The sequence below is a fragment of the Aquarana catesbeiana genome, linkage group LG11 (assembly GCF_042186555.1).
Source record: "Aquarana catesbeiana isolate 2022-GZ linkage group LG11, ASM4218655v1, whole genome shotgun sequence".
NCBI classification, from domain to species: domain Eukaryota; kingdom Metazoa; phylum Chordata; class Amphibia; order Anura; family Ranidae; genus Aquarana; species Aquarana catesbeiana.
This window is the reverse complement of record NC_133334.1, coordinates 190,742,137-190,814,225: the sequence shown is the minus strand read 5'-3', so window position 1 is coordinate 190,814,225 and position 72,089 is coordinate 190,742,137. Positions and strand designations below refer to the sequence as shown.

At 44.5% G+C, this 72,089-nt stretch overlaps 1 protein-coding gene across 4 annotated transcripts; it reads left to right on the top strand.

Annotated features, from left to right (window-relative positions):
• Positions 1-30,379: 30,379 nt before the first annotated feature.
• On the top strand, positions 30,380-42,974 carry RBM4B (RNA binding motif protein 4B). 4 transcript variants are annotated; one of them, XM_073605134.1, is made up of 4 exons: positions 30,380-30,528; positions 34,842-35,263; positions 39,467-40,050; positions 42,452-42,974. In XM_073605134.1, exons 2-3 carry the CDS (start codon positions 34,852-34,854, stop codon positions 40,039-40,041), a joined length of 987 nt encoding a protein of 328 aa, XP_073461235.1. In that variant the 5' UTR covers positions 30,380-30,528; positions 34,842-34,851; the 3' UTR covers positions 40,042-40,050; positions 42,452-42,974. The 4 variants fall into 4 exon arrangements, with proteins under 4 accessions (XP_073461235.1, XP_073461238.1, XP_073461239.1 ...); XM_073605135.1 differs by lacking the exon at positions 30,380-30,528 and adding an exon at positions 31,365-31,510; XM_073605137.1 differs by lacking the exon at positions 39,467-40,050.
• The last annotated feature ends 29,115 nt before the right edge of the window (positions 42,975-72,089 follow it).

Sequence of the window (72,089 nt, the reverse complement as noted above, 5' to 3'; positions counted from 1 at the left end):
GCATTTGTTGTTATCAATGTTCATCTAAGGCCGTGCTGCATTCAATGACAATGAAAGGTGCTTTAAAGCCCAATCCTTGGTCAACAAACCCACCCTCAGGCAGGGTGTTCGTAAGTGCCTGTATGATGACAAGTTTTTCCCTCTGATTAGAAGTTTTGACTATTCCAAGAGGTTTATGGCCGCTCAACCCTGGATGTCCTCAGCTTGCTGTGCAGATGGATGACAGTTGACTCTTGATTGCCGTATAACAGTGTTTAAGTTTCATAGAGTGGCACACACCCTTGGAAAGTCGAACATGCTTTATTTGCCACATGTACATCTCAACGCTAAGCACTATTCCAGGAACAATTGGTGGTTAGTCTGGCCTTCCTCCTCATAGGAGGTTGAGGCTTCGCAGAGTTCTTTCTGCTAGTTTGGTCTACTCTACATTCCAGGACTCAAGATCCTTTTGCCAAAATGGAAAACTTCAAGAGAGAATGGAAGGGTGTGCAAGGGCACCTTTCTAAAGGATGCAGAGCCATGGTCCTTTTAAATTCCTTCCTCCTCTACAGGAGTCTGGTTGACGGGAGATCCCCCCAGGCTAGTGCGGTGGGGACCAGGGTGGCCGAATCTGTGCACAGATGGTAAAGCCCATTTTTTGGGATTCATGGGTGCCATCTACAGTAAAACTCTGTTACTTTTGGTGCCTCAGACATCACCCACTAGAGCATTTCTTCATCCTGACCAGCATAGCACATTCCGCTCAGGAGGTGGTTGTCTGCTCTGATTACATCAATATTATACGACTGCAATTGGGAATGATTCTAAGTCCTCTCTCAGAAAGATTTACAGGCTTTTATTCCCCTATGTGTCTCATACAAAGAAGACCGGTGTCGAATTTTAAAGAAACTAAGTCTCTGTGTGAGATGGACATTTCCAGTTCATGTGTCTTCCTTTCAGGGCTCTCCACCTCACCAATGACCTTTATGGAGGTCCTAATCTCTGTGTAGCCCCTCTGAGGAAACAGGGGTGCTTCAAATCCATCATTACTTGCATGGTATTCTACTGTTGGTTCAGAGTCCGGATGACCTACTGGTTCAAAAGGGGATTTTTCTGGCCAGCCTGAGAAGTTTAGGCTGGATAGGAGGTGTCAAGACAGTTCGAGCAGACCTGACTAGTCATCGATACTGAGGCCCAGTTCAATGCTCACACGAGCATTTTTCTCCTCCTTCTTTGAATGGGCCAAGCAGTTGTCAGCTCCAAAATGCAGGGGTCTCCTGGAAACGATGATGTCTTGCATCCCTATGCTACCCTGGGCACACTGTATTCTCTAGACGTTCCAAAGAATTTCCTTTTTGCAATGCAGAAAGCAGCACTTGAGCCAATTCAAAGTGCTTCTCCCCAGATGCACAGGAGCCTCTGGTGATGGGTATGTCAGGGGACCCTCACTTGATCTCGTCTGGTAGGTTCATTATCCAGGACCATTCTCACCACTGATGCCAGTACTTGGTTCCCAATGAATGGGTCTTTAATCAGAAGATCTTGCCCATATTACTCAAGTATGGGGCCACTCTCAGCTAAGTCTATTTGCATCACCATCCATTCCAAAGGCGCCTCTCTTCCTACCCTCAACCGTTAGTGGATGCATTCACTTATCCAAAAAATAGTCACCTAGAGAATGCCTTTCCTCTACGACCTTTGGTCATGAAGTTCCAGGGGAGACTATTGTCTGAGGGTCTCACTGTGATAGCAAGCATGCCAATTGGCCCACAAGCCTTGGGTTTACCCTAGCCATAGAATTTAGTCAGGACCAAGCACTTCAGCTACCAGTATTTCCACGACACCTGTCCCACAATAGACTGTATATTAAGGGAGAAGGAATGGAAGACTTGGGCCATCTTCTGGAAGTGGTTTAATCCTGATGAGGTTCCAGAAAAGGCATCAACAAATGCTATTTACTCCGAAGTCTGGAACAGGTTCACAGCCTTCACAGCCTGAGCAGAATTTTGATCCTCGCAACCCAGAGGTTGCCAAGTTGTTCTAATTTCCTCACATGGAACTGGATTTGTTGCTTAGCCTAGTTCAGTAAGGGCTCAAAATTTCAGCAATTTCAACTTTTACCAGGGAAAATGGGCATGTGATCTGCCATGGGTATGCTTCACGAGGTTGGTCCTGAGACTGCCCTGAGGAGGAATAACATTCCCCAGTAGGTGTTTATTCTGGTCCTGGATTTCCTTTCCAGGACTCTCTTTGCATCATCAGAAAGCAGTCCTCAGTGGGACATCACTCGAGCAGTAGTGTCCCTCGATACCTTCAGGCGATAGATTCAAGGGGCAGAGTATCGGCTCTGCAAGCACTTGGAGCTACAGAGTCCTACATATTATTCCTTCTGGACAAGTTACATACAGTATCTCACAAAAGTGAGTACACCCCTAAGTGAAAATATCCAAATTGGGCACAATTAGCCATTTTCCCTCCCTGATGTCATGTGACTCGTTAGTGTTACAAGGTCTCAGGTGTGTATGGGGAGCAGGTGTGTTAAATTTGGTGTTATCACTCTCACTCTCTCATACTGGTTACTGAAAGTTCAACATGGCACCTCATGGCAAAGAACTCTCTGAGGATCTGAAAAAAAGAATTGTTGCTCTACATAAAGATGGCCTAGGCTATAAGAAGATTGCCAAGACCCTGAAACTGAGCTGCAGCACGGTGGCGGTTTAACAGGACAGGTTCCATTCAGAACAGGCCTCGACATGGTCGACCAAAGAAGTTGAGTGCACGTGCTCAGTGTCATATCCAGAGGTTGTCTTTGGGAAATAGACGTATGAGTGCTGCCAGCATTGCTGCAGAGGTTGAAGGGGTGGGAGGTCAGCCTGTCAGTGCTCAGACCATACGCCGCACACTGCATCAAAGTGGTCTGCATGGCTGTCCTCCCAGAAGGAAGCCTCTTCTAAAGATGATGCACAAGAAAGCCTGCAAACAGTTTGCTGAAGACAAGCAGGACATGGATTACTAGAACCATGTCCTGTGATCTGATGAGACCAATATAAAGTTATTTGGTTCAGATGGTGGCAAGCATGTGTGGGGGCAACCAGGTGAGGAGTACAAAGACAAGTGTGTCTTGTCTACAGTCAAGCATGGTGGTGGGAGTGTCATGGTCTGGGGCTGCATGGGTGCTGCCAGCACTGGAGAGCTACAGTTCATTGAGGGAACCCTATTGAGCATCTGTGGGGCATCCTCAAACAGAAGGTGGAGGAGCACAAGGTCTCTAACATATACCAGCTCTGGGATGTCATCATGGATGTGTGGAAGAGGACTCCAGTGGCAACCTGTGAAGCTCTGGTGAACTCCATGCCCTAGAGGGTTAAGGAAGTGCTGGAAAATAATGGTGGCCACACAGAATATTAACACTTTGGGACGATTTGGACATTTTTACATAGTTACATAGTAGGTGAGGTTGAAAAAAGACACAAGTCCATCAAGTCCAACCTATGTGTGTGATTATGTGTCAGTATTACATTATATATCCCTGTATGTTGCGGTCATTCAGGTGCTTATCTAATAGTTTCTTGAAGCTATCGATGCTCCCCGCTGAGACCACCGCCTGTGGAAGGGAATTCCACATCCTTGCTGCTCTTACAGTAAAGAACCCTCTATGTAGTTTAAGGTTAAACCTCTTTTCTTCTAATTTTAATGAGTGGCCGCGAGTCTTGTTAAACTCTCTTCTGCGAAAAAGTTTTATTCTATTGTAGGGTCACCAGTACGGTATTTGTATATCGAAATCATATCCCCTCTCAAGCATCTCTTCTCCAGAGAGAAAAAGTTCAGTGCTCGCAACCTTTCCTCATAACTAAGATCCTCCAGACCCTTTATTAGCTTTGTTGCCCTTCTTTGTACTCACTCCATTTCCAGTACATCGTTCCTGAGGACTAGTGCCCAGAACTGGACAGCATACTCCAGGTGCGGCCGGACCAGAGTCTTGTAGAGTGGGAGAATTATCATTTTATCTTTGGAGTTGATCCCCTTTTTAATGCATGCCAATATTCTGTTTGCTTTGTTAGCAGCAGCTTGGCATTGCATGCCATTGCTGAGCCTATCATCTACTAGGACACCCAGGTCCTTTTCCATCCTTGATTCCCCCAGAGGTTCTCCCACCAGTGTATAGATTGCATTCATATTATTGCCACCCAAATGCATTATTTTACATTTTTCTACATTGAACCTCATTTGCCATGTAGTTGCCCAACCCATTAATTTGTTCAAATCTTTTTGCAAGGTTTCCACATCCTGCGGAGAAGTTATTGCCCTGCTTAGCTTAGTATCGTCTGCAAATACAGAGATTGAACTGTTTATCGAATCCTCCAGGTCGTTTATGAACAAATTAAATAGGATTGATCCCAGCACAGAACCCTGGGGAACCCCACTACCCACCCCTGACCATTCCGAGTACTCCCCATTTATCACCACCCTCTGAACTCGCCCTTGTAGCCAGTTTTCAATCCATGTACTCACCCTATGGTCCATGCCAACTGACCTTATTTTGTACAGTATACGTTTATGGGGAACTGTGTCAAATGCTTTTGCAAAATCCAGATACACCATTTACAATCCATTTTCACTCAGGCCCCTTTCACACGGGACGGATCCGTGTTGATCCGCCCCGTGTTTATCCGCTGCTCAGCGGGGATCGCTCCGCTTTCCCCAGCTGAGCAGGCAGATGACAGGGCGGGACCCGCACATTGTGCAGGGACCGCCCTGTCAGATCTCCGCTCTCCCCTATGGGGGATCGGAGGAACACGAACCGTCTGTCCGTGTTCCTCCGATCCGCTCTGCAGACGGATAGAAAAATAGGATTTTCTTCCGTCCGCAGAATCGGACGAGAGCGGAGGCGGACGACATCGGGTGTTAGCGGATGTACATCCGCTGACACCCGCTATCCCATAGGGATGCATGTATGTCCGTATTTCATCCGAAAACGGATGGATGAAATACGGACATACTGTCCGCATGTGTGAAAGGGGCCTTAGGAGTGTACTCACTTTTGTTGCCAGTGGTTTAGACATTAATAGCTGTGTGTTGAGTTATTTTGAGGGGGCAGCAAATTTACACTGTTATACAAGCTGTACACTCACTACTTTACATTGTAGAAAAGTGTAATTTCTTCAGTGTTACATAGTTACATAGTAAGGGAGGTTGAAAAAAGACACAAGTCCATCAAGTCCAACCTATGTGTGTGATTATATGTCAGTATTACATTGTATATCCCTGTATGTTGCGGTCGTTCAGGTGCTTATCTAATCGTTTTTTGAAACTATCGATGCTCCCCGCTGAGACCACCACCTGTGGAAGGGAATTCCACATCCTTGCCGCTCTTACAGCAAAGAACCCTATACGTAGTTTAAGGTTAAACCTCTTTTCTTCTAATTTTAATGAGTGGCCACGTGTCTTGTTAACCACTTCAATACCGGCATATTGTCAAATGACGGCCGCAGATGGGATCTCCCATCCTGGGTGGCCGTCATATGACGTCCTGGGCTTCCCGGCCGTCTAGGGGGCGCGCGCGCCCGCCGTGTTGCTCGGGACCCGGTGCGTGTGCCCGGCGGCCGCAATGTCCGCCGGGCACCCGCGATTGCCCGTTAACCGAGCAGGACCATGGATCTGTGTGTGTAAACACATAGATCCACGTCCTGTCAGTTGAGAGGAGACCGATCTGTGTTCTCAGTACAGAGGAACACCGATCGGTCTCCTCCCCTTGTGAGTCCCCTCCCCCTACAGTTAAAATCACTGCCCTAGGAAACACATTTAATCCCTCGTGCCCCCCTAGTGGTTAACCCCTTCCCTGCCTGTCACATTTATACAGTAATCAATGCAATTTTATAGCATTGATCGCTGTATAAATGTGAATGGTTCCAAAAATGTGTCAAAAGTGTCCGATGTGTCCGCCATAATGTCGCAGTCACGAAAAAAAAAATCGCAGATCGCCGCCATTACTAGTAAAAAAATTTAAAAAAACCCACTTTTTTAAAAATGCCATAAATCTATCCCGTATTTTGTAGACGCTATAACTTTTGCGCAAACCAATCAATATACGCTTATTGCAATTTTTTTTTACCAAACATATGTAGAAGAATACATATCAGCCTAAACTGAGGAAAAAAATTGTTTTTTTTTAAAAAAAGGGCATATTTATTACAGCAAAAAGTATAAAATATTGTGTTTTTTTCAAAATTGTCGCTATTCTTTTGTTTATAGCACAAAAAATAAAAACCGCAGAGGTGATCAAATACCACCAAAAGAAAGCTCTATTTGTGGGGAAAAAAGGACGTCAATTTTGTTTGGTTACAGCGTCGCACGACCGCGCAATTGTCGTTTAAATTGCGACAGTGCTGAAAACTAAAAATTGGTCTGGGAAGGAAGGGGGTGAAAATGCCCTGTATTAAACCGGTTAAACTCCCTTCCGCAAAAAAGTCATCACATGAAAAGATATAATAAAATATTTACAAAAATGTGAGGTGGTGTACTCACTTTTGTGAGATAATGTAGTTAGTCAGGTTGAAAAAAGACACAAATCCACCTATTTGAAGAATAAGGAAAATTGTTATCCATACTTACAGTAATTTTGCTTTCCTGGATCATCCCCATGTCAACCTACTATGGGTCAGCTCCGCCCCCTCCAGGACCACCTCTTTCTTAGCCCATAAAGGGCGGCTGTCTGCCCACACCAGTGTTCAAAAAGTACCCGCCTCGCGACGGATAAACTGGGTGGGAATCCTCCGGCTGACATGGGGAGGATCCAGGAAAGGAAAATTACGGTAAGTATGGATAACAATTTTCCTTATTCCTGGACCTCCCCATGTCAGCCTACTATGGGATGTACCAAGCAATATTAAGAAGGGAGGGAAGACAAAAAATAAAAAAATAAGCCAAACCCTCAATGCAATGCTACTCAAATTTTTAGTGGGCAACAGCAGCCATAATAACCGTAGAGCCAAATGTTTCCTCAGGCGAACAAGCCATATTAAGCCTGTAATGCCTAATAAAAGGTGTTGGGCGCGCTCCAGCTTGCTGCTCTGCAAACTACCTCAGGGGTGACCTTCGCGTACGCTGCCCAGGATGCTGCCATACCCCTCATCAAATGTGCTTTGATCTCTGAAGGAGGAGGAAGACCCAGTGTTTTGTATGCAATATGTATGGTCTTGATAAACAAGGAAGACACAACTCTGGATGTTGCTGGTATACCCTTTTTAGGCCCCATTGGGAAAACCTACAGCTGATCTTGTTTTCAAAAGCTTTTAGTCCATTTCAGGTAGGTTGAAACCGCAGAGACCAGGTCTAACCTACTCCACTCATCATCAGCTGTATCCGCCGGAAAGGCTGGGAGAATGACTTCCCAGTTCATACGAAATTATGTGGCCACCTTAGGTAGAAAGCTCAGTATCGGCCTAAGGACTATCTTGTCTGGGAGCACCAAACAATATGGTTCTTTAGATGAGAAGGCGCACAACTCTGAGACTCTCCTGGCCAAGGCAACACCTAGTAAAAGACAAAAACAAAAAACTGTTAAAAGAAATAATGAACAAGAGAAAGCTTGAAAAAATGGAGGAACCAGCAATGTTCCCAAGACTAGTGTTAAGTCCTCTTTTGGACAAAACGATTTCAATGGAGGTCGGATTTTTATGGCTGTCCCTAAAAATCAGATCACCAACGGAAGTAGAACATATCTTGTACATGACATATCCGACAAGGCGGGGATTTGACCCTTCAGGGAATTATAAGCTAACCCTTAGAGACCACTCTGCAGAAACTCCAAAATGTTAGATACTGAAGGAGATGCAAGGTCCCAACACCTTTCTGTAGTATTCCCGATCCGGTGATAGCTTACATTCGTGGACCTATTGCGAGCCTGTAATAATGTCTCCACTACACCGCCCGAGAGACCCAAGCCAGTTAAAGCCCCCCTCTCATTTCCAAGTCATTAACTTCATCCTCCTGCGGTTCTGGTGTCAGGCCCCTCTCTGCAGAAGGAGATTTTGACAAGGAGGCAGTGGGATTGGTGAGCCCAACTTTATCCTCCAAGCCAGAGGGAACAACCTCCCTGAGCCAGTAAAAGGTAGGACTACTATTGCTGTGACCCTTCCTCGCTGAATCTTCAGCAGGATTTTGAGAGCCAATGGAAGCAGCGGGAACACATACACCAAGGGGAAGTTCCAAGACCTGGACAGAGCACCCTGACCCAACGCTTGTGGATGCCAGGTCCGGGAGAAGAAGCAAGGCAGTTGACAATTCTCCTCCAATGCCATAAGATCTATCGAAGGCATCCCCCAGACCCTGAAGATCTTGCGTAGGTACTTGGGGTTGAAGCCCCATTTGTTGTGATCCCCAAAGCCTCGACTCAAGTGATCTGCTAAAACATTCCCAGGCCCTGGGAGATAAGATGCTCTAAGAGAGCCGAGATTCTTCTCTGCGCATAGGAAGATTGACATGCCACCTGAGAGGGCGACTTCTTGTGCCCCCTTGATGAGACACATAAGCCACCGTAGCTTTGTTGTCCAAAAGAATCTTGACAGCTCGACCTCGCAACAAAGGTTGGAACGCTAAGAGTCTAACAGCATCCAATCCAAGGAAATTTGAACTCTTCGCCCCACAAAGGTTCCATTGGCCTTGAACCTGCTGTCCCAGGCAGTGTGCCCCGCAGCCTGCCAGACTGGCATTGGTCGTCACCACTATTTATTTTATTATTTATTTATTTCAGGTACTTATATAGCGCCGTCAATTTACGCAGCGCTTTACATATACATTGTACATTCACATCAGTCCCTACCCTCAAGGAGCTTACAATCTAAGGTCCCTAACTCACATTCATACATACTAGGGACAATTTTAGACAGGACCCAATTAACCTACCAGCATGTCTTTGGAGTGTGGGAGGAAACCGGAGTACCCGGAGGAAACCCACACAGGCACAGGGAGAACATGCAAACTCCAGTCAGGTAGTGTCGTGGTTGGGATTTGAACCAGCGACCCTTCTTACTGCTAGGCGAAGGTGCTACCCACTACACCACTGTGCCGCCTACTATTGGTTCTGAGGCTTTCAACGGAACTCCGCGGGAAAGATTGTGAGCTACTGACCACCAAACCAGGGACCAGATTATCGGAATTGGCAGATACGTTTTCTGGAACAAGGAGTGACGATCCCACTGAAGAAAAAAGTTGCATTGAAACTTCCTTCTGCACCACCTGACCCACAGGGCTACTGGAACTGTGGCTGATAGAACCCCCAGATACTGCATGCATTCCTTCACCATCATAGAAGGCCTGGCCATCACTGCTTTTGTCTGAGACTGGATCTCCTGGACCTTCACCTGAGGAAGAAAAACACTACCCCAATCCGCGTCGATTTGTACTACTAAATACTCCAACATTTGGGTCGGATGCATCCTTTTCCAAAGGTTGATCAACCAACTGAAACGAGCTGGTGTTTTGCAGATGAAATTCACATGAACTAGAAGGAGCTCATTTGACGGACCCAGAAGTAGCATGTCATCTAGATAATGGAATATTTGCACTTCCTTGACCTTGAGAGTCGCGACAACAGCAAACAGTAGCTTTGAAAACGTTTATGGAGTCGTGCAGAGACCGAATGGGAGACATTAAAATCGAAAATGAAAGCCTTCTGCGGAAAACCTGAGAAAGCGATGGTGAGATGCGTCTATGGAAACATGAAGATACGCATCCGCCAGATCGATGGAAACCATCCAGTCTCCTGACTCCACAACCAAAATAATTGTTTCCAATAACTCCATTTTGAATGGTGGAACCTTCATGTAGGAATTCAGGACTTTGAGGACAAAAACTGGTCCGCAACCCCCTGAAGCCCCTGGGACCAAAAACCGGAAGGATGGCCCTTTCTGCCAACAGCTCCCCTATATATCCTTGCAAACATTGCCTCCTTTTCAAATCCGTAGGAAGTACAGTTTCTATGAACAAGGTCTGAGGGGGCCTTGTTCTGAACTCGAGACGATAACATGATCGAATGACGGCTACAATCCAGGCATCCTGTAATTTGTCCGCCCAAAACCCCCCCCCCGAATTGGGCTAGTCTTGCTCCTACTTGAGAGGGTTAAGCGGAGACACCTTCAGAAGGACTTATTTGAAGCACGAGTAGCTTCGTTGGCCCTGGGCTTGGAAGGTTTCTGGAAGGTCAAACCGGCTCCCTTCCACTGTCAGAAAACCTGTCTGTAAGCATCGAATGGAACCGAACACAGACTGTGCTTAGAAGCCTTATCGGCCGACCAATGCTTCAACCATAAGGCTCTGTGGGCTGTGACGGAATGAGCCATTATCTTTGCTGTCATCTTGACCTGGTCGACAGCCACAAACTCTACAGCAGTCTTGAAAACTGCAAAAGGAGAAGAACTGCCACTTCCCAGACTTTCATCCGACATCCATCCACCAGCTCCGCTACCCACACTCTAAGGCGGGATTCACACCCATGCGCTCCCTGCATTCCGCAGAACCGCACCACAGAACGTGCTCCATAGGAGACCATGGCAAATGGAGGGTAGTGCAAATCCGCAAAAAGCACCAAAAACAGCGATTCCAGCCCAAGTGCTGCCACAGAAGTGAGTGCTACCGACGGTCTGCAGGCTGCTCCGGCCAAACTATACAACCTTTTTAGGTCTGCGTTTATTCTGCGATCCATAAAAGAGACCGAATCCTCCAGCGGAAGCGTAATGTGGCGGTTGAATCTACATAATGAAGCATCCACCTTAGGCATAGTGTGCCAAGGAGTACAGCTTTGATACCCTATTATGCACATTGAGCTTTTTATCATGCCCCACCCACTCATCGTCAATTACTTCTTTAAATTCAGAAATTAATGAGAAGGAAGGTAACGATTTCTTTAAATACGGGTAGTTTCTTTGCCGTTTCTTTGGAGGCAACGATTCTTCCTGCCACTTCATCGCATCCTTAACAGCCTCAGGGTTGGAACCAGTGCAAAAATCAAATGTATGCAATTCCGAGACCTCTCAGCCTCCGATGGATCCGAATCGCTATCGACTTCAGAGTTAAAATGCACTGAAAACACATGATCTGAATCTGCAGATGCTGAAGACAGCAGGATGAGCAGGATTCCTTGAAACACTCTTTAACCCTTCCTTGACTGCGTGCTTAATGTAGGATTTAACCTGGCGTTCTTTCGCAGCATTGTCCTGAGCCGCCTCCTTGAAGCAAGATGCACATACCCGCTTTGCTCTGAGGATCTCAGTTGAGCAGGCCCAACAAGATCTTTCTTCTGCCTGGGCTGGCAATGAAGACCTATCCGAAGGAGAGGATCTTCTTCTGTGTCTGCACCCAGATTTGCTCTTTCTAGAGGCTTTCTGATGTATTGACCTCTCTTGGCTCGGGTCCGAGTGACTAAAGTGAGGTACAGGCGAGGGAGATCTTGAATGCTGTGACAACAGGCGTCTATCCAGCTGCATGCGGCTCTGCAATTTGTCATGTCTAATCCCTTTTTTACACCTTTGAGGCTGGAATGCTGATTTGGAACCTCTTTGCGGGTGTTTATCCCGCACTGGGCCCTTCTCTCTGTAAAACACAGAGGATGTGCTCTCTTTTTTAAAAATAAATAAATAAAAAAATACAACTTTTTTTTTTTTTTTTTTTTAAACAAAAATAAATAAATACAATTAAAATAAACTTCTCCATCCGAATCTTCAGTGCTAAGGCAGCTAGGCAGGCAAAATTCCAGACCTATAAGGCACAGGATAATAAAAACACTCTGACAGACAAGTAACACAGCAGTAAGTAATGAGAGTCCTAGAAGGAGGCTTAACAGAGCAGAGCAGCAGATTGATCAGCTGGAGATTGAGATTAGCCTAGAGGACAGAGTCTGCTGCAAATCAGCAGTGAGCATTCTGATGTTTGCTAGGCAACCCAAAGAGAAGGCTGACTTTGACCTCACCTGCTCAACTCTGAGCTTCCTGAAAGGAATACATGTGGAGGCGGTGAACTACAAGTCCCAGCGAGCCAAACCACTGCCTGAACACACAAAAACATGGAAGGAATGAGTGCCAGCACCTGCCTAACGAAGGTATATACAGTCATTTATACTGCCAGTGACCTTTGCCAGTAATACACAGTCATTTATACTGTACCATACAATCCCAGCACCACGGGAACCCACCTCCTCAGGAGATTTACAGCCTATATGGGGGGATCTTCTGAATCGGGAGAGGCTAAACTCGAACAGGATGGATAGTGGATGGAGAAAAATAACTAAAAATAAACTTTAAAAGGCGTCCGGAGCGAGGACGAAAAAAGAACACTAGTGTGGGCAGACAGGCGCCCTTTATGGGCTAAGAAAGAGGTGGTCCTGGAGGGGTCAGAGGGGGCGGAGCTGACCCATAGTAGGCTGACATGGGGAGGTCCAGGAAATACAATTAAAAAATCATACAATCCAATATACACAGTCCTATACCCACATTTGATCCAGAGGACGTTGAAAAACCACAGCAAAGCATGATCCAATTTTCTACAGCAGGGAAAAAAAATCCTTCCTGATCCCCCGAGAGGCAATCGGATATTCCCTGGATAAACTTTACCTATAAATGTTAGTACCCCGTTATGTTATGTACAGTTGGGAAAGAATCCAAGCCTTTTTTAAAGCAATCTACTGAGCTGGCCAGAACCACCTCTGAAGGGAGTCTATGCCTATGCCCCTTGAGCACCTTTGTTCCCAAGGTAGCTTCTGTTTTCATCTTACAAAGTGGTGTTTCCATCTTTTCCAAGATAGACAGTACCTAACTTTCACTGGATGTACCAAGTGTCTAAAATGCCTACCTTCAAGCAGCTGCCTATGTAAAATCCACCGGAAGGCAGTTTGTGTTTCCATAAGGCAAATTCAGAGGAGGAACCTATAGAAAAACCTTGTCTTCTTGGAAAGTCAAAGTCATCCAGAAAACTTACAGTGTGGCCAGGCAAGAGCCTCCAGAAGTGATACAGGTTCATTCAGCTAGGTCCATTTTTTTTTTTTAACAGATAAGTTTTTATTTATCTCCATATGTAGAAGTAAGAGGTACAATACAACAGTGCATCATACATTTTAAGAACTTAAACAATAAACCGTGTACAATCAAACTCTCATATATCCATTACATAGATTTAAAGTCAAGTCGGTATACAGTCATAGTTACATAGATAAACATGTGTTCACTTAACAGGTACTTTATATAAAAGCTGGTTATTAATCAATCATTTCCGGTATCTGATACTCGGGGGATAGGTGAGGATATGGGGGAGGGAAGGAGGGGGGGGGGACCCGAATAGTCATAGAGGGAACCATCAAACAATTCAGATCTAAGAGGGTAAGGGTACGGGGGGGTGGGGGAAGCAGGAGGAAAGAGAGGAGAGGAGAGGGTGGTGGGGAAGCACGGGGGGAAATATCAACGCCAGTGAGTACTTCCTCCCTAGAAGTGATCTAGCCCCTCACCTAGCTACCCCAGATCTTGTCAAATTTTTGGGGGCATTTACGACTCATATAGGTAAGTTTATATATGGGAAGGACGGAGTCGATGAGAGCCTTCCATTGGGAGACCCTGGGGGGGGGTCTGGTTTCTTCTAGTTTAGGAGGATAACTTTCCTGGCATAGAAAGTAGTATAAAACACAAACAACTATCTGTGTGCGCCCGATGCCACTCTGTCACAAGCGCCCAGGAGCAGGACCAACAGGTCCAGCCCCAGTGAGAGACCTCCAGTTAAGTTAATTTCCCGGACTACTCCCTCCCAGAAATGTTGTATGACCGGGAATTCCCAAACCACATGAATAAACTATCCCAGCTCCGTGGTGCACTTTGGGCACCTGTCTGATTGTGTGGGATAAATTCTCGAGAGCCTCTGGGGGGTATAGTATGCCCTATGTATGAATTTAAGCTGGATTAACCTATCCTTAGCTGATATCATTAGGGGTATATACTGTTGAATCCCTCCCTCCCAGTCATCGTCCACCATGGCCGGGAAGTTAGCCTTCCATTTTTGGAAAAGTTTTTGGAGAGGATGCGGTCAGCACTTTTGGATTGTAAGAACCTCTCAACTCCATGTGAGCTGAGGGAAACTCCATCGGGGAACTGTGCCTGCATCGCATGTCTCAGCTGGAGATAGCAGAAGAACATCTGGGATGGAAGCTGGAACTCATCCCTCAGGGAGTCAAAGGTGATGAGTGTGCCGCTTGGCATTATGTGTTGGAAAATTTTAATACCATATCTCGCCCATAGGCAGGGTCAGGGACTGAGTGTAGGTGTTTCAATCTTGGGTTCCCCCACAGTGGCGTATATGGTGAGATGGTGGCGGGTGTGCTCAACTTAGCCGTAACCTGCGACCACACCCGAACCGTAGTTCACATAGGGGTAGTAACGTCTGGGTGTGCTTTGGGTCCTCTAAAAACTAAATTGCTGAGTGCAGCATAAGAGCCCAATATTGCCGCCTCTAGATTCACCGCAGGGTTGGAGCGGGATTGGGTAAACCACCACCTCACCGTCACCAATACCGCCACCCAATAGTACTGTTTCAAACATGGTAGTGCAAGTCCCCCAAGAGAGAGGGGTAATTGGAGGGTAGTTTGTGCAATTCTAGGGGCAGCACCCGCCCATATAAAGGCGTTTATCGTCTGGTCCACTTTACTAAAAAAGGAGTTAGGAATAGGGACAGGCATGTTTCAGAAAACATATAAGAACTTGGGGAGAAACGTCATTTTAAGAAGGTTGACCCTACCTACCGGGGTCAGGGGCAGGGATTTCCAGGTTTGGCATTTAGTAATAAGGCTTTGGAGCACCGGATAGACATTATCCACCAGATATACCGTGGGATCCCTCTGGACCTCTATTCCCAGGTAGCGAAATTTAGTGGTACACTTCAGGGGTATCTGAGTTAATAAGGCGGGGGGTTGTCTGGGAGAGAGGGAAAAGTATAGATTTATCCCAATTGATTCGTATTCCGGAGAAGAAGCCAAATTCGTCAATAAGTCTAAGGGCTTCCGCCAGGGACGAGGACGTGTCGGGTAGGTACAGGAGAGTGTCGTCAGCATAAAGGGATATTTTGTCAGTTAGTGGGCCGATCCGCAGTCCCCCTACCGCGGAGGAGGCCCTCAGGAGGTTGGCCAGAGGTTCCACGGCCAGAGCGAACAATCCCGGGGAGAAGGGGCATCCCTGACTCGTTCCCCTTCCAAGGGTAAAACCATCAGAGAGGAGACCATTTGTGCGCACCCTGGCCGTGGGCCCCCTATAAAGTAGTTTTATCCAGGAAATAAATTTGGGTCCAATATTAAATCGTTCTAAGACCTGCCAGAGGAACTCCCATTCAACCGAGTCGAATGCTTTTTCTGCATCTAATGAAGCAACGACCCCTTGTGATCCCTCTTTAGCCGCCAGGGAGATATGTGTATATAAACGACGTATATTAATATCGGTGCCCTTGCCCGGCATAAAGCCCGTTTGATCCCCCTGAACCAGAGTCAAAATGACCGAGTTGAGCCTATTTGCAAGAAATTTTGTAACAATTTTGGCGTCGACATTGAGTAGCGAGATTGGGTGATAGGAGGAGCAAAGGTCAGGGTCTTTATTGGGTTTGGGTATCTCGACGATCACCGCCTCGGACATCGTGGGTGGAAGATCCCCCTTCTCCAGCATGGACAGCAATAGGGCACGAAACCTCGGAATGACCAGCTCAGCATGGGTTTTATAAAATTCAGCCAGTATCCCATCTGGGCCCGGGGTCTTAGCCGTCTGAAAAGAGGCCACCGCCACCTGAACCTCTTTAAGAGTTATAGGGCTATCCAGGGAGGCACGATCCGAGTCGGAGAGCGCCGGGAAAACCATGCGGTCCAAAAATAATCCCAGTGCACGGGGTAAACGCAGCTCTGGACGTGTAGAGGGTCTTATAGTAACTTGCAAATCTGGAGTTGTTTTGTTCAGGGTCAGAAAACATGTCAACCCCCTCCCCCCTAATGTTGGCTATACGGGACACTGAGGCTCTCTCCCTGGCCAACCACGCCAATAGTCTACCTGTTCGCTCTCCCTGCTCAAATATTCGCTGTGTTTGACTCAACAGTATCTTCCTGCAAGTTTCAGTCCTCAGCAGCGAGATCTCCCTGTAAGCAGCGTAGCATAAGTTGTCTCATTTCTACCCCGCACGTAGGCACTCTCCAACTTTAAGCTCTCAGTTCCGCAGCTTCCAGTGCCAGCCTGGAGTCTTTTCTGGCCCTGGCAATAAGTCTCTGGTATTTTCCCCTGGTGTGCGCCTTATAGGCGTCCCACAGCATAGGCAGTTCAGCGGTACCTATATTAAATTCCCAGAAGGCTCCCAGCTCCACCGCCACCCCAGGGGCCACGCGGTCGTCAGTCACTCAATACCCCGATAGTCTCCACAGGGCAGGGCCAGAGGGCGAGCCTACATTGAGCCTCAGCAACACCCGCGCGTGATTCGGAATGCCTCGGGGCAAGATCTCCACCCCTAGTGTGTGGGAGAGTAGCGAGCCATCAGCGAGCATTAAATCTATCCTGGAAAAAGAGGCATGTGTGGCAGAGTGGCATGTATATTGTTTGAGTGTTTAGTAGGAAGTGGATAAAAGGCGCGTGATCAGACGCTTACATCAAGAAATGTATGGTTTATTTATGTAAAAGAATACAGACATATAGTCATATAGATATAAAATCATACAAATACTACATAATATTATAAAAAAAAAAGGAAAAACAGGTAACAAAATAAGTACTAGGAAGTTAAAATTGGGGTGTGCCCATATTGAGGCAGGTATTTTAGAAAGGCTGACGCGTTTCGAGGAAAACCTCTTCATCAGAGCCAGGAGAACTGGAGCACAGTCTGTATGGGCCGGTAGGCCGACATGTGTACATGGGGAGAGGTGGTGTGGCTAGTAGGAGGATGTGTCCTGTGATGGACAATTGATTATTCCAAGTTCCATACCCAGGTGTTCTAGATGGGGTATAAATAAGAACAATATATACCGTACACTACAGACTGGAGACGTAAGATAAGTTTACATTGTAAAATGCATTCATAAAATGATAAAAAGTATATAATATAAATATATTAGAAATAAAAATTACCATATCAGTACAAAGAATTAATGATAGGTAATGGGATTTTGAAGCACAGAACATGAGATTGTAGTCTAAATACATACAAATGAAAAAATCTACACATACATAAGTGTACACACACATACGCGTGTACACATACATGCATTACCATACACGTGCATAATACAAACGCATGTAAATGCATTAAAAAAAAAACAAAACAAAAAAAAACATATATGCATATGAGGGGGGGGGGGCGATGGTAAATGAAGTAAAAAGTGCACTGAGACACATTGAGAGATATTGTCTCTCCGCATGATAAAACCGGTTGTGCTTTTGTCCAAAGGACATGCGCATGCGTGTAAAAACTCTGCCAGCACGTAAAACGCTGTGCTGGAACAGATATGTGGAGGTATGCCCCTGTTCATGGAAAGCACAAATGGGGGCACAAAGATGGCCATGTGGTTTGTGCAAAAACAGAAATGTGTTCATTCAAATGGAAATCCACAAAAATATATACAAAAATGTATATATCAAATGTACATAAAAATCTAAAACGCATATGTATATATATATATATATATATATATATATATATATATAGATAGATAAAGAAACAATATGCACAAAATAAATATATGTATATATTCACATAAATCTGTACATACATATATATATATATATATATATATATATATATATATATATATATATATATATATATATATACACACACATATGCACACATATATATATACATGCACATACACACATATACATGTCCACATGCATACACACACATGTGGAGACCACCCCTACACAGCATGTATTGTGCCTATGTAGAACCAGTGTCATGGCGGTAGGGTGGGAATGTGTAGTTTGTGCAACGCAATAGCGGAGAGTGGCGGGAGTGGATACGTTAGGGGGATAATCTGGTGTTGGTGACCAAATATTGGAGGTGGCAGACAGGTGGGCTGATGACAGAACGCACCTACCTATGGATGAAATTAGAATGTAAATAGATTGTATTTTCTTTTTGCGGTGCTGTTAGGCTGTCAGATGTGCCTGTAGTGAAACATAAGTTGAGCAGGGAAAGTAAGCAAGCTCTTATGGACACTGCTGGGTTTAACAGGATAAGGAAGTTACAAAGACCATTGTGGCTAACCTGTCTCAGGAGAAGTGTGTAGACACAGCTGCAAACTGTAGAGATCCTTTGGAGTGGAGAGCCGTGTGATCCTGGCAGCAGAAGGGGGGGAGGAGGAGGGAGGAGGTGTCCTTGAGGCAGCTGATGCCTGGATAGAAAGCGTCTTGCTGCCTAGGGATAGGAAAGGTTTTGTGATGAGGTTGTGCTGGGGGTTTAAAAGACTCTGGGGGGCGGGTCCGAGGGCATGAATGAAAAGGCTATTATTGAATCCAATTAAGCCATATAAAGTAATGTGATATGAAAAGTGTGACTATGATTTGAATAGTGAACCAGAGGTATTTCGTGCAGAACATATACATATATATATATACACATACACATATATATATATACAAATATATATATATACATATACACATACACACACATATACACACAGGTTTATATGGGTTGTATAACAGCAGAAGTGGATAATATGAGGAGAAATGGTGTACATGAAACTGCGGGAACAGGAGAGGGTATACAGGGTTTACCGTATGGTGGAATGATGGTGATGATATGAAGGGGATCACAGGTAATAAGGGGGGGGGGGGGCTGGGGATGGCTAGGATAGAGGGGGGGGGGAAAGCATGATGGTGATATTCTGTATCTAGATGGCCCCGTGGATATCTAGATCTTCATTCATTCCATCGGGAACCAATGACCCAAGAGTGAAAATCCAGAATGATTCTTGTTTACAGAGTCTTCTGAATCTCCTCCCATTGTCAGCGTCTTTTTTGATAGCTTCAATGCCAAACACTTTGATGCCTGTTGGATTGCTGTTATGACATTCTCTGAAATGCCTAGGTACTGAATAGCTGTGGCATTTTTTATTTTTACTCTGATGGTACGTGTTACTATTGATTATGCTGCATTTGTGTTCGCTAAATCTTGTCCTGAGTTGACGTATTGTGCGCCCAACATACAGAAGACCGCATGGACAGATAAGACCATAGACTACATAGGAGGTACCGCAATTGATGAACTGTTTGATTTTGTGGTACTGGCCGTCGGACCCCCATGATTTCTTTTTTGCGGTGTGCCATGAAGGCACAGGCTCCACAGTTTTTGGTTCCACACTTGTAGTTGCCTTTCTGGTCGAAGATGACATTCATTTACCATCGCCCCCCCCCCCCCCCTCTCATATGCATATATGTTTTTTTTTTGTTTTTTTTTTAATGCATTTACATGCGTTTGTATTATGCACGTGTATGTATATGCATGTATGTGTACACGAGTATGTGTGTGTACACTTATGTATGCGTAGATTTTTTCATTTGTATGTATTTAGACTACAATCTCATGTTCTGTGCTTCAAAATCCCACTACCTATCATTAATTCTTTGTACTGATATGGTAATTTTTATTTCTAATATATTTATATTATATACTTTTTATCATTTTATGAATGCATTTTACAATGTAAACTTATCTTACGTCTCCAGTCTGTAGTGTACGGTACTGATATGGTAATTTTTATGCTCCAGTTCTCCTGGCTCTGATGAAGAGGTTTTCCTCGAAACGCGTCAGCCTTTCTTAAATACCTGCCTCAATATGGGCACACCCCAAATTTAACTTCCTAGTACTTATTTTGTTACCTGTTTTTCCTTTTTTTTTTATAATATTATGTAGTATTTGTATGATTTTATATCTATATGACTATATGTCTGTATTCTTTCACATAAATAAACCATACATTTCTTGATGTAAGCGTCTGATCACGCGCCTTCCATCCACTTCCTACTAAACAGTCCTTTCCAGACCACCCCTGGTCAGCTAAGGCAGCGGGACACGCTCCATCATCTCCCCCAGTCCTATCTCTGACTACAATACTACCTTTGTTTTACATCAAACGATCTCACAAGCGCAGGAGTATTTTTCACTATATCTTGTTTACACTTTTGCATTAGCCTCCAGGGGTCTCCCGCAGCTCGAGTGAGACATGCCTTTTGTCTAAGTTCATTCTCTGAACACTACCAAGGTCAGCAGACCCTACCACACAACAGGTCACAAAATATTCTACTACTAGACCAGCATGGTCTTATCTATTGAACAAAGAGAACTGAGACGGACCTCTCTGGCAAGAGGTTTCTCCAATAGCATTGAAGCACATGAAACATGCCACAAACCAACAGAAATTTCCACTACACCAGAAATCACTCCCACAAGGGAGGAACTCATGATAGCACTTTTTTCCAAATTGAGAAACATTCTGCAGAAAGAGATGACACAATGGTGGGACATTCTACTATTAGAAAATTATATCAAAACAAACCGTGTGCCAAGAGGCCTAAGACTAACTAAGACTTGCATATGGCTAGACGATGATCTTAAGGATGCATGGGCAATCCAAATGAGAGAACTAAGTAAAAAATTACTCTCATCAATCATCACTCAAAGGGAGAGAAACCTACTAAAAATCCGCAATGACTTGAAAAATATCCAGGATGATTTGGCCCCCTTCACTGATCTCACGTCTTTCAACGATTGGGATAAGAAGATAAATGACCACATGGTCACTTTTGAAACCAATCTCATCAGTAAGAAGTCAGGCAAATTTGAGAGGGACAGATTAGACTATCTGTATGGACGCAAATTTGAATGGAAAAGACCAACCGATGGCGCTGGCCCTCTCACAAACAAGTCAAAATCACTCCCTCGTAATGACATACGCCCTATGGGCCCTCCACGCCACAAAAAACCTAACACAAATAAGGGCAACACCACAAGACAGAGATCGCACAGAAACTCCCAACCACAGAAACATCCCACCAATAATATTCAAGGGAAAAGGAAAGAGGGGCATCTCCCGACCCAGAGATACCACCAGGCGACAGCAGCCTACTATCCTTCATCCCACAACAATAAAAACAAATGGGCCAATAAACTGGAAAATGGCCGAACTCCACCATCAGGAGCCAAAGCCCAGCAAACACAAGGTCATACTTATGACTCTGTCACTACCTCAACAAAAAGCATGAACCACACTCTACTGCCAGATACCACCACAACCAACCACCACACCAGCTACCAGATGAACAATACACCCATTCAGCAAATACCGATGGAAAACACACAACCATGTATTTTTTTAGAAGAGGGAGCTGTGGGAAACTGGAACCCCACGGCACAACAACAACAAAAAACCCCTCTGGAATTCCAACAGAGGTTGGTAAGAAAAAGAGAAGATGGAGAAGAAGAGGTAGACGAGGAGGAAAGAGCACCAAAAAAAGGGAAAAGGTAATTCCAACACATACTACAATTAAGATCTTCAATCTATCTAGTTCAGTCTTCGATGACACAGAACTCAACATCCTTCGCAAAGGTCTCAACTTTGCCCCAAAAAACCCTCCAAACCTTTTTGAGATCTTTTTAGACCTAAATAGCTATATAAGAAATCTCACCCTGAAAAGGTATTTTGCCCTTCGCGAATCACCCTCTGAAGCACCATCCTTATCCACAAGCCCCCCATCTGACAATATTGCACTAAATACGGACAACGCACTCGAAAACTTGGAGAGTCTTTTTCAGGAGGGAGCCTGCGAGGACTATGAAACTGAACCAGAACTCTTAGCCCTCATGGAAAAACAGATCACACACACCGACTTCAAACCCAAGTCTTCCTTCCATCCCCACTGGGCAAAAGGAAAATTCATTCCAATATTCTATGAGATAGTGCTGGATGAAATTAAAAGGATCTGTCAAAAAAATTGTCTCAGTGACAAATCCATAAACATTAAGAACAAAGACCACGAAGTCCCCAAAGAGATCCTTAAGAAATTCCAGGATAGAGAAGACATCATTATTAGGCAAGCTGATAAAGGTGGTGGTCTAGTAATTCAAAATCAAGCTGACTATCTGGCAGAGGCCCTGAGACTCCTTGGAGATACCGACACATATGAGAAACTCCCTGCTGACCCACTACCATCTTTTGCAACCTCCCTCGAAGTCCTATTAAATCAAGCTAAGGATAATGGAGTCATCACGAAAAGCGAACTCCTTTTCCTTAACAAACAGCATCCACTGACTCCCCATTTCTACCATATCCCCAAAATTCACAAGAATCAAATCCACCGGGCAGACCTATTATTGCTGGGATCGACAGCTTAACCAGCAATCTAGGTTGTTATATCGACCACTTTCTACAAGACTTAGTAATACAACTACCATCATACGTAAAAGATTCCGGACACATGCTCGACATCCTTTCATCATTTTCTTGGCAACCGCATTTCAAATGGCTCTCATTGGATGTCTCTTCTCTCTATACCTCCATCGAACACAAATATGGCATAGAAGCAGCCAAACACTTTCTCTCCAAGAGTAACATACACCCTCTACAGACCAAATTCCTCCTCGACTCCATCGAATTCTGCCTCACTCACAACTACTTCTCCTTCGTGGGCGAGTATTTTCGCCAAACCAAGGGAACTGCCATGGGAGCAAAATTTGCACCTAGCTACGCAAACCTCTTCATGGGCATGTGGGAAGATCTGTTCATCTGGGCCAACAATCCTTTTAAAGATCAGCTCGCCCTCTACACCCGATACATTGATGACATCCTGATTATTTGGAATGGATCACATATGGATCTAAACAAATTTCTGGAATACTGCAACTCCAATCCTTATGGTATCTCTTTTACCCATGTGGTCGACAACACATCACTCGTCTTTCTGGATTTAGACCTGCAAATCGAGGAAGGCAGCATTATATCCAAAACCCATTTCAAACCTAGTGCTGGAAATTCCTACCTCCACGCCAAAAGTCACCACCATCCCAAATGGACCTGTAACATACCCCACGGGCAATTCTGCAGGCTGAAGAAAACCTGCACTAAGAAAAGTGACTATGAAAAACAGGGATCCATCTTAAAAAAGAAATTTCTCGAGAAGGGTTATGAAGAATCACTCATCAAACAGGCCTTTTACAAATATTGGACCCAGTATGACGAACATCCCTCTGTCACTATGGCAATGGAGGCTAACAAAACAAGCGGCAATAAAAGGACCACCGACAGCAATATCTCCAACCCCATCAGATTCAGTACACAATATAACACCAAAGCATTCGACATAAAGAGAGCCATCGAGAAAAATTGGAACATTCTCAAGCAGAATCCCATCCTCAATCCAGTTCTACCACCCAAACCAGTAGTTGTGTTTCGAAAATCCAAAGATCTTAGAAGCCTAATAGCTCAGAGTAGAGTACGAAAACCTCAAAACCAAACCAAGACCCCCACTGGCAATTGGGCATCCATCTTCGACCAGAAAGGCAACTACAAGTGTGGAACCAAAAACTGTGGAGCCTGTGCCTTCATGGCACACCGCAAAAAAGAAATCATAGGGTCCGACGGCCAGTACCACAAAATCAAACAGTTCTTTAATTGCGGTACCTCCTATGTAGTCTATGGTCTTATCTGTCCATGCGGTCTTCTGTATGTTGGGCGCACAATACGTCCACTCAGGACAAGATTTAGCGAACACAAATGCAGCATAATCAATAGTAACACGTACCATCAGAGTAAAAATAAAAAATGCCACAGCTATTCAGTACCTAGGCATTTCAGAGAATGTCATAACAGCAATCCAACAGGCATCAAAGTGTTTGGCATTGAAGCTATCAAAAAAGACGCTGACAATGGGAGGGGATTCAGAAGACTCTGTAAACAAGAATCATTCTGGATTTTCACTCTTGGGTCATTGGTTCCCGATGGAATGAATGAAGATCTAGATATCCACGGGGCCATCTAGATACAGAATATCACCATCATGCTTTGCCCCCCCCCTCTATCCTAGCCATCCCCAGCCCCCCCCCTTATTACCTGTGATCCCCTTCATATCATCACCATCATTCCACCATACGGTAAACCCTGTATACCCTCTCCTGTCCCCGCAGTTTCATGTACACCATTTCTCCTCATATTATCCACTTCTGCTGTTATACAACCCATATAAACCTGTGTGTGTATATGTGTGTGTATGTGTATATGTATATATATATATATATATGTGTATGTGTATATATATATATATATATATATATATATATATATATGTATATGTTCTGCACGAAATACATCCGGTTCACTATTCAAATCATAGTCACACTTTTCATATCACATTATTTTATATGGCTTAATTGGATTCAATAATAGCCTTTTCATTCATGCCCTCGGACCCGCCCCCCAGAGTCTTTTAAACCCCCAGCACAACCTCATCACAAAACCTTTCCTATCCCTAGGCAGCAAGACGCTTTCTATCCAGGCATCAGCTGCCTCAAGGACACCTCCTCCCTCCTCCTCCCCCCCTTCTGCTGCCAGGATCACATGGCTCTCCACTCCAAAGGATCTCTACAGTTTGCAGCTGTGTCTACACACTTCTCCTGAGATAGGTTAGCCACAATGGTCTTTGTAACTTCCTTATCCTGTTAAACCCAGCAGTGTCCATAAGAGCTTGCTTACTTTCCCTGCTCAACTTATGTTTCACTACAGGCACATCTGACAGCCTAACAGCACCGCAAAAAGAAAATACAATCAATTTACATTCTAATTTCATCCATAGGTAGGTGCGTTCTGTCATCAGCCCACCTGTCTGCCACCTCCAATATTTGGTCACCAACGCCAGATTATCCCCCTAACGTATCCACTCCCGCCACTCTCCGCTATTGCGTTGCACAAACTACACATTCCCACCCTACCACCATGACACTGGTTCTACATAGGCACAATACATGCTGTGTAGGGGTGGTCTCCACATGTGTGTGTATGCATGTGGACATGTATATGTGTGTATGTGCATGTATATATATATGTGTGCATATGTGTATATATATATATATATATGTATATATATATATATATGTGTGTACAGATTTATGTGAATATATACATATATTTATTTTGTGCATACTGTTTCTTTATCTATCTATATATATATATATATATATATATATATATATATATATATATATATATATACATATGCGTTTTAGATTTTTATGTACATTTGATATATACATTTTTGTATATATTTTTGTGGATTTCCATTTGAATGAACACATTTTTGTTTTTGCACAAACCACATGGCCATCTTTGTGCCCCCATTTGTGCTTTCCGTGACCAGGGGCATACCTCCACATATCTGTTCCAGCACAGCGTTTTACGTGCTGACAGAGTTTTTACACGCATGCGCATGTCCTTTGGACAAAAGCACAACCGGTTTTACCATGCGGAGAGACAATATCTCTCAATGTGTCTCAGTGCACTTTTTACTTCATTTACCATCGCCCCCCCCCCCCCCCCCCCTCATATGCATATATGTTTTTTTTTTTTTAATGCATTTACATGCGTTTGTATTATGCACGTGTATGTATATGCATGTATGTGTACACGAGTATGTGTGTGTACACTTATGTATGCGTAGATTTTTTCATTTGTATGTATTTAGACTACAATCTCATGTTCTGTGCTTCAAAATCCCACTACCTATCATTAATTCTTTGTACTGATATGGTAATTTTTATTTCTAATATATTTATATTATATACTTTTTATCATTTTATGAATGCATTTTTCAATGTAAACTTATCTTACGTCTCCAGTCTGTAGTGTACGGTATATATTGTTCTTATTTATACCCCATCTAGAACACCTGGGTATGGAACTTGGAATAATCAATTGTCCATCACAGGACACATCCTCCTACTAGCCACACCACCTCTCCCCATGTACACATGTCGGCCTACCGGCCCATACAGACTGTGCTCCAGTTCTCCTGGCTCTGATGAAGAGGTTTTCCTCTAAACGCGTCAGCCTTTCTTAAATACCTGCCTCAATATGGGCACACCCCAATTTTAACTTCCTAGTACTTATTTTGTTACCTGTTTTTCCTTTTTTTTATAATATTATGTAGTATTTGTATGATTTTTTATCTATATGACTATATGTCTGTATTCTTTTACATAAATAAACCATACATTTCTTGATGTAAGCGTCTGATCACGCGCCTTCCATCCACTTCCTACTAAACAGTCCTTTCCAGACCACCCCTGGTCAGCTAAGGCAGCGGGACACGCTCCATCATCTCCCCCAGTCCTATCTCTGACTACAATACTACCTTTGTTTTACAGCAAACGATCTCACAAGCGCAGGAGTATTTTTCACCATATCTTGTTCACACTTTTGTATATTGTTTGAGACCTGGGTATTTCCACCGTCATACATCTTTCAACCCATACATATCCATCCATCGTGACAGGGAGAATCGTGGGCTACACCTGTGTTAAATCTATCTAGAGGTGGGTCAGGGGTCATGTTGAAGTCTCCTGCCAGCAAAACTGCAGCACCTGGGTAGAGTGCCAATATTGGAGTTAATTTGTGTAGTAATGCCATAGTGGCCAGCGGGGGGCACATAGAGGCCCACAATGAGCATCTCCAGTTTGTCACAGGTGGCATGGAGGACAACATATCTACCTTCTTGATCTAGGTGGAGATCCAGGAGGACAAACTTATGACTTATGAACCAGGACACTGACCCCCCTGTAAAAGGTGGAGTACGTGGAATGGTAGTAAGAACCTACCCAGGGTTTCCGGAGGGTCAGCGTCCTGCTCCCCATCAAATGCGTCTCCTGGAGTATACATATCTGCGGGAGTATTTCTTTATATATGTAAAGACCAGGAGCCGTTTAACCTTGGAGTTCAATCCACGAACGTTCCAAGATAAAATGGTAAGCGGAGCCATCATAGGTATTCAAAACATAACCAGGGATCACGGGTTAACACTAGACAGACACACAGTGCTTTCAGTAGGGACAATGCAATATTGACTGGTATTATACCTGTTTTAAGTGCTCCCCTGTCACATATTGGTGGGATAGCCTCATTGCGCCAATGTAACCGATAGATCATAAGAAAGCAAACAAAAGGAAAACAATAAAAGATTGAGCTAGAGAGAAGGAATGTACACCTTAAACTCCCCCCCCCCCCCGACAGCACCCCCCAAACTTCGGTGTGTCTCCTTCCCCAAACATGAACCTTTGATAATTATCATGGGGGTGCATAAAAAACGGAGCACCATGAGAACCGTAGTCTTAGCACATAGAGTCCAGCTGGCCCTATTATCAGGATAAGCGGGCCCTGCAGATTCAATAGCTCTCCCGATCACAATCGGAGGCACATTCTTCAACTGAACTGATTGCTTAACAAGAACGTGAGGGGGACAAAGTCCATCCCAACAAACTGGTAAGGAGATTGGGTTCCTCTGCAGTAGCCGCTGATCCAGTTACTGGATCAGCAACATGCGTGGGGCAGCATAGCAAGCAATTTTAAAACAGTTTACCTTACATGCAGAGGGAGTCCTCGATAGTCTCAGGGAACCCATCAAAAAATGTGAAGAAGAAAATAACAGCCCCAGTTAAGGGTAGCTTACGGGCATCTTCATCCTCTGGGCAGGGTATCCAGCCAGTGTGATGCATCCTCCGGAGAGGTGAAAAACCGCACCGTCTCGCCGTCTTGGACTCGGAGCCTGGCTGAGAACAACATGCTGTATTTAATATGTCTGTTCCGGAGGTTCAGCTTGACCTGGTCAAAGGATCGCCGGAGTTCCTGGGTGTCGATCGAGTAATCCGGGAAAATCATCAGGCATGCTCCTTCATAGTTTAGGACATCCATCTTCCTGGCCTCGTGTAGGACCTGGTCACGATCTCTAAAATTCAGAAGTCGCAGGATGAACGTACGTGGAGGAGCTCCCAGGATTCCCCCAGACAGCAGACATCCTGTGTGCCCTCTCCACTGCAAAGAATGGTGAAACCTGTGCATGTGGTAGGAGAGTATGCAGGAGACACTCCATGAAGGTCTGGGGATCCAACCCCTCCACCCCCTCTGGCAGACCCACGATGCGGAGATTGTTTCTTCGATTCCAGTTTTCTGAATCTTCAGCCCTGCTCTCCAGCAGTTTAATTATAGTCTGCAGGGTACGGAGGGAGCCCGAATGATCTCTCAGCGTATTCTCCGAGTCTCCCACGTGCCTCTCAGCCTCGGTCAGCCTGGTGCGGAACGAATCCATGTCCCGTCGGATGAGGCTGATGTCGAGCTGGACGGACTCAATTTTGCCTGTCATGGTGGTTTGGCAGGTCGTTAAGGCCTGCATAAGTGCTGTGAAGTTCGATCGCTCCGTGAGAGCAGGGTCAGAATCGTCCGCTTGGGAGGCCATGTGTGCCAGAGGTTTAGGAGTGGGAGCAGGGCCCAAACCAGGCTGGGTCTTTGCTCTTCCTGCTGCGGTAGATTTGCGGGTGGCTAGGGTGCCTTTACCTTTGGTCATCACAGACCAGGTCTCAGCTAGGTCCATTTTTACATCTTTAAGTTCAGGCATTTGCCTATGGAGACATCAGCAAAGCAGCAGGCTGGTTAGCGTGGTGCACTTGCCTAAGTCGCTACAGGGAAGATCCAGGGGCTTGTACGTCGATGGACTTTAATTAAATGATGGTCCAGGCTTCCATGTAATAAAGTTTGATAATACATTTTAGCCCTCCCTGTTTAGTATGTTATTTATCATATGTATGCTGCCATGTTGGCGTCAGGAAAACTGAAAATTGTATCAAATACTTGCCGTAATTTTCCTTTCCTGAAGCCAATCCATGGCAGCATACAAACCCTCCCTTTTTTTATCTTGTTTTTTTTTACAGAGAATGGGGAGGTTGCTCTCAGTCAGACTTTCACAGATTTAAACGGGTCCTGTGAGTGGATATAGGGGTGGAGCTATATCATATGCATGCTGCTATGGATTGGCATCAGGAAAGGAAAATTACGGTAAGTATTTAATACAATTTTCCATTTTCTTGTCTTCTGTGGATCCCGGACTCTGCTTAGTGCATTTACCCCACACAGTCCATTTCACAGACTATTTTCCTAGGATCTCCCTGGAACGCCTTGACTGTGTGTTTTTGTATACAAACCTCATGAATAATTACTGAAAAACTCCTAGGACATTGCTAAGAGAAGCCTAGCCTAGCCTAGCTGTTACTGTTCACCATCACAGGAGTGAGTTCTTTCTCCAATTTAAACCCCCTCACATGCAATTTCGCTCCACTGTTGCAGTAGCTCTAAGCTCAGCGTTTCAGAGCTCGCTCCTGTGATGGTGAAGGTGAACAGTAAGAGCTGGACCTCTCTTAGCAACATCGTGGGAGTCTCCCAGCCAGGCTTCATGAGGTTCACCTATAGCAAGGGCTTTCAACTTTAGTCAAATCTGCACAGTTTGCTTTTATCTAGACACCCCTTATCTGCACAGACAGTTTTTTGGTAAAGGTGAACTAACCCTTTAAGGCTGGGTTCACACTATTGTGAATTGGATGTGTTTCCCTGCATCCAATTCGCATGTCAGGAGACTGTGACCACCTCTCTATGGAACCCATTCACACTTCTCTGGAGTGGCTCCAGTGCGAACTGCACAGGAGCCCTGTGCGTCTTCTGGTCCGAATTCAGCCAAAAATTCAGGCTGATATCGGACCTGAAACAGAGAATGGGGACGCACCGGACCCCTGCTGTGAGCCGTTCTGTGCTGCGGTGTGTCTTTCTGACAAATTAGTAAAGTTCCATTAAAAGAAAACTGTGTGATGCATCATTTATGACACAGTGGCACCAGTCCCTTTGCTATACACAACTGTCTCAGAATAACACAGCCACTGGCGTGAATGAGCCCTAAGGAGGCATTTCAGAGGTCTACAGACTAGAATGGTAAGACTAAAGCACTGCTTTCTGACTGGGTCACCTAGGATTTCATTGCGAACTATGAAGAAACCGTGTAGCTATAGAGCTATAGTGTGATGTCTCCCTTGAGTATCAACCTTTGGGAACCTCTCTTATTATGTGTTCAGTAAAACAATGTTTAAAAGAGACAAGAATATTATTTATCGGCATACTGCAGCAAAAAAAAAAAACGTCAGCTTCCATATCCCCCTTTATATCAACACAATACACAAATTGTTAGTGTACAATAGGCGGTGCCTAGTAACAAAATGGCCGTTAAACAAGATAGGAAACAAAAGGTCTTTCTGTTGAAGCGGTCAAGTACGGAAACATTTCCGGTTAGATTAGCCAATCATAGTGCTGGCGATTAGGGCGTCTACCGTGTAAACCAATCGACACAAGCCAGTTCATCGCGTACAACCAATCGCCGGCTTCCCCGTGTCAGGACTTCCCCTTCTCCTTCTGTGGCCTGCTCGGATTCGGAAAGCTGCTGCCATTTTGTTGAGTTCGCGCCTCGAGCACAGAGGGTGGTGAGTTGTATGTGTATACATGGGGAGATCTCTAGAACGACTCCTGTCAGGAGGGTGGCGTGGGGCCAGTAATTGATGTGAGCGGTGTTAACGCTGTGTAGTCATGAAATAGTGGAAATTAACGTTTGGGTATTTCACTGAAATGTGTGCTGGGGGGTGTAAAGCGTTGTGTGCTTTGTGTCCGAGGACAATGCTGGCTACACACGCATCAGTTTTGCAGGTAACTTTAGCCAGCTTCATCGTTGTATATGGGTGGAATGGTATCTTTGAATCCGGAAAAGGTTGGAAATGAATGGTGGTGGGATATCTGGAGTCGTTTGTGTTCTAAAGAGGCAGCTCCAGTTCAGTGGGAAGTCTGTGTGGGCCCTATTCACATCTGTTCACTGTGTTATGACAAGCCCGAGGGTAGAGATTGTTGTGAATGTACTATACGATGATCAGCCATAACATGACCAAAACTACAGCTCTTTTTGGGATGTTCCTGGGCTGTAGTGATCAGGACCGACCAAAAGTGGTCCAAGAAAGGAAAATTGTTGACATGATGATCGGTGCCCAAGACTTGCCAATACACGAGGGGAGTGAATCCTAGCCTAGGCAGTCCCACCCAATAGAAGATCTCAAATTGCTGAAAAAGTTAGAGGTGGTTCTGATAGGATGGTGCCAGCACATACAGTGCATCGCAGGTTGTTGCGTATGGTGCTGCTGAAGCCTGTACAATGGACAACGGAAGAAGGTGGCCTGGTCTGATGAAGCATGGTTTCTTTTACATCATGCAAATGGATGTGTGTCTCTCACCTAGGGAAGAGATGGCACCTGGATGCAGTGTGGGAAGAAGGCAAGCTGACAGAGGCAGTGTGTTGCCTTGGGCGAAGTTGTACTGGGAAACCTTGGCCCTGCCATAAATGTGGATGTTACTTTGGAGTCCATGTCTCGCCATGTGAGGGTTGCTTTGGTGGCAAAAGGGGGACCTACACAACATTAGGTGGGTGGTCATAATGGTATGGCTAGAAGGTGTATGTATGTAGACCACCGTGCAAATTGTCAGTGCTATATAAATATATGTAAAAACAAAATGGCGGGCCATTAGCACAGAGAAATTTGTGTGTGGGGAGAGAGAGAGAGAGATATAGATCCCCCCCCCCCCCACTCTTCCTGCCCTGTATACCTACAGGAAGAGAAGCTATTTTTCCAATGGGAGGGAAGTCTTAGGGCTCTTGTGCGGGAACACACAGCTGTATGATTTTCTATAGACTTTTGTACACAGCTGCATAAAGATCAGTAAGCCTGCTCTGCAGTCAGATTTGTGTTTAAAAAAAAAAAAAAAAAAAAAAAATCCACATCAGAGGTTCTATGTAAGGATCCTCCCCCTTTTACATCACAAAAAATTGTGTAAATACAGGTACAATGAGTATAAAGTAGGGCTGAAACTAATCGATTACTATTTTCATAATTGATTAATCGGCCAGTAACATAATGGGGTTAAACTAAAATGAGCCCTTTATAGTACAAAACGAGCAAATAATCACTAATGTAAATATTACTTTCACAGTTCTACAGTAAAAAATGAACCCCTTTACAGTGGTGATTATCTGCTTTTTTTTTGTACTATAAAGGTCTAATTTTAGTTTTTTAGTGTTACTAAACGTCTTAGACCTGGTTTACAACTATGTGTTTTTTGGTGCTTTTGGCATAAACACACTACAGTTCATTGACAGTTTCCTATGGGACACGTTCACATCTATGCATTTTTTCAGCCACTGCCTATTTGGAAAGGGTCAGGGACTTTTTTTTTTTTTTTTTTTTTTTTTTTTTCCTCAGTGCTTTTTTGGTTCAGTATACTTCAATGGAGAAGCTGCAGCAAAGCATGTAATGCGTTTTTGCAGCAATTTGTGTTTTTTAATCTGCCCAACAATAAATTGTCCAAAGAAAATGCAAAAACGCAAATTGCAGCAAAATCACGTGTGCAAAAATCAAAACGCACTGCAGAAACAGATCAAAAGCAAACTGCATAGGTGTGTACTGAGCCTTAAGCCGGCCACACGGATCAATTTTCAGATGAGAATATTCAGACAAAAAATCTTAGTACGTTTGAAAGAATGTGAAATTTTCACTTGTTTATAACATTCTGTTTTTAAAATGAATGTAATTTCTGAACAAAAACCATACTGTCTGAAAATTCCTTTGACCAAGAAGTTTTTTATTTCCAAATTTTCCCATCACTATGGTTGAAAAGGAACGTCGATTTGACCCCATTAATGATTAGAAAATCGAACGAACATTCTTAAAATTACATTTTTTTTTTTTTGTTTTTTTTTTTCTTTTTGTGAAGACATTTGTTTGTTTTCTTAAATATAAAAAAATGTGATCTGAATCTGATAGTGACCAGATTCACCCTTTAATAGTATATCTCTTCTGTCTGTTGTTGAGTGGATTAGAGATTTTGCTCTCTAAGCATATAGTTGGTTATTTATATTTACCACTGCATAGAGATATGTAAGAATTGCCTTTTTTAAAATTAATTTTAAACTTTACTTATTAACCGCTTCAGCCCCGGAAGTATTTACCCACTTCCTGACCAGAGCGTTTTTTGCGATTCGGCACTGGGTTGCTTTAACTGACAATTGCGTGGTTGTACTATGTTGTACCCAAACAAAATTGACATATTCCCCCCCCCCCCCACAAATAGAGCTTTCTTCTGGTGGTATTTGATTTCCTCTGCGGGTTTTTATTTTTTGTGCTATAAACAAAAAAGAGCGACAATTTTGAAAAAAAAAAGCAATATTATTTACTTTTTGCTATAATTTCCCCAAAAAATCTATATAAAAAAATATTTTTTTTCCCCTCAGTTTAGGCTGATACTTATTCTTCTACATATTTTTGGTAAAAAAACCCCGCAACAAGTGTCTATTGATTGGGCTGCGCAAAAGTTATAGCGTCTACAAAATAGGGGATAGTTTTATGGCATTTTTATTTAATGTTTTTTTTACTAGTAATGTCGGCGATCAGTTTTTTTTTTTTTTTTCGTGACTGCGACATTATTGCGGACACCTTTGGCGCTATTTTGGGACCATTCACATTTATACAGCAATCAGTGCGATTAAAAATGCAGGCAGTGAAGGGGTTAAGTGTCCTAGGGAGTGATTCTAACTGTGGGGGGGGGGGGGGGGGAACGGGCTGACGGGCTATGTGTGACACAACACTGATCACCGCTCCCGATTACAGGGAGCTGTGATCAGTGTCACTAGGCAGAACAGGGAAATGCTTGTTTACATCAGCATTTTTACATTGCTCCAGTTTGGACCAATGTGACTATTTATGTACCATACCTATGGAAATCCTAGAAACTAGACACTGCTACTACAGTGATCTCCCTTAGCTACTGAGTCCCATGCCAAGCGGCTGCCCTTCTGGTTACTAAAAACGAGGTAACTTGAGCTGCATGGAAGACATTCAGGGAACACCCCCCCCCCCCCCTTTTTTTTATTTGTTTTTCCCAATTTAATGGGGAAACTGTGATGTTACTGAAGTGTTTAGTAGCAGGGCAGCTGCTAGGCGCAGGATGCAGAAGCTAGTGGAGATCAGTAGTAGCAGGGTCTGCTGCAGTCCTTTCCAGCAACTGTAGTAGTAGCAGCGCCTGCTATAGGGATCTCACTGATATGGTATATGCATAGTTGCATTGATCCAAGCTGGACTAATATAACTTTGTAAAAATCCTTATACCTGGATAGGTATAATTTGTGTTTTTTTTTATGATTGGGTCTCGTTTATAGGTTTCTGTACTGGCAGCAGGATGAGAATTTCCCATTAACAGATGGCAGCATAAACCCGATGGAAGCTTGAGGCTTTCACCTTTTTCTGCTATATACTGAAAACTTTTTGGCTCGAGCAAGGCATTAAAGTTTAACCAGAAGTGTGTTTTTTTGTTTTTTTTCTGTGGGGAAGAGAAATAAATTGTCTGTATCTTCACTGGAACGATTTAACCCCACTATTTGGCCATTGTTGCAGACATAGAATTAAACAATTTAGGGTTGTCTCAAGAGCAAGAGTTGGACAGATGTATATTTGGGGAAAACTTATTCTCTAACATCTGTCAGAGGTGGCTGTTACATTTTGCTCCACAATTCTGTCATTTCTCAAATGGGACAGAGCAGAGTGATCAATGTTAATTCTGACAGCAGTAAAAGCTATGCCTCCCCAATTCTGTCCAAAATAAAGTTGTTTAGGTCATTGTCTATTTTGACTGAGCACTACATAAACCTGCTTATTTTGCTGTAGTTGCCTGTTAATTGTTTCCCTTTTTTTTTATCTCTTAGGGTTATAAAAATGGTGAAGCTATTTGTAGGTAACCTTCCTCCCGCGGCAACTCAAACAGAGCTCAAATCTCTCTTTGAGCAGTTTGGTAAAGTATCGGAGTGCGACATCATAACAAATTATGCCTTTGTTCACATGGAAGACAAAAAGTCTGCAGATGAAGCTGTGAATAATCTGAATCAGTGTAAACTTCATGGTGTTTCCATCAATGTGGAACACAGTAGAGGCAAACCTAGAGCTTCCACCAAGCTTCATGTTAGCAGCCTTAGCACTGACTGCACTGGTGATGAGCTACGGGAAAAATTTGAGGAATATGGGAGCGTGCTGGAGTGTGACATAGTTAAAGATTATGCCTTTGTTCACATGGAGAAAGCAGAAGAAGCATTGGAGGCCATCAGAAATCTAAACAACTTGGAATTCAAAGGTGAAATTTTATTTGACAGTTGGAATAAAGTGTTAGATTTAGGGGTCTTCAATGAGGTGGAGTCTTGTTAAAAGGAGAAGTTTGAGGGGGGTTACTAAAAAATAAACATACATACTCACATATATGCTACAGCTTTCCCCCTGTCTGCCCTAAGACAGAAAACTGAGTGATTACATGACCTCCAATTGCTCAGTTCTCGCTCTTCTGTGAGTGGAGAGTGACTGTCAGTCACCTGTCTCCCCACTCTGCCCCTCCCGCATTCACTGGAGTGCCAGATAGCAGAGGGTGGACACAGATGGCTTTGGTTCTCGGCCACATGTTCATCAGATAGCTGGCTGGATCCTGACAATATGGTTGGAATCCCTTTTAAAGTAGGGGTCCCAAAGTGGCAACCCTCCATCTGTTGCAGAACTACAAGCTCCATCATGCCTCTGCCTGACAGTTATGCTTGTAACTGTCAGCCTTGCAATGCCTCATGGGACTTGTAGTTTCGCAACAGCTGGAGGGCTACCATTTTGAGACCCCTGCTTTAGAGCCTCGAACGGCTCTGTGATGTCTGCCGACGATGGACTTTCACCACAGCAGAGAGCTTGTCAGTGCAAGACCCTTGGTTTACAGGAAGTTCCACATGCCTTTGACTGAACAGTGCATCATATTTATCTGTCGCTGCCAGAGAAAGCCGAAGAGGTTATTTCAAGCTTGTGTACCATGCTGTTTGCTTGAGTGTGAAGGTGGTACAGAGACATAAAAGGTGAGAAGCGTTGGAGGCCAGCACTCTTGAGTTTGTACTTGATCATATGTTTTGGATTACTGTGCTGTAGCTCCCCTGATGGAATGACCCTAAATTGGGCTTCAACCTGGAATGGAGCTTCAGCCAGCATATGGCTAGGTTCACACTTGCGGTATAATGTGAACCAAGCTTAAACAGAAAAAAAAACATTTTTAAACTAAAATGGGGGCAAATGCTACAATCGTATGGTTCCCTGGGGGATTAAAAAAATTAAGTTGTGATATTACTTTATGGTTGTCCTTTCTCATAGCTTGGGGTTAAGTTGACTAAACATATTGGTTCTTATAGGTTCCAGAGTAGGATTTCTTCTCAGCTCAGTATATCTTTACTTTTAAAGTGACTCTTCTCTCTCTCTTCTCCACCCCCCCCCCCCAAAAAAAATGAAAGTGCCTAAAAAGCTCTCCTTATAAATTAAATGGCTGAAGAAAAATATTTGAAAGTGTTAGGCCTGGTTCACACGTGTCTTGCACCAGCATGATAGCCCATTGATTTGAAAAGACGTGCCTGCCGTGTCTCCTGAAATGCAGGGAAAAGGTCCCTGCTCCATTTTTATAATTGCAGCCTGCGTAGGAACGGCAAATGCAGTGCGGTTCCCAGTGCAGGAGCAAGTTCCAGTGTGTGCAGCATGTGCCATTGGTATTACATCTCCTGCGTTTTTCTGTGTGGGTGGTTGCTGCTGTGGGGACAGGTGCGGTTCCACAGCAGCATTCACCCACACACATGTGAGCCTAGCCTTAGATTATAAATTTTTTTTTTTTTTTTTTTTTAATAATTTGTATACTAATCACATTTTAATTTTAAGTCTAATCGGATTATTTGGTAAAAGGGTGTTATTTTCTGACTTCTAGAGAGCTGCTGATGCAGATTGGTGAGTATGTTTCATGAAATCCTTTTGAGTGGGTGGATACTTGAAGTGCTATTCCCACTGGCAGAAGGTTATGAAGAGTTTGAAGACTTTCTTTTTTTGTACTTCAGTGCAATAAGCGTCTGTTTAAGCGGAGATGTTTTATGTAAAATGAGTCAGTTAAATTTTAATTTGAAAGCTTTTCTGAGTAGTTTACTAACCCTTTGCTAGTGCTACTGCCTGCAAAACAGATGCCTAAATTGTCTGCTCTCCAGATCATGGGAGCAGAATCAGTAATATTAATTTTAATACAATGCTATAATTTTTTTAATTTTTTCAGCTTTGTGGGCATTTTGAAATTCCTTTGCCATTAAGACATCTACTAGTTCAATTAGTCTTTGACTGCAATTGCTAATGTTTTATCAGACCTCCTGTCTGATGTAATGGGTGAAAGAAATATTGGGGCTGGTACAACACTTTAAATGTGACTAAAGTGCACGAAAACAAATTTTGCTCCTAGCTAAATGATTAGACCCATTATTTCATGAAGGACTTTTACTTCCTTGCTCCCTTGTGGATGTTATTTTTAACACAATGCTTGGGGGGGGGGGGGGGGGGGGGGGGGGTTTTTTTCTCAGATTCTCTTTAATGAGACATCTCTAGTGCTCCACTGAATGCAACACACAATGCACTGCGTTATTCTTTCCCAGATTTGATGGCTGGGGAAACTGTCAACAGGGACCCGGAATTGATGTCATGCGCGTGGGATGTGTGGAGGCATTCAGGTGGCAGCTCAGCCGCACAATTGTTTCCTTCCAACAAGTAAACCTGGCTGACCAAAGCCTAGGTTCCAGAATGCAATTTCTAGTTACCCTTGCGACCTGGCGCCTGGGATTTGTTGTGCCCTGTTGGAGCATATTGGATGGCCCGAGGAGAGTGTTCAGAAGAGACCAGTTAGGAGCCGGCCACCCTCATGCCTATATTTGTGGGAAAAACGCAATGGAACATGAAATAAGGGGTCTAATCATTTGGTAAGGAGCTAAATTTTTGTGGTGGCAATGAAAGATTCGATTTCTGTGCATTCTGTATTGGCACTTCAATTTTATTTACACTGGTTTTCTTTTACATTGGTTCACTGTGGAATTTGGGACTCTATTTTATTTGTAAATTATGTATTTATCGGCGTATAACGCGCACCTTCATTTTAAGAGGGAAGTGTCGGGAAAAAGTGTGTGGTGGGTTTTTTTTTTTTTTTTTTTTTAATTAACTTTGAATTAAGGTTCAGTGCCCATCAATACGGCCTGATTAGTGCCCATTTGCAGCCTCCTCATCTCCCATCAATGCCCATCTGCAGCCTGATTAATGCCTATTTTTAGCCTCAATGCTCATCTGCAGCCTCACCATCTCTCATCAATGCAGTCTGAACAGTGCAGGAAATCATCCATCATCTCCTGTTTACTCGGCTCTCAGTCGACAGTCCCACCTCCGCCATCGGCATTGGAGCAGCTCCTGTGAGACAACATATGTTGGGGGCAGAGGCGTCACTGTGTGTGTGTGTGTGTGACTTAAAAGCCAAGTAAACAGATGACTGCTCAGTGAACTCTGGCAGCGCTCGTTCCCCTCCGAGGTACACTATCGGCAAATAACACGCACCCGTGATTTGCTCCCTATTTTCAGTGGGAAAAAGTGCGTGTTATACGCCAATAAATACAGTATATATATTATATGGTGGTGGTTCCTTCTCTTTTGATGTGAATAATATAAGAATTTGGTTAGTGATTGGCAAAAGCGCAGAGTTCATTGTTTATTTTTTTGATTACAACACTGATCAGAAGTTATTTCATCACCATACCACTGGGCTTTCAACCATATGTGTTAATCAGTACTTATTGTGGGGTCTAATTGTATGACTTCAGTTATCGGTGACATAATGCATAAGACAATAGCTGTGACTGGGAATTTTTAATTTATGCATATACAAATAATTTTAGTTGGGGCCTTCACTGGTATGCATCAGTGAACTATCTTAGCACAACACGTGCCAGATGCAGTGTTTTTAAGGTAAGTGTTCAGCTGGGAAATTATATATATATATATATATATATATATATATATATATATATATATATATATATATATATATATATATATATATATTATTTTTTATTTTTTTTCTCCCAATTGTACATGAAACCCACTTGACAGTAGGTTGCTATATCAATCATAAGTAAACACATACTACTACTGTTCTCACGTGTTGTGTAAACTTTCTACCCCCCTCATTACTTCGGTTGTGTGTTAAAGACACCACAGTGTTTAAACTTTGAAAACGTAATCAATAAGCTATATGTGTGGTGGGGGGTTCTTTCTCTTCTATCACTTTTACATTTTTTTTTTTTTTTCTTTTTCCTGAACTGTTTGAAATGTTTGCAACTTATACTTCAACTGTTTTTGGAAATTTTTGTTTTATTCACCTATAGTATCAGATGTAATGTCTTGTATCTCTAGTACTTTCAGAGAAGGTAATTGTTCCCAGACTTCTCACCTTGTCGCGTGTGCTCTCTTAAAGGGAAAAAGATGCACGTTCAGCTTTCTACAAGCCGTCTGCGAGTAACACCGGGGATGGGAGAACAAAGTCGATGCTACCGTTGCGGGAAGAACGGCCACTGGTCCGGAATGTGCCCCTTAGACCAAATGGCTCAGGAGCTGGGGCCACCTTATCATGATCCTTTCGCTGATCCTTATGTCCCAATGCGCAGTGCGGCGGCTGCCTACGCGGAGCGCATGTTATATGATGAACGCCGCAGCCTCATAGACTACTACCACCGTTACCGTATACGCCCGTCATCGTATGATACCTTTATGGATCGTCGACTGCCTCCTATCCCCCCACCATCAATGTCCACTTTATCACACAGAAAGCGTTTGGAATCCTATCCATATGAGAGGCATTTGTTGCCACCTCCACCTCCGCTTCCCAGCTATTATTCACGAGATCGAAGCCCCATACGTCGTGCCACTGCAACAGCTGGTGTGGAGGGATATGGTATGGAGCGCAGATTAAACCCTGCCATACGGAGTTCTGTCTATGACACCCCACGATACATGCGGGATTCCTATGCTGACCGGTCGCGGTTTTACTAGATTGAGGAGGTGAGGCTTTATAGTTTCTACTTTATGTCCTTCCCTGTATCCTTTGTGTACTGCTTCGGGTCAACACTTTGTAGATTTCAGGTTTTTTTGCAAACCGTGCAATCTTTAAAGCGCGCTATTTAAAGGCGTATCGTGCACATAGAACACTGTAACATAGTTGAGACAAATCTAAATCCAAATACGTGTGCCAGTCTAAAAGAAGTTACCCTTGCGTTAAAGAAAAAATCGCACCCAAGTAATTTCTGTACAAGTGTGTTTTTTTTTTTTTTTAAACATTTGTTGCAGGACAGATGTTTGTAGAAACATAGGTTTATACGTTTTGTAAAAAGCTATCATTTTAAGCTTAATGATTATGCACAGAGAAGACCATTAAGGAGTGTCATTGCATCAATAACTAGGATAATGGTAAAGGTTACAGGTAAGTAGTTAAAATGTATCTGACCATTCTTTGAAAGAAACACCTTTTTTAATGTGGCTTTAGAGGAGCAGTAGGAATAATCCTTACTTGACTTGCACAGTGAATGGTACTGCTTTAATGACAGCCCCCAAATACAACAAAAATGACAAGGTTGAAAAAAGTTGAATCAGTCCCCATTTTACGGAGATTCTAGTGACCTTGAACTGCCACTCAGATCGCTGCAGCAATCTGACAGGAAGTGGGAGCTGGTACTTGTCAAAACCAGGTACTCGCTCACCCCCAGAAGTGCCAAATGTGGCAGTCAAGGATGCAAACAAGTGGAACTTCCCCTTTTGGGGATCCGCTTTAAATACTCCAAGTAGAACCATAGGCAAAGAGAATTATAACTCCTGTCATTCTTTTTAGTTTGTGGAAATTAATGGAATTCATTGGGGCCTCCTGGGTCACCAGAATTATTGTCCCCATTGGAAGATTCCCCCTCTATTGCTGTTCTGAGGACAACTTTTTTTTTTTTTTTTTGTCACATTGGGAAACGGGACAAATCGAAAGGGTGAATCTCCCTAATGGGGACACGCAGGTTTTATTGCTAACAGATAGTCAAATCCATCTCCACAACTTAAAAGTTTGACTGTTAAACTTTTCACTTTAAAGGAGAAATCCAGCCTGAGCTCGTTTTTCTGGGCTTCGCCTACGTGTCAGGGGAGTGCAATTCGTTTTGCACTCCTGGGACCCGGTTTCGGCAGAGAGCGGTCTGAAGTCTGCACTCTGACGTCACCCAGATCAGTCCAGGCACCGTGTCATCCCGACTCTGGGAGTCTGGATCCACCAGGTGCCTGGGTTCATGGCTGTCTTGGCGAGCTGCTGAGACGGCCGCTTTCTGCCCCTCCACAGCTCAGCGCTCCAGTGAGTGTGGAGGAGAGCTACTGATTGACAGCAGCTCTCTGCTCTGAGAAACGAGCCATCAGCGATTTTTTTTTTTTTTTTTTTTTTTTTTTTCTCCCACCCAGCTTTGTGTTTATAGATACTGAACTAGTGTGCAAACAAAATTTCTGACATGCATACATTCTCTGGGTCAGGGGGTCAACTTGACAGCCAGAATTGAGCAACTGTGAGGAAAAGTTAATGACGGCTGCAATTCTCTTGTGAGATGCTTTCTTTAATGTATTTAGTCATTTAGCACCTGAACATAAGCTCATGTACTAATAAAGTAGACACATATAAAAGCCCCATAAATGACTGCAGTGCTGCCTTATTTAGGACCAGCATAGAGCTACCATACCATGTTAATGTATAGTGATAGGAAGGTCCATTCCCTTTTTAGGGACTATCGCATGACTTATTATTATTATTATTATTATTATTATTATTATTTTTTTTTTTTTTTCGGGGGGGGGGGGGTTTAAAAATTTAAAATGTAAAGGTCGCTGCATTCTTTTAGTGTCAAAATTAGGTAACGTGCAACATCATTTGAAAAGATCTTGACAGATTTACAGTTGTTAAATCGCTGGCACACAAAAGGTTATCTACTTTAGGTCCAATCCATGTATCTGAGTCAGTACTGTAGATGATGAACATTAAGCCCTGGTATACACTGATGCGATTCAGGAAACGCACAAGATTAGCTGTGTTTCCTCCGTATCGCACTGCGTCCATTTGATCTGCTGCGTGTGTCAATGTTAGATTAACACCCGAAACAGATTGCAAAACAGTGCGCTTGCCAGAATTGCATTACATGAGTGTGAATGCGATTTGGGTGCAGAGAAAAAAAGGGTCATGCACCATTTGGTGATGTGCACAGGAATGCAGGGTGACTCCAGTGCGAATCACGTGGTGCTCCTGCACAATTGTGCCATGTTTAATATTGGGAACTGATTGGACATCCTGTTACTGATCTGTATGACATCTGTATAATATGTGAGCAAAGTGGTTAATGGATGAGAATCTTTTAAAACTACAATTTTTTTCTACCTTTTTTGTTTTTAGGCAAGCTACGGTGTCCGGTGCAGTCTCCAGTTGCGTTTGCAGTACAAAGTTTTTACCTTCATACGCCAGATACATTCAACATCAAACCTGTTTTTGTTTTGTAGTTTTATTTTTTGGGGAGGTGTAAATGTTTTTTTATTTTTGGGTTTATATGGCGAGTAGTTTGGTCACTTTTTGACTTATCTTTGCAACACATTTCAGATTATTTTCCATTATAAAATGTTAAATGTGTGCAGTCTAAAAACTACCCCCTTAAAACTTGTGAAAATGGTGATGCATAAGAATGGGTCTATAATCAAATTATGTTTGCTCTAGGTCTATTTTAAAAAAAAAAAAAAAAAAATTATTTTCAGGAAGTTAGACATTGTAATGTTAAGGGTTTGCTGCGTGGTGAAATATTAATGTATTTACAGAACAGGGCAAATTTGTATACAGTGTGCCTGTTAAATGCTAACATTTAATTTTTTTTTTTTTTTTTTTCCCTTTTTCAATCCTCCAATAATAAACATCACATTGAAAATTGTCAGTTTTGTAATGTTTTCTTAAACCTAGAAAAAGAATAATACCGCTTGTATACGATATAAGTTAAAACAAATACATCCTAATAGCTGCAAGCACACCGTGAGATATGTATCACAGCTAATAACCTCTATAAACAAAGTGCTGCGCTAAACTATTGAATTCTATAAAAGTCCTTAGAAAAGAAACATCCACGTGCAAAATCAATTAAGTGAAAAATAATTTAGTCCCAAATTCTTCCTTGAAACAGATTTAAAAAAAAAAAAGTGATGTCAAAGCCTTCACCTCCTTGAGTCAATGTACACTTACCATGTAGCGTCTAACTAAAAGTTCAAATGGACCATTTTAGGGGTGCACCGAATGGGTTTTTTATGCCGAAACCAATACTGAAAATGAAAAATACACTAGGCTGAAAACCGATACCGAAAATGACTGTTTTTAAATATTTTTATACAGGAGATGGTCAGAAACTGGGGACGTGGTACAGGAAATGGTCAGACTGCGGACGTGGTACAGGAGATGAATGCAGCCTCACCAGGTTCCTTTAAATGCAGCCTGCCTTTGTATGTCAGGATCAGGGCATTGTTAGCAAGGCAAAGCCAAGAACCGTGCTCTATCTATGGAGGAAAGCTGTCAGCACACAGCGTTAAGAAGCAGTATGATCAGTGGGAGGAGCCTTATCAGTGTGCAGCCCCGCGGGGGTTAAGAGTTCAGGACTTGTTTGACATGCTTAGAAACACCGAGCGGGCTCACTGTTTCCAACAGCATGTCAAACAACAAGTCCTGCACTCTTAACCCCCCCAGTGCTGCACACTGATAATGCTCCTCCCGCTGATCATACAGACAAGCTGCTCCTTAACGCGGTGTGCTGACAGCTTTCCTCCATAGAGCACTGTTTTGCTTTCAGCCGCCTCGTCGAGGAGGGAGAGGACTGGGGCTGGACGGGGACACTCCAGAACACCCATACAGGACGGCACCAGGGGCGGGGCCCCGCCCCTTTTTCTGCTCTGTTATTGGCGTCATTTCTCTTTCGGCAAATTGCCGAAAAGGCCGTTTTCGGAAGATATGTTTTGGTGGCCGAATTTTCGGTGCATCCCTAGACCCTTTTTTTTTTTTTTTTTTTTTTTTTTTTTTTAATATATGGCTCTCCACACCTTCCACTTTCCTAGACGACTTTAAACAGATTATCTCACATAATCAGAAATGGGCATATAGGGAAGAAATCGCTAAATGGTGTAAAATCTTCTAAAAAAAAAAAAAAAGTTAATTGTATTTAAAATGGCACTCACATCGGAGGAAACTGCATGTTTCACAATAACATTCCTAGCTGGTTATGATGGTGTTTTACCATTACTTCTGGTTGACGTGATGACGCAAGCATGTCGCTTCACCTCTCATCATGTCAACTGGGTGTGATGGTAAAAGCCATCAACCAGCTGGGAATGATAGATAGATATAGATATAGATATAGATATAGATATAGATATAGATATAGATATATATATATATATATATATATATATATATATATATATAAAAAAAAAAAAAGCACAGTATGAAGAGAGAACACAAACACATTCTTGTCACCTGCATTATTGCTCTGCGTTTTTTCTTTTCAACATGCTTGCTTTGAACACTCTTGTTGCCTTCATTACTGCTCTGCACTTTCTTCTTCTTACCACCATGGTTGCTCTGAATTTTTCTTTGGAGCCATACTGGATGTCCGGTACAGTATGTGATAAAAAGCACACAATAAAGCTATACAGTAAGTGTGCACAGTGATGTGCTAAAAAGCTTCTTAATACTGTCTTCACAGTACGCTTTCCGCCTAGGTTCACATTGGAGCGATTTGGCAAATCGGCAGCAATAGCACCATCCGAATTAGTGCATCTTTGCGGTGCCACACCGATTCCCAAAAGTAGTTTCTGTACTACTTTTGGTGATTTCAGGGTGCTGTTTCCATAGACATCTATGGTGCTGCCTGCACAGATGTCTCTGATATCACCCACGAAGTCGGATCTGAAATGCGAGAATGAAATTGTGCGAGTTCAGCTGATTTTGCACGATTTCATTTTCACTGTCAGTGTGACCTTGGGCTAAATGTCTCTGACTGCGATCTCACCTACAGGAAGTTGCAACCAGGTGTCGGAGCATGGAAGACGGCTGCTGCTCGTGAACCCCGAAGCAGCGTTCGTTTACCGAAGCAAATATTTGTGAAGTTTTTTGTTCGTGAACGGAGGTATTGCTGTATAGACGTGTATGGGTTTTTTTTTTTTTAAAGCTGCCTAAAAGCTTGGTGAGCCACATATAAATGGCCCATTTGACCTTTCTTTAGTTAGTCACTGCTACATGGTAAGCATACATCTGACTCCTTTTTGGTAGTGGTCTGCCCCAAGAGGGGAAGGCTTTGGCTTATCGCATTTGTTTCAAGGAATAAATAATAATTTGGGACTTTATTTTTGACTTAAAACTGATTGCACATGGATGTTTCTTTTTACAATGGTTAAGTCTCTGCCAGGTGCAGGGGTAAGGGCATCCTTTTGGTAGCCATATATAAAATTTTTACATTTTATTTATACAAAAATTGGTTAAAAAAAAAAAAACATATCTCCATAGACCTAAAACAAACAATGCTTGCAATAACCTATTTCTTGTGTTGGTATTGCCGGGAGTAAAGTATCCTTGGTGAGTCCTAAGGCTATTGGATGTAATTAGTTCTTGACGTACAACAAATCCTCTAGTCTACATGTTTTGCGGTAATGACTGCTTCTTCAGGAGAAAATTTTTTTTGACTCAAAAAGGATTTTATTGATAATATGCAAAATGTTTACAAGCTGTACGGTCATATATTCTTTTTCACAAGTAGTCTTATATCCACCAAACAATGACATTTAACATATGAAATGGTCATTTACACCATATATAAACATATACCATGGGGGCCATATAGACGGGCCATATAGAGCTAGCAACAGTAAGTACCCCAGGCAGTGCTCCACCCAGCCCCTAACTTTTATGATAGCAGACGATCCATAATGAGATCATCCGGAGCTAAACCAGGGACATTCAACCAAGGTGCCCATGTTTTTTCATACTCCCCCTGTGTTGGTATATATATTTTTCTCCAATTTAATAGTGTCGCCCATTTTGTTCAACCATTCCCTCACCCCAGGGCAGGCATGGCCAAAGTCCTGCCCATGTTCCGGTTTGATGTGGCCCCCACTAGGAATTTGCATATATACACATCTGTGGCCTGCCAAGTATTTCCATCTGTGGCCCTAAAAAGCTTGAGCGTGTTATGGTTTTTTTATGCTGTTAATATATCTATCTTCTTTAGCCTGACAAATCCTGAGCGCCGCGCTCATTTTTAGAAGTCTATGCGCTAGAGCCGCTATGAAGCTGACAGCGCGAAGAGCTAATCACAGGCACTGTGACTATTCCTGATCTCTGCATCTGCGGACTGCAGATGCAGAGATTGGGGAAATGTTACAGTGCCTGTGATTGGCGGTGGCGCTGCGCACTGTCCCCTCCTTTGCGGGCTCGAGCACATAGACTTGTGAACAAGTCCCAGCTCCTACTAAGAATGAGTGCGGCGCTCGGGGATTTGTCAGGCTAAAGAAGATATATTAACAGCAAAAAAGAAAAAAAATAACACGCTCGAGCTTTGGGGGCCACCGATAGATATACTTGAGGGGCCACAAACCGGAACGTGCTTCCTTTCCTACAGAGACAGCCATTGCCCAAAGTACTCATTAGTGCGGGACACTCACTTCCAGAGACTCTCCACTCTCATCCCAGTCTTCAATTCTATAGAAGAGAAGAGGAAACTCCAATTTCTACTGGGTGAAGAGGAGCCAACGGTAATAATAGCTGCCCAATATGTGACAGAGTGTCATCGACCGAGAGGGTCATGAAAAACTGAGGACTTAAAAATCCTTTACACGGACTAATGCCCATTCCCCCTTTTTTTTTTCTTATAGAAACTCAACTTCTTTGGCAATGCTAACATGTATGTACTGTATGTAGTCCTGCCAATAAAGCTTATTTGAATTTAAAAAAAAATTTGAGATGGATAGAGAGGGGGAGAGATAGAGGTAGATAGAGAGAGCGAGAGAGATATTTTTATTTATATATACACACACACACACACACACACACACACACACCCCCACCCCCACCACTTGCTGCCTGGCCTATAGCAGGTTGACGGCCGGGCGGTGGTTCAGTTATCCTGACTGGGCGTCATATGATGTCCAGCAGGATAACAGCCGACGTGCGCATCGTGACAATCGGTGGAGCGGTGTCAGTTTGACACCGCTTTACCACATGATCAGCCGTGTCCAATTTTGGCTGATCACGATGTCAATAGGAAAAGCCGTTGATGGGCTTTTCCCTCACTCCCGTCTGGACGTGAGTAGAGGAGAGCCGATCGTTGGCTCTCCTGGCGGGGGGGGTCTGCGCTGATTTTTTTTTTTTTTTTTTTTTGCGTAGCCCCCCCCCCTCGGATCCCACACTAGAATACCAGGGAAGCCGCCAGGACCACCAGGGAAGGGGGCAACGTGGATGGCCAGGTATGTACCCCATGGCCATCCACATGTGCAATTGCCCAATCAGTGCTCACAAATGGGCACTAACTGGCACCATTATATATCAGTGATGCCCAGCAATGCCACCTATCAGTGCCCGTCATTGAAGAAGAAAACGTACTTATTTACAAAATTTTTTAACAGAAACAAAGAAAAAATTTTTTTTTTCAAATTTTTGGTCTTTTTTTTTATTTGTTGCGCAAAAAATAAAAACCACAGAGGTGATCAAATACCAAAAGAAAGCTATATTTGTGGGAACAAAGTGATAAAAAATTTGTTTGAGTACAGTGTTGTATGACCGCGCAATTGTTATTCAAATTGCGACAGCACTGAAAGCTGAAAATTGGCCTGGGCAGGAAGGTGTCTAATTGCCTGGTATTAAACATAACACGCCTTAGCTCATCATTACCCTGAGCGGAGAAGAGAAGATATATATAATCTCATCATATATTGTCATCAATGTTATGAAATGAATAGTATGCCGTTTGCAATAAACTTTGCATAAAATATTTAATTTGCATTTGAAAGTGAAAGTGTGGCTAGGCAGGTTAATTTGGATACAGCACCTCATCCCAAATTACATAAATAGTAAGTCAAGTAAAGAGGACAAGGGATTATCGCGGTGCCAAGGAAAGCAAAAAAAATATAGAAAAGTAGAGTAGCAAGTGTAAAAAAATATACAAAAATACTTTATTTCACAAAATTCAAGATTCAATACATACAAAGAACAATAAAATCATTAGCTGAGATTCACATATATATACGATACATGGCAAAGGTTGCAGTAGGGTGGGCTAAGAGTGGAGGGCCTTTGAAGCGAGAGCTCAATATCCTACATGTTTCGCCAAAGCATTGGCTTCCTCAGGGAATAATGAGAGCTAGTTTGCATAAAATATTTAATTTGCATTTGAAAGTGAAAGTGTGGCTAGGCAGGTTAATTTGGATACAGCACCTCATCCCAAATTACATAAATAGTAAGTCAAGTAAAGAGGACAAGGGATTATCGCGGTGCCAAGGAAAGCAAAAAAAGGTTGCAGTAGGGTGGGCTAAGAGTGGAGGGCCTTCGAAGCGAGAGCTCAATATCCTACATGTTTCGCCAAAGCATTGGCTTCCTCAGGGAATAATGAGAGCTAGTTTGGGTATATAAGCATCTATACATGGAAATACAAAAAACATCATGTAAACAAACAAAAAAATGAGCAAAAATATATAACCGTATAGAGATAAACTGGTATAAAAGCTGACAATGCATTGAGGAATGTGGCTGAACTATTCCGCAAGTGGAAGCCTATATCAGAGCCCCAGAAGCAAGATCATACCTGAAGGCCAGACACCCAACGGAGGCCCAATCAAGGAATCCTAGTCGCGGAGCGAGGAACTGCACCGTATCTATGTCTGCAGGGGGCATACAAAAGACCTGGCGGTTAGGTATATGGTGGATTAGGAGAATGTAGTGGCTATGCAAACTAGAAATGTGTGTGAAACACACAATAATCCAGGGTATGTATGGGGTCAACGACCATATAATAATTATATAGGGCAAATGGGCCTCAAAAAGACTTATGTTTTTTTAAAAAACAAGTGGTTTGATAAATCCAAATCGCCTGCGGAGAGATTAAGAGACCAGCAAGGCTGACTGACAAATTGATGGATGTTGATCTGAAAAAATAAACATGAAATAAGGGGAGGTGGAAAATGGAATATATAACCTGAGAGAGAAACGAAGTTTCTCTGGAGGGGTAGGAATAATGATAAAGAGAGGGCTTACCCTGTAGGTGCTTTAAAAGGCATAAAGCTGAGCGGATTCACTGCTCATATGGTATATGAGAAGTGATGGATGAGACCTTATCAAGGGCAAGGAATCCTAGGAGAGGATGAATGAGAGCCAAGTTAAGCTTGAAGAAAGGAATCATTCGGGGTGCTGGAAAGTGAAAAACAAAAAGCAGTAGAATTACCTTGCTGGTGTATGTAGGCACGTACAGGCATTTGGTAGTGTCCAGCTGGCTATGTGGACATGCCGGCTTAAATATCCCCCCCACACCGGATCAAAGGGATGATCAGGTGTGCGGACACTGAGTAGAGGCGTCGGCGCATGCGCACTCAGCAGCTCAACGAGGACCACAAGGTCCCAGATGTACCGCGGGCGCAAGCTCCAGACAACCAGGTCCCATTGGCCAATGGAAGGAGGGAGGCGCCGTTGGAGAGGATCCAGCAGCGCAGCCACAGTGCTCCCGTGGCAGTGTGGAATGCTATGGGGCTGGATGGAGCTGACGGTGCGCCGATGCCTGGGGCAGACAATGAATTGTACTGCCCTGGGCGTCCGTACAGACAACAACAATGTCAGCCCCCCCCCACAGCAGGGGATCAGTGTCAGACCCCCCCGGGGGAGAGAGGAAGTCAGGGATGGCGAGATCCGGGGATGAAGGTCCCCACCCGGGAAAAGGAAACATGGGGAGAGGTGCAGGGAAGAGGGGATGGGTACCCGATCCACCCCAAACCACCCCATAAGTTTATGGGGGCGGCGGGGATGTCCCTGCACATCTGCCCACGTATTTCAGCCACAAAGTCCACAAGATGCATATAGAATACCATGGTCCCAGTGTGAACATAATTTAGCAGGACAAATATGGGATGTATCGATGAATTTGTTCATATATGCCACAAGCAAGAAAGCCACAGAGGAGAATAAGTATTGATTGTACAGCATGGCAAAATGCAAATCAATGTTACATTAAATAAAAATAGCATATATTAGTGTACAGTATACCGATGATTATTTCATAAAAATAATCATTATTTCAGATTATTTCATAATGAGTATATCATTAAAGACATGACTACGACTGTATAGGTCAGACACAATATTGTACCATGACGGAGAGAGGGGAGAGGGGGAGGACAAGGAGATGGGAAAGGGAACCGGAAATGGGGTGCATAGGGAGGAGAAATGAGGACCATGTAAATGCAAATAAGTAAGCATACCTAAACAGAGATAGTTCTAAGGTAAGGAGTGTCTCATATCACAGAAAAGGTTTGAAACTAATATGTTCGTTAAGTCCAGGGTGTTTTGTGGCCTGTAGAATATGGATCCATTTGGTCTCCAACTGTAGTAGTCTGTTATCAATGCTCCCGCCTCTAGGGTGTGAGGGAACATGCTCGAGTGCAGAGAATTGTATAACGTGGGGGTCAAAGTTATGTTGGATGCCAATATGCCTATTTATGGCCGTGGTGGTAGTTTTTTTGAATAACGGTTTAATGTGGTCTCGAATGCGAACCTGGAAGGGTCGCTTGGTCTTACCGATGTAGTACGAGCCACATCGGCATTGGGCCAAGTAAACGACTCCCACGGTAGTGCAAGTAACTCGGTGTCTGATGCTGTGGGTAAGTCCGTTGGGAAGAGCGACTACCTTGGAATTAGTGACAAAATTACATACATCACATTTTCCGCACTGGTATGTTCCAGTGGTTGTGGAAACATGTGATGTGTCAATCGAGTGGTGACTATTAGTCGATCACGAAGTGAGGGGGATCTGCGGTAGGTAATGTCGGGATGGACTTTAACATATTTAGAAATTGTGGGATCCGCTGTTAACAGAGGCCAAAATTGGTTTAGGATCTGTCTAATTTGAGTATGTTGTCTTGAATATTGCGTGATTAGACGCACAGGCTGCCTAGTGTCTGAAGATTTATCTAGTTTTTTGGCCTTGTTAAAGGCTTTTTTTAAAAGGGAGTGGCTGTAACCTCTTTCTATGAGTCTGTTGTATAGTTCCTGTGAGGCTTGAAAAAAATCTTTATCAAGGGTGCAGTTTCTTTTCAGTCTAAGATACTGGCTAAAGGGGATGCTTTTGAGGAGGGGCTTGGGATGGGCACTGCTAGCGTGCAGAATTGTGTTACCCGAAGAGGGTTTACGATAAAGGGCTGTGTGTATCTGACCATTAATTTGCATTTAATTGTAAGGCCTCATGCCCACGAGACGCCGGAGCAAACTCTGCTGAACACGTTTTTAAAAGCTGAAACTGGCGTTTGGAAACGCCCGTTTTGCCAACGTTTTAACGCGTTTGCATCTAGAAGCGTCTGCAGAACAGAGAATGACATTTTGGGGCCCAGTATCTCGGGGCCACTTGGTGCTAGGAACCCCAAATGTGGTGTGCTTACACAGTGGAACTAGCACTACAACATATCTAGATTTGGGGTTCCTAGCACCAAGTGGCCCCGAGGTATGGAAAAGTCAGGTCGTAAAATGTCAAGCACTTCAGCAGTGAATATTTTGTGACCCGACTTTGGGGCCCCATATCTAGGGGCCACTTTGTGCTAGGAACCCCAAATTTGGATATGTCATAGTGTTAGCACACCAAATTTGGGGTTCCTAGCACCAAGTGGCCCTGAGATATGGGGCCCCAAATTCGAGTCGCAAAATGTCAAACACTTTTGCAGCAGAGAATATTTTGTGACCCGACTTTGGGGCCCCATATCTCAGGGCCACTTGGTGTTAAGAATCCCAAATTTGGATATGTTATAATGCTAGGCCCCAATGTCAGGTCGTAAAATGTTCCTTTAAAAACACTTATAAACGTAAACGCCGCGTTTGGCGTCTGAAACGTGGAAAGCTTTGGCGTCTGAACCCATTTTTTTGCTTCTGGAAAAACGAGGTTAAACGCAACTGCCTAAAAACGAGACTGTGTACATGGACACATAGGATAACTTTGAATGGGTTTAGGGGCAGTTGAAAAAAGTGTCCAACTGCCTCTGAACGTGAGTTTAACAGCGTCTCGTGTGCATGAGGCCTAATGGTTCAAAAAAAGTCAGAGAAAATGGTTGGCCCTCATGCATGTTCACTTCATGAAATCTGTCCCTCTTTGAAAAAAGTTTGGACACCCCTGCCCCAGGGTGTTCTTCCGATTTACAGTGCCTCAGTATAAGTTTCCTGGCCTGGAAGAGGGCTCTAGTTATGGCCATCTTAGAGGGCTCCTCCGGGACATCATCCATGATACCCAACAAGCACAGTTTAGGGTGTGCCTTCAGCTGAACCTGAAAGACTCTGTTAATTGTATCCATCACATCCCTCCAGTAGATATGCAGTTTAGGGCATCTCCACAGCAATGTGGATCCTGTCTCCATGATCTCTCTTGCATCTCGTACAGGAGGAATCACTCTGCACCCCCATTCTCGCCAACCTAGCTGATGTGTAGTGCACTTGGAGTAGAATGTACAGTTGGGACATCCTTTGGGCCACGTGAAGGGAGCACCTAGGGACAGCCGATAACGCCTTCTCCCATTGGTCTTCCTCGAAGGTGTCTACATCCCTCTCCCACTTAGATATGAGCCCCGAAGTATCGTCAGGGAGAACTTTAGTAAGGAGCATGGAGTAGCTGCATGATATGAACCCCTTATATGTGGATACTTCTCTCTTATAATTAAATATGGGTGTGGGATTCTGGATTCAGGCATCCCCAATCGACTGTACCCTCACTGTGTGTTGGAGCTGGAAATAGTAAAATCCCATGTAGGTTAAATTCAGCCTGTAGTGCGGTAAAATAACGCAATTTTCCATCTCTAAATATGTGTGTCATGTGTAATTCTGTATTGCTGCCATCTCTTGCTGTATTGTAGTTTTAGCAGTTCCAAGTAACGGTTGTTCCCCCAGATGGGGCTATACTTAGTGAAGCCCTCCACCTGCTGTATTGTTATAACTTTGGTCCACACTTTTTACATCAGGTTGTAAGTAGGGAATAGTTTATTTGACTTGGCAAACCTCAGCGCCTCCAGTCCCTCCTTCACCTCCCCACCTGTTCCTGCCTTAAGTAGGTGTACTACAGGGTCTATCAAATTAAGCACTAGAGTCTCAGGGGGGCTCAGGACCCTAGCTATATGTTGGAGTTGGGAGGCCATATAGTACAGCCATGGATTAGGGAGAGCAAGCCCTCCCTCCTCCTTTGGACGTTGTAGCTGTTCTAGTTTAACCCTTGCTGTGGAATTCAGCCAAATAAGTGACCTAAAAATGGAATTAATGACCCTGAACTGTTTAAGAGGAACAACCATGGGGGCATTATGAAGTATATATAGGAGCTGTGGCATTAAGATCATTTTGATCTAATTTATTCTACCCACGGGGGGGGGGACATCTTCAGCTTCGACCATACCTTCACTCGATCTCTGCAACGATTCAATAGGGGGGACAGATTCAATCTAATATAGTTCAGGGGGTTAGGCGTGATCTGTACTCCCAAATACCTGAATTCCTTGGACACTGGGATATCCAATAGAATTGATTCCTGAGAACCAGGAATGTTGTCTAGTAGCATAAGAGAGGACTTGGTCCAATTAATTACCAATCCCGAATAGTGGCCAAACGTGCGAATCACCGCCATAGCCTCCTGCAGGGATGTGGTCGTATCGCCCAATTGTAGCATGGTGTCATCTGCATATAACATGCATTTTTCTTGGCACTGTCCATACTGCAAGCCCCTGATATTTGCGTTGGCATGTATTGAAGCGGCCAGCGGTTCGATAGCTAGAGTGCACAGTAAGGGTGATAAGGGGCAATCCTGCCTGGTGCCCCTAAAAAGATTGAAATATTCAGACACCCTCCCAGATTCCTGGATGGCAACCTTCGGGGAGCTATACAGAAGTTGGACCCATGCTATATGGTTTGTGCTCATAAGTAGGACCATTCGATGCTATCGAAGGCCTTGTGGGCGTCAAGAGATATCAATGCCCTGTCACCCATATTATCAGAAATAGATTGTAGATTGATAAATAATCAGTGTAGGTTAATAGCCGTGGATTTTTGGGGCATGAACCCTGCCTGGTCCGAGTGAATTATGGATGAAATGGCTTTGTTCAGTCTCAAAGCTAACACCTTGGTCAATATTTTCACGCCTGACTGTAGAAGAGATATTGGCCTGTAAGAGCCTGGGTCTAAGGAATCTTTGCCAGGTTTCAAAAGTAGAACTACCTTAGACAGAGGAAGAGATCTGGTCGTTTTAGCTGCATTAAATACTCCCAGTAGCCTAGGTAGTACATGTTCCCCATAGTTCTTGTATACCTCTATAGGTATGCCATCTTCTCCTGGTGCCTTGGAGTTAGGGAACATAGCGGTCGCTGTTTGAAGCTCCTCCAAAGTCAGAGAAGCCTCAAGAAATTGACGGTCTTTATCTGACAGTGTGGGCAATTCTATTGCATGAATAGTTCCAAACTGTCTGAACCTTTGAGTGCAACTGCACTCTATCTTTGCCATGTACAACCCGATAGGTACTGGCCTCAAACATGATCACAAACTGGTGTAAGGCCCCGGTCGCAGAAGCAATCCCAAGGGCTCCCAGGATCAAATAAACTGTGAGGGATTGTGCAACAGGCACAACTGTAGGACAACAGGTCCCGGACTCCGCTGGTCTCACAACCACCAGTCGGAGAGTCTCTTCAGGTAAAGCAAAATGCATTTAGCACTTACCTTTTTCTTTGTCGTGGCTTCATGCTTTCTCTCTGTGGGGGGACAGAGAGCAATAAATCAGCTCTTGTTCCCGGCATAGCTGAGATTCCTTGTGCCTATATGTGACAGAGGATACAAACAGGGCAGGTTTTAAACAAATGTGCCTTCCAGGCTTCAGTGGGGTAGAAGGCCCTGAAAACTTGGGATAATTCAATCATCTTCAGCCGCCATCCTTCTGGCCGGGTGAAAAGCATTTTCATTTATATCCAAGCAGGCTGACGCATCTGCCGAAGAAATGGGCCTGGCCTCTCGCTGTAATACGGAGTCATGCGGGTATAGCATAGCGTAAGGTGCCTGTAACTTTTGTAGCCACTTCTTAACCTACGTAAACCAGGCTCTCCTCTTCTGTACATCCGAGGAAAAGTCAGGGTAAAAGGAAACACGTGCCCCATTGAACCGTACATCTTGCTTCTCTCTGGCCAGGCGTAAAATGATTTCTCTATCCCTGTAGTGTAGTAGACGGGCAAGGATAGGGCATGGGGGATGACCCGGGGGGAAGGGTTCTCAATGGAACCCTGTGGGCTCTCTCAACAGCATAAAGGGGTGTGAACGCTTCTTTCCCAAACACCTCCGGCATCCATTTTTCAATGAACTCGGGGTCTCTACCCTCAGTCTTCTCAGCGAGACCCACTATTCTCATGTTATTCCTTCTCATTCTGTTCTCAAGGTCATCTGCACGTTGGTTCACAGCAGCAACTATTCTGGATTTATGTTGTGAGTCTCTTATCAGAGGATTTGCCAATGCGGCTGTCCCCAAGAGTGGCCCAAAGTCTCAGTTGGTGGTTACGAACCCAGAATTTGCTGAAGGGAAAATCCTTCAGACCAATTATCTGGAAAGTAGTAACAACAGATGCCAGCCTTTCAGGATGGGGAGCAGTACTAGAGAAGACAACTGTCCAAGGACAGAGGTCAAGAACCGAAAGAGCCTCGCCCATCAGCATCCTAGAGATTCGGGTAGTGTGTCTGGCTCTAAAAACCTGTACTTCCAGGTTAAAGAATTGTCCTGTCAGGATCCAATCCGACAATGCCACGGTTTTGGCTTTTATCAGTCACCAAGGGGGCACCAAGAGTCTCTCAGCTCAGAGAGAGGTGAAGCATGTTCTAGGCAGTCTTCATCCCAGGAGTAGAGAATTGGCAGTTTGAGTACTTAAGTCGCCAGCAGTTATTCCCAGTAGAATGGTCTCTTCACCCCAACATTTTTCGGGCTCTCTGGCAAAGATGGGGGACTCCGGACGTAGATCTTCTAGCGTCCAGGTTCAACATGAAGTTAGTCAACTTTGTGTCCAGGACAAGGGATCCACTCGCATGCGGAAAGGATGCGTTGGTGACCCAGTGGGATCAGTTCTCACTGATCTATGCATTCCCCCCTATTCATTTGCTGCCACAACTTCTTTGCAGGATCAAGCTAGAAAGAAGGCCGGTAATTCTGATAGCACCAGCCTGGCCCAGAAGGTCATGGTACACAGAAATTGTAAAGATGGCAGTGGAGGGTCCATGGTCCCTCCCACTAAGGCCAGACCTGATCTCACAGGGGCCGATATTCCATCCTACCTTACGGTCTCTAAATTTAACGGCTTGGCTATTGAAACCCACATTCTGAAGAAATGTGGGCTTTCTGGGTCAGTTATTTCTACTTTGATTAACCACTTGACATCCGGCCGTAGCTGAATGACGGCTACAGCGCGGATCTCACTTCCCGGGAGGCCGTCATATCACTGCCTCCCCTTTCCTCGCTCCCTGTGCGTGCTCACATATGAGATCATCTCTCATTGCCGGCTCTCTCTCCTCACACAGAGATAGCGTGTGGGGAGAGAGAGAATCTGTCAGCGATCTGTGAGTTTTTGTGAGTAAAAAAACATTTACAGTGCCCACCTGTACAAATCGGTGCCCACCTGTCTGCCCAGCGGTGATCAGTTTCCATCTGCACATCTTCACAATCAGTGCCCACCTATGCCACCTCATCAGTGCCCACCTGTGCCAATCAGTGCCCATCTGTGCAATCAATCAGTGCACATCTGTGCCGCCTCATCAGTGCCCATCTGTGCCGCCTCATCAGTGCCCAGCTGTGCCACCTCATCAGTGCACATCTGTTCCGCCTCAGTGCCCACCTGTGCCACCTCATCAGTGCCCACCTGTGCCATCTCATCAGTGCGCACCTGTGCCACCTCATCAGTGCCCACCTGTGCCACTTCAGTGCCCACCTGTGCCGCCTCATCAGTGCACATCTGTTCCACATCATCAGTGCACATCTGTTCCACCTCATTAGTGCCCACCTGTGCCGCCTCATCAGTGCCCACCTGTGCCACCTCATCAGTGCCCACCTGTGCCACCTCATCAGTTCACATCTGTGCCACCTCATCAGTGCACATCTGTGCTCATCAGTGCACCTCATCAGTGCCCATCAGTGCAGGCTTAGCAACCATGTCCAAAAGATGTTTTTCCCCCGAGGAGGCGTACCAAATACTGTCCCAGGCCGACGAGAGCAACAGGGAGCTCTCTTTTTCGGATTCCCTTTTAGACTCCGATTCTGAGTCAGACATAAATTATGAGCCAGTCCTCAGTAGTGGAACACTGAGTGACTCAGAGGAGGAAGATATTCGGCCTGCCAAATGAAGGAGTTCTGTTGAGGAGGTAGTGCCATCCACCAGCACCGCAGTGCCATTCACCAGCACCGCAGTACCTCGGCAAGAAAGGCCAAGGACCCATGCCAGCCTTCCCTATGCCCTGCAGAACCCCTTGTGGCTTCCTCCTAATTCAGGAGAAGCCAACATTCCCCCTTTCACTGCCCAGCCAGGAGTCCAGGTGGACACAGAGAATTTTTCCCCAATACATTTTTTTGATTTCATTTTTACCGATTACATGCTATCAAATATTGTGGCCCAGTGCAACTTTTATGCACAGCAATTTATTTTAAATAATCCATTGTCCTACTATGCCGAACCCTACGAGTGGAGAGACCTAACGGTGGAGGAGTTGAAGGTTTTTTTAGGCTTCACATTTAATATGGGACTCACCAAAAAAACACTTTGATGTCCTATTGGTCAACTCACCCCATCCACCACATGCCAGTATTCTCCAAGGTAATGCCCAGAAACAGATACCTCATGATAATGAGGTTCCTTCATTTCAATGACAATACCCAGTGCCCTCCCTGAAATGACCCAAACTATGACAGGCTTTTCAAAATTCGGTCACTTCTAAATTATTTTTCTGAAGTATTCCCCCAGCTGTTTACCCCGGACCAAAACATATGTGTGGATGAGTCCCTTGTTAAGTTTAGTGGCAGGCTTAAAATAAAACAATTTATTCCCAGTAAAAGGGCCCGCTATGGGGTGAAGGTATACAAATTATGTGACCGAGTCACAGGGTACATATATGCCTTCAAAGTGTACGAAGGGAAGGACACCCAGCTGCTACCCCCTAATTGCCCAGACTACATGGGATCAAGTGGGAAAATTGTTTGGGACCTCATATACCCCCTACTGGAGAAAGGCTACAATTTATACGTAGACAACTTCTACACATCTCTGCCCCTGTTCCACAACCTTCACCGGAAGAAGACGCCAGCATGTTGTACCGTAAAAAAGGACCGGAAGGGCTTTCCTCAAAGTCTTGTCAATAAGAAATTGAGAAAAGGAAAAACGGCAAGTCTACGAAACAACGAGATTTTGGCAGTGAAGTGGAGGGACAAAAGGGATGTCTACATGTTGTCTTCAATCCACAATGATACCTTCGTGGAAATCCCCAGAAGGAATGGCCCCATACAAAAACCTAAATTCATCTATGATTATTATTTGTTTATGGGGGGAGTCGACTTCAATGACCAGATGCTGGAACAATACCTTGCCACAAGACGGACATACCATTGGTATAAAAAAGTTGCAATTTATTTTTTTCAATTGGCCATATACAATTCATATGTAATTTACCGCAACTCCACCCAAAACCCCAAACGCTTCCTTGGCTACCAGGAGGAAGTTTTCACTGCCCTTATATTCCCCAACGGCACACCAGAAAATATACGATCAGATGTTCTTAGTCGACTCTCCGTACGCCACTTTCCCGATAAAATCCCTCCCAAACCAACAGGCCGACGTAAAAAAAAAAAAAAGGTGTGTACCAGAGCAGGATTCAGAAGAGACGCATCTTTTTATTGTGCACAATGTCCTTCTGAACCAGGCCTCTGCGTAGGTGAATGTTTTCGCCGTTACCATACTTCAGTAAATTATTAGTGAAGTATGGTAAACGTAAGCCTCAGTTCCTGCAATTTACCCTCACACCCCTTATGCCACTGCCTGCTCTGTAACTGACCCTGGCTTGTTATTTGACCACGCTTCTGTCTGCCGATTCTGTACATACATCTGCCTGATCTGGAACTGACCTTGGACTGTTTGACCATGTTTTTTGCCTGCCTCATGGACTGATTTTGTACCCTACTACTGGACTAGTGGGATTCAACACAGGGGTCTCACATATGTGAGGGCCTCCAGAATTGTTTTTCTGGATGAAGAAAACATTTTTTTTTGTTTTCTCAATCCTAGATTAGGGTCTGGAGACTCAGAGGCTTCAAAGAGATTTGGGTGGGAGAAGCCTCTACCCCTGTCCCCATTCTGTCCTGAAACGAGGCCCTATTTCTGCCTGTAGGACTTACTGCCGTCATGCCTCTGCCTGTCACACTGACCACACAACATGGACCTGCCTACTACCAGGACCAATATTTTTGGCACTGCTGACAATATCTCTGCCTGCACTGACCCTGGACTTTATATGGACAGTAACCCTGCCTGCTGCCTGGACAATTGTGTTCGCCGTTGCTGACCAAGTCCCTGCCTGCTGCCTGGACCAGTGCTATCCTCCTGTGTACAACTGCGCTACTACAACCACAGGTAATCTTTTGTTTACACTTTGCTCAGCATAATGTATTTTGGGGTGTAATTCTTGGTATGTGCATGCTATGTGTTCCTTGCATGTTGGATCTCTGTATGTGGCCAGGCTGTGTAGAAGTCTCACACATGTGGTATCGCCATACTCAGGAGGAGTAGCAGAATGTATGGGGTCATTTTGTGGGTGTTTCCATTGTCCTGGTGCTCCAGGGCCTTCAAAAGTGTAATAGGTGGTTGAGAAATGTGATGTGTACCGTATTTATCGGCGTATAACACGCACCCCAAGTTTAGGAGGGAATTTTAAGGAAAAAAACTTTTAGGAACAAAGTTTAAGGAAGAAAAACTTACATTAAAATGCCCATCAATGCAGCGTTATCGGTGTCCATCTGCAGTCTTGTCAGTGTCAGTGCAGCCTTGCCCCAGTGTCTATTGCAGCCTTGTCAGTGCAGCTTTGCCCCAGTGCAGAATTGTCAGTGCAGCCTTGCCCCAGTGTCCATTGCAGCCTTGTCAGTGCAGCTTTGCCCCAGTGCAGCCATGTCAGTGCAGCCATGTCAATGCAGCCTTGCCCCAGTGCAGCCTTGCCCCAGTGCAGCTTTGCCCCAGTGCAGCCTTGCCCCAGTGCAGCCTTGTGTGATCACCGCGATCCCTGCCGACATACACAGCCGTGTGTAAATTTAAATATGGCGCCGAGATACACATACCCGAGAGTCCTCGGCTTTTCTCTGCTTCGCTTACAGTCCTGTTCAGTCCCGCCCTATGATGGACATCACACAGGTCCAATGGCGGGACTGAGCGGGACTGTAAGCGGCACCGAGAAAAGCCGAGGACTCTCGGGTATGTGTATCTCGGCTCCGCCGAGTCCCTGCAGTCTCGGCGCCATATTTGAATTTACACACGGCTGTGTATGTCGGCGGCAATCGCCGTGATCGCTCCGATCACACAAAATTGGCGGGGATCGGCCTATAACACGCACCCACGATTTCCCCCTGATTTTCAGGGGAAAAAAGTGCGTGTTATATGCCGATAAATACGGTAATTTATGCTCCTAGAACACCTGATGGTGCTCCCTGCATGTTGGGCCTCTGTATGTGGCCAGGCAAGGAAAAAGTCACACACATGTGGTATCATAATACTCAGGAGGAGTAGCAGAATGTATTTTGGGGTGTCATTTTTACTATCTAAATGCTATGTGTTGGAAATATCTTATAAATGGACAACTTTGTGTAAAAAAATGCGTTTTCATTTTTTTTCCACATTTTCCAAAAACTTCTGGAAAAAAGTGAACCATTCAAAAGACTCATTATGCCTCATAGATTATACGTTGGGGGTGTTAGCTTTCCAAAATGGGCTCATTTTGTGGGTGTTTCCATTGTCCTGGTGCTCCAGGGCCTTCAAAAGTGTAATAGGTGGTTGAGAAATGTGATGTGTAATTTATGCTCCTAGAACACCTGATGGTGTTCCCTGCATGTTGGGCCTCTGTATGTGGGCAGGCAGTGAAAAAGTCACACATATGTGGTATCGTAATACTCAGGAGTAGCGATTGACCGATATGGGTTTTTCTCTGGCCGATATTTAGAAATCGCGGTGGCCGATGGCCAATGTATGATGCCGATATGTTAGGCCGATTTTTTTTTTTTTTCTTCCCTTCATCTCATAAAATCTAACAGTTAGACCCCTTTCACACTGGGGCGTTTTTCAGGCGCTTTTGGGCTAAAAATAGCGCCTGTAAAGTGCCTGCAAAACGGCTCCCCTGCAGTCTCAGTGTGAAAGCCTGAGTGCTTTCATACTGAGGCGATGCGCTGGCAGGATGTTAAAAAAAAGTCCTGCAAGCAGCATCTTTGGAGCGGTGCATACCGCTGCTCCACCACTCCTGCCCAATGAAATGAATGCGCACCCCTGCCGAAGCGCCTGCAAAGCGTTTCGTCAGCGGCGCATTTAACCCCTTTCTCGTCCGCTAGCTGGGTTATAAGCGCCCCACTAGCAGCCGAATGGCACCACTAAAATGACGATAAAACGCCACTAAAACTAGCAGTGTTTTACCGTCAACGCATGCCCGCTCCAGTGTGGAAGCAACCTTTTTTTGTAATTCCTTTATTTTCCAAAAATAAATGTTACAGTTCAGTGGACAAAACAAAAGCACAATACATTATATATGTATATAATAAAAACAGAAATGGAAAGAAGTCATTAACAGAGTCATTTGCCATATCGACAGTGTAAAGCAACATTTCCTTTGGTTATACGATCTGTGTAACATGTATAAGGAAGAAAGAAATGGGTCATGCAAAATAACTGTCTGAATGCCCCACCGGGGAAGTTTCCTGAGAGTGACCCTATTTAATCATTAGACCGTATAACTATCATGACCAAACAGTGAATGAAATACTCTCGGCTGGCTAGGGGTGAATACTCCCTAGAGGACCAGCAGAGTCCAGCAGTGGGATACAACATACAATGTAAACCAGGATATTCAACATATCTAACTAAACCTTCCCAAAACTGGAAAATTATAGAAAGGGGACAAGAAAAAAGGGGGGGGAGCGAAAGAAAAGGAGGGGGAGGGAGGAGAAGTATATCCAACTAAAAATTTAAACAAAGAGAAAAGGGGAAAGGAAATAGAAAAAAAAGGGGGGGAGGAGAAGAGGATAAATAGAGGGGTAGGGAACAGTAAGATACAAAAGAAGGGTGCATGAGAAAGATACAAGGGAAGAGGAAAGACAAGAAGAAAGACAAAAAGAAAGAAGAAGAAACGGTAGCGAAGCCCTCCGACCAGGCGGCGACCCCCATACCGGGGGTCATTCAGTCTGTGCCACCTCACGGAGGTATGCCTCGGAATAGATAAAGTGCTGCCAGGAACGCCATGTCTCCTGAAAGGCCTCCTCCCTGCCGTACAAAGTGGCAGTAAGATCTTCCATATCACGCAACTCATTGATCTTGGCATACCACTGTAATTTCGTTGGTGGGGTCTCCGATCTCCAAGACAAGGGTATGCATGCCTTGGCTGCATTCAGTAACTGTATAGTGAGGGAGGCTTTATATTTCTTGATTGGTCGTCTGGAGAGGTGCAGTAGACATGCCCCAGGATCCACTTCCAAAGTGACACCAGTCAGATGCTCGATCGTGCATGCCACCTCCTGCCAGTAGGGTTTGATTTTGGGGCAGTCCCAAAAAATGTGGAACATTGTTCCTTCACCCGCCCATCAACGCCAGCAAAGACTTGGGACCTGCGGAAAAAAACGGTGTAGGGTGGATGGCACTCTGTACCATCGAGTCACAATTTTATAACAGTTCTCCTGTACCCTGGTGGCCAGGGAAGATTTCTGGGCGAAATCTAAAATCTTCTCCTTCTGTGATTCATCGAGGCGAACTCCTAAGTCTTCCTCCCATTTAGAGAGGAAAGGGGGGATGAACCCCTCAACCGGGGAAATCAGGGAGGAATAGATTAAAGACAGAGAGTGGCGTACAGGTTCCCTGCAGTGGCATATTTGTTCTAACTCTGTGAGCGGGCGCGAACTGCCCAGAGTCCGTGTACATCGGCGTAAATAATTATGCAGTTGGAGTCCACTCAAGAAATCCAGTGGCGGGTTGGAACCTTCCAGCCCGGCAGCCGCACTAAGCTGGCCATTCGGTCCAAGAAAGTCATGAAGGTGCGGCCACCTCCCCTCCGCCGACAGGGACCTATAAATTGGACCCTGGCAACCAGGTGGGAAATCTGGGTTGCCCAGGATCGGCACCATGGGGGAAGGCAGGGGGGATATCGAGGATTGTCGGAAGGTGTCTCTAGCGACCTGTATTGTGCTTCCTAGAGTAGGGTGATTAACAAGGGCCTGCGGTAGGGGGGTGGCGATCCGCGGCCAGCTCTTGGCTGTGCCTTCAGAGTCCTCCAATTCCATTGTTACCCACTGTTTTGCCTCCGCATGACAGTGCCAGTCAATTACCCTAGTAAGATGTGTTGCCCTATAGTAGGCTTTCATGTCAGGGAGTCCAACCCCCCCCCCCCGTGCTTTGCCATATGAAGTATTTGCAGTTTAATACGTGGCTTCCGGTGTGACCAGACAAACTCTCGGAATATTGAGTCAATTCGCTTGAAGAAAGGGGGTGGGAGGCGGATGGGGAGGGTTTGTAGCAGGTAGAGCGCCCTCGGCAGTGCGGTCATCTTGATGGCATTACAACGTCCGAACCATGTTAAAGTAAGGGAGTGCCAGTGATGTAAATCCGTTTTGAGACTATGAAGTAATGGGGTGAAATTCGCTTGATAGAGATTGGCGGGGTCAGGGGTAATTGCTATACCTAAATAGGGCATAGTGTTGGTTGCCCAGTGGAATTGGTATTCTGAGAGCAGTTGACGTATTGTGTCCGAACCCAGCGTGATATTAAGTAGGGAGGATTTGGTCATATTTATTTGAAAAAGGGATAGAGCCCCATATTCCTGAAGGGAATGTAATAACATAGGGAGCGAGGCAAGTGGGTCTGTCAGGAAGAAAATGAGGTCATCCGCAAAGGTAGCGACCTTATGTGCCCCAGAGGATTTGCGGTAACCAATAATATCTGGGTTTGCCCTTATCCTACATAGAAAAGGTTCTAGGGTGAGTATAAAAATCAACGGGGACAGAGGACAGCCCTGTCGGGTACCATTTCGGATGTTGAAGTAGCCCGATCTTGCCTCATTAACCTTCACCGCAGCTGTAGGATAGGAATAGAGAGACAGTATCCAACTGAGCATCGAAGCGCGGAGACCAATATGCTCTAAGGTGGCCTGTATAAAAGTCCAATCTACCCGGTCGAAAGCCTTCTTCGCGTCTGTTGACAGCAGGAGAGGGGGTCGCCGAGATGTCCTAGCAGCATGGATATGGTTAACTACCCTAATGGTGTTGTCACGGGGTTCTTGCAGTGGTACAAAGCCTGCTTAGTCTTTATGGATTAAGCTGGGTATATGTGGAAGCAGCCTATTCGCCAATATCTTGGCGAATAATTTCAGGTCAGCGTTCAGGAGAGCTATCGGCCGATAGCTCCCACAACGCAGTAAATCCTTCCCCTCCTTTGGGATGAGGGATATGTAAGCTCTAAGGGTGTCTATGGGGAAGGAATTGCCTTTTGTGATCGAGTTAAGTGCAGAAACCAATGGTTTAGAGAGCGTCTCAAAAAAGGTCTTATAATAAGCTGGTGTAAGGCCATCAGGGCCTGGGGCTTTCCTTGGCTTTGAATTTGCCAATGCTATACCCAGCTCCTCCACCGTAATGGGTTCCTCCATTTCCTCCTGAACATCGGCCGGAAGGGAGGGCATGCCCGATGGAGGCTAAGTATGTGCACGGGGTGAATCCCCCGGCGGAATTAGGGTCCTCGGGAGGGGGCCTGTCTAGATTGTAAAGACCGTTATAGAACGATCGAAACTCCTCTGCCATGTCGGAAGATGTAGACACCTTCCGCCGGATGAGGACAGGATGTGAGAAATATAGGTTCTATAGTTCTTCGCGAGCTTTGAGTAATTCCTGGTAGGTGGAGCGAGCTAGACTAGCCTTGTGGGAGCACTCTAAGGTCAGAATCTGAAGGAGGAGTTCATCAAATCGTCGTGTTCTCTCCCGTTTAAGACGGGCCCCTATGCTGATTAGGATGCCCCTAACAACCGTCTTATGTGCCTACCACATCACTAAGGGATTGGGGACCGAGGTTTCGTTTAAGGAAAAATATTCCTGTAGCTTGACCTGTACCTCCACGCGAATCTCCTCAGACTGCAGCAAAGCCTCGTTTAACCTCCACGAGCGTGGGGGTTTGCTCATCGGTCCCAATTGAAGCGTCAGGTGTATTGGTGCATGGTCCGAGAAGGAGATGACATCTATAGAAGAGGCCACCACCCTGACTAGATCCTTATGGGATAGTAACAGATAGTCCAATCGCGAGTATGAGTGATGGACTTGAGAAAAGTAGGAATAGTCTCTGTCTTGTGGATGTAGTAGGCGCCACGGATCTATCAGGCGCAGGGTATGAAGGTCGGATTTCAACCGTTTAAGGCAGGCATATGAAAGATGGGAAGCGCCCCGTGAGGTGTCTAACAAAGGGTCCATCGCAAAGTTCATAACACCCCCAAAAATTAGCATCCCTTCCGAAAACTCCAGTAGCTGTGGTAATAGCCCGCATAGGAATTGTGTGTGATCTACATTGGGGAAGTATACACTAGCAAAAGTGACCTGCACGTCAAAGACCTTTCCCTTAAGCAGGAGATAGCGGCCCTGTGGGTCTACCCACTGCGCCTCAAACGTCCACGGTACTGACTTTGCCACCAGGATGCTAACCCCCTTAGATTTGGAGATGGGTGATATACTATGGTATGCCGTCGGGAATGATCCATTAGTCAATTTGGGAATACGGTCACCATGGAAGTGCGTTTCCTGTAAAAGGGCAACTTGAGTTTTGCCTCTGCGTAGATCGGCTAAAAGTTGAGAGCGCTTTTCCAGGATATTAAAGCCACGTACATTGAGGGAGGTAACCTTTAGGAGACCCATCGCGTCGTCTATTGACACGACAGACACTGTTAATAGGATGAGGAGGGCAATCACTTCTAGCCCACGTCCCCACCCAGTCGGGGGACAACACCACAGAGAGAGAAAAGGGGGTAGAAACAGAGCGAGAAGGAGGGAGAAGCAGAGGGTGGTGGAAGGGGGGGGAAGAGGGAAATTAAAAGGGAAAATTAAGCTTGTAATAGAATTACTCTGTGGACCCCCGATTAGCACTAAGAATAGCAATCGGGAGGCCGCCCTATATGGGGGTGGTCAGTGCAGCGAGGATCGCCGTTCGTCAAGTACATATATAACCTAAAGGTAAATAAGAAAAATTTCCTTTCTGAGAGAATATGCACTAGGTAGAGACAATGAGAACCTTAGGAAGTGGATATAACATTATAACCAGCTTAAAAATATATATATCTAAGCTCCAGTGTATTGCTAGCAGTCATGAGTGACTCAGTGATACCCGTTCTCTAGAGCCGCCTGGTGTCGATGCACCGCTGAGGCGGCCTTTAGACAGGGGGGTCCGGTACACACTGCGCGCACCACCGGGCCATGCCCGAACAGGATCCCCCATATCCCATCTCCCAGTGCATCAAGACCGGGACACCAGTTTTCCAGCATAGAGGATACTTTCCATAAACGGATGGAAGAGAGCAAGGGCAAAAAGTGCCTCACCAAAGTAAACATAACCCAAACATAACATAAAAAAAAACAAGAGTGAAACCCATAGAAAACACATGTAACACTTAGCAGCCTGTAATTGTATCCCTGACGGTTAGGCCCCAGAGTATCAAGACCCATGCAGATCAGCACACGACCCCCAACAATGCCTGAGAGGACAACCAACAGGGGAAAGGCCCGGGGCCACCCCCTCGAGAGGCCCCGAAATGGGGCCAACCGAGGTGCAATCTGGGATTGATTGGATTGATCCCACTATTGACAAACAGGGGATGACAAATATGCCCCAAGATAAGGAGCATAGGGTGGCTCATCGGACCCACCAACCAGTCACCCATCCCATCACCCATTACGAGGAAGGGCCAAGCTGGGGAAGCAGTGCGCAGACCCACACAAGTCAAGTCCTGTTGCGGCCTGCAGGCACATTGTAAGAAATTCACCCCCTCCCCACCCAGCAAAACCCAAAAAGAAAAACAGCACATGGGAGACAGATTTGGCCAGTCAGTAGTGGAAGGGATGATAAAGAGCCCACAAAAACATGTCTCCCAGACATAGTCAAGTTCTTGAACGTCGACTGTAATGTTCCTGGGTGGGTCGCCAAACAGAGGGGAGGTGATGGATGCTATAGACATAGAATGCTGCAAAGTCTTACCAGTTCCCGTAGCTTGGAGATCGATTAGTCCTCGGAGGATGTCGGATGTAATCTGACAACTTCTCGGTTTGGCGGGCGAGATCGTGAGCGTCTTACCCTTTGTTGCCTGGGAGCAGTTGGACCTGGTGTGTCCTGGGAAAGCAAATAATCAAACCAGTTGGGCACATTGATCGTGGGTCTGGCAATGAAGTGAAACAGGTCGGGGAGTTGATCCGGTGTGCGGAGGTGAAATTCAGATCCTTGTTTCTTGACAATTAGATGTAAGAGGTGACCCCAGCGGTAAGTGGCATCAGCCTCATGGATCACCTCCAGCAGAGGCCGCATCAGCCCTCGCATAACTCGTGTTTGTCTGGAGATATCTGGGAAGATCCGAATGGTAGCCCCGTCAAAGTCTATCGGACCCCTCTCCCAGGCTAGGCGCAAGATGTCCTCCTTAATTGTAAAAAAGTGCACCCTGCACAGCACATCCCGGGGGAGATCAAGGTCAGCCGATGTCCGCTGGGCGGAAGAAGGGGCCCTGGGGCCAGGTATGCGGTGCACCCTATCCAGTTCCAAATCTGCGGTAGGTGGTTTACCCAGGACCTGGTTCAAAATAGCAACAACAGTGGACCGGAGATCTGGGCCCATGGTGGCCTCTGGGATACCTCTGAGGCGTAGATTGTTCCGCTTGCTCCTGTTTTCGCCGTCATCAAGCCGTAGGTGGACATCTACAAGATGGCGACGGAAAGCCTTATGCTCAGACTCCAGGGATGTGATGCGGGCTTCAGTGGCTGTATGAGAGGACTCAATAACAGTTACCCTCTCTTCTACTGTGTCAACTTGCTGCTTCAAGTCATGCAGTTCTCTAGTAAGAGCACTGACAATTGAAGTTGCCATGGCGTTTAAGTCCTGCTTGGTGGGTAAGCCTGACACTATATCCCTTAGTGAACCCTCCACAAGGCCGCGCAGATCCCCTGTGCCATCTGATGGCAATGAAGTGTCCGCGAACGGGATGGCAGGGGATTGTATGGGAGAGGGTGCTCTGTGTGGGAGAGGGGGAAAATCCTCCTCCGCTGCGGAGACAGCTGCCTGTGTGCCCTTCTTACTTGAAGCGCCGGTACTCGCCGTGGTGACTCGTGGCGGCGCCATCTTGCTCCGGCCAGCGGGTGAGGAGATTTGCTGCTGTCTCAGAAAATAGTGGGAGATTTCGGGTCCCCTTCGTTCCTCGGTGGCTGGTGGGTGTTTGTGCCCCCCTGGCATGTGAAGCTGGCTTGGCTGTTCGGTTCTGCGGGTGATTCTCAGCCCGTTCCAGTGCAGAGCTCCCGGCGGTGTGTCCTCACGCTTCCATAGCTAAGCCACGCCCGTGGAAGCAACCTTAAGTAATAAGTGATACAGAATTTTTTTTACATTTAAACATTTATTAAACAAAACAAACCTCCAATCAGTACACTTGTATGTATAATTTAGATTTAAAAAAAGCAAAAAAAAAAAACAAACTATATTTTAAATATTAAATACACAAAAACAGGTAATCAAAACTTTTGGACGAAAAAAATGGGCTAACTTTACTGCTTAGTTTTTTTTTAAATTCATTAGTGTTAAATTCATTAGTGTTTAAAAGACCGCTGCGCAAATACCGTGTGACATAAAATATTGCAACAACCGCTATTTTATTCCCTAGGGTCTCTGCTAAAAAAAATATATATATAATGTTTGGGGGTTTGAAGTGATTTTCTAGCAGAAAATACAGGATTTTTACTTGTAAGCAACAAGTGTCAGAAAAGATTTAGTCTTTAAATGGTTAAACTGAGAGCTTCTACACACAGAATTCAGTCCATTGATAAGTGTAAACATTGTATTGCTTCAGGTTCTTTTTATCAGATTTGGCAGGCTGCCCAGAGAAGGAGAGAAGTCGCTTCACAGAAGACTTCAGGCAACTTGCATTGACTTCTATTACAGAAGTCATTTGCAAGTCGCGCTGAAGTTATAATCGGCCTTTTTTATCAGCACAATCGGCCGATGCCGATTAAATAAAAAACGCCAAATATCGGCCAATATATCTGTCGCCCTCTACTCAGGAGGAGTAGCAGAATGTATTTTGGGGTGTCATTTTTGCTATCTAAATGCTATGTGTTGCAAACATCTTATAAACGGACAACTTTGTGTAAAAAAAATGCGTTTTCATTTTTTTCCCACATTTTCCAAAAACTTCTGTAAAAAAATTAACCATTCAAAAGACTCATTATGCCTCATAGATTATACGTTGGGGTGTTAGCTTTCCAAAATGGGGTCATTTTGTGGGTGTTTCCATTGTCCTGGTGCTCCAGGGCCTTCAAAAGTGTAATGGGTGGTTGAGAAATGTGAGGTGTAATTTATGCTCCTACAACACCTGATGGTGCTCCCTGCATGTTGGGCTTCTGTATGTGGCCAGGCAGTGAAAAAGTCCCACACATGTGGTATCACTATGCTCAGGAGGAGTAGCAGAATGTGTTTTGGGGTGTCATTTGTGGTATACACATTAGAGGTCGACCGATATATCGGCCGATATTTGGCGTTTTTTACTTAATTGGCATTGGCCGATTGTGCTGATAAAAAAGGCGGATTATAACTTCAGCGCGACTTGCAAATGACTTCTGTAAGGCTGCTTTCACACTGGGGCGGTAGGGGGCATCGGCGGTAAAACGGCGCTATTTTTAGTGCTGTTTTACCGCGGTATTCGGCCGCTAGCGGTGCGGTTTTAACCCCCCGCTGGCGGCCGAAAAAGGGTTAAAGCCACTCGTATAGCACGGCTATAGCCGCGGTATAGCCACGCTGTCCCATTGATTTCAATGGGCAGGAGCGGTTTAGGAGCGGTGAATACACCGCTCCTTCACCGCTCCAAAGATGCGGCTTGCAGGAGATTTTTTCTTCTCCTGCCAGCACACTGCTTCAGTGTGAAAGCCCTCGGGCTTTCACACTAAACAAACAGCAGAGGCTGTTTTGGGGCAGTTTGCAGGTGCTATTTTTAGCGCAATAACGCCTGCAAACCGCCCCAGTGTGAAAGGGGTCTAATAGAAGCCAATGCAAGTTGCCTGAAGTTTTCTGTATAGAGACTTCTCTCCTCCTCTGGGCAGCCTGCCAAATCTGATAAGAAGAAACATTGTATCTCTTCTTGGTTCTTTTATCAATGAACTGAACTCTGTGTGTAGGAGTTCTCAGTTTAACCATTTAAAGACTAAATCTTTTCTGACACTTGTTGCTTACAGGTAAAAATCCTGTATTTTCTCCTAGAAAATCACTTAGAACACCCAAAACATTATATATATATATTTTTTTAGCAGAGACCCTAGGGAATAAAATAGCAGTTGTTGCAATATTTTATGTCACACGGTATTTGCGCAGCGGTCTTTCAAACGCAATTTAAAAAAAAAAAATACACTAATGAATTAAAAAAAAAAAAACTAAGCAGTAAAGTTAGCCCATTTTTTTTTTGTCCAAAAGTTTTGATAACCTGTTTTTGTGTATTTAATATTTAAGATAGTTTTTGTTTTTGTTATCTAAATTATACATACAAGTGAACTGATTGGAGGTTTGTTTTGTTTAATAAATGTATGAAATTTTCTGTATCGCTTATTACTTAAGGTTGCTTTCACACTGGAGCGGGCAGGCGCTGACGGTAAAACGCTGCTAGTTTTAGCGGCGCTTTACGGTAATTTTAGCGGCGCTATTCGGCTGATAGCGGGGCGCTTATAACCCAGCTAGCAGCCGAGTAAGGGGTTAAATGGGAGTGGAGTGGTGGAGCAGCGGTATACACCGCTCCAAAGATGCCGCTTGCAGGACTTTAGTCAATTTTATTTCAAAGACCGCTTGCTACGCATTCTTTAGTCTGGGATTTTATGCAAGGGGTGATGCAGATTCATCCGCCAGTTAAATCACCTTTAAGCCCTTGAGACTTAAATTTAGTTTTGTCAGTGTTACAAAAACAGCCATTTGAACCGATACAGCGTATTCCATTAGTCCTTCTGACAAGGAAGCTGATATTTTTGGTTGTTATATCCTCAACAAGGAGGGTTTCGGAATTGGCTGCTCTTTCTTGTAAAGAGCCATATTTGATTTTTCATGAGGACAGAGTGGTGTTACGCCCTCATCCAGGTTTTTTGCCAAAAGTAGTTTCAGGTTTTCCCCTGAACCAAGATATTGCCCTGCCATTTTTCTTTTTCCAAAACCATGTTCCAGGGAAGAAAAGTCACTACATTGTCTTGATGTGGTGAGAGCAGTGAAAATCTATTTAAAGACAACTGCTCAGATTCGTAAGACTGATGTCTTATTTATTCTGCCAGATGGTCCTAAGAAAGGACAGGCAGCGTCGA

What these genes read in the sequence shown, in the direction of transcription:
- RBM4B (XM_073605134.1), top strand. Translation starts at nt 34,852, where the DNA reads ATGGTGAAGCTATTTGTAGGTAACCTTCCTCCCGCGGCAACTCAAACA. An exon ending in AAACAACTTGGAATTCAAAG is followed by an intron (nt 35,264 to 39,466) that starts GTGAAATTTTAT and finishes GCTCTCTTAAAG; the next exon opens with GGAAAAAGATGCACGTTCAG.